Raw genomic sequence first — 71,019 nt, 5'->3', positions numbered from 1 at the left:
TTGGAAGCTTACAGAATTTCTAAAAATAAAACCACAACCAATAGCACATGCACAGCTGGGGATGCTCAACAGCCTCCTGTGGCCGCTTCAACACCTAAGGCTGAGGCCTTTAGGCTGACGTTCCCTTCCTAACACCAGAGATTGACATGGAAATCTCTGAGGAAGAAATGCGGGACAGCTATAGGTTCTTTCTTCACTTCAACAACACTTTCATGTCAACATGCAGAGTGCAAACCTAGGGTCCTCTTTCTTCACATCTTTGCAACGCTACATAAGTTATACATCCACAGGCTAAAACTATACTCTTGGCAAACTTACAAGCTTCACATATCAACAAATCCCCCCCCCCCAACACCGCCCCTTTCATCTTCACTCACTTTAGAGAGGATGGCTGGGGAGGAGATACCGAAACCCCGGAAACACCAGACGTGGGATCACAGCTTCATTACGACTCACGTGGCCACGTTGTCACACCTAAAACACATCATTTTTTGGGAGAACGTGCATTTACACTGGGGAATGGGACACACAAAACGGCTCGGCACGCGATAACACATAGGAGAGCCTGACGGGTGGCTGTGGCTCCTCACAAATAAAAGTCACGGCAACAAAGGGCAGCCGAACCTCAACGGCCTCACCTGTGGTGCTGGCTGCTCGTCCGGCCCACTGTGTCGCCTCCCGCATCACACCTGGGGGGAGCTCTCCTCACGTCCTACACACGCAACTCGCACACTCATGGCCTTGCACCCGGCCGGCGCTATAACAGCTGAGATAACAGGCTACGGCTGCAAGTCATCTGCTGCTTCACTCATGTACCAACAACACTTTTTACAGAATGAACATTTTTAATAATGGCCTCAAGAAACATATTGACCATAAAAAATTTATCTTTGGACTTGGGGCTCTTCGGACACCTTCTATTCTGTTCCGTGCGTTTCTCTATTGGGCCCAAACACTGTGCCTCGGTATAACCACGAGGAATCTCACGAACGATCTCACTTCCTTTGCGAGGAACTGGAAATTTATACACGGTGGGATGCTCGGCTGTTTGTGTGGATGTGTGCACACAAGTTTTAAAGTGCGGTGGTGTGAACATTCGTGAGCCTAAAATCTCACTACGACTGAGGAAATAAAGTTCGGCATGGTTACAGTAAAATCTGACACCTTTTGGGGGGAGAATAGAAGGAGATTCCACAGTTCACAGTTTTAGTTTACATGTCTTCTTATTGATCTCAGACATAGAGGGAGATGGAGAGGGAGAGGAAGAGAAACAGAAGCATTGATGTGAGAGAGAGAGAAAACATCAATCAGGTCATGTGCGTGCCCTTACTAGGAATCAAAATGGGACTTCTTGATTCACAGGTAAATACTCAATCATTGAACCTCGCTCGCTGGGCTGGCTGTGTGTTGCTATTTCCATTACCTGCTTATTGCAAAGAGAATGCGGCCCTGACTGGGTACATTACGTGCCAAGGTCATGAGAAGCTTTACGTTGCTGCTGTTCTAAGGTTGCTTTCCGCATCGGGCCTGTTTCCATCACGACAGCACCTGGGAGGTGTTGTATGACTACAGGTCTAGTTCGACCTTCTGCAGATGGGTTCATTACACAGAGGGAAGGTAAAACCATAGAGGCTATGTCTCTACAAGGGGGCCAGTGATTTACCAAACGTTCTGCATTGGTCATGACACATCACCGCCAACACATCACCCCCAACAGTTCATTGGGGGGAATAAACAGTGATACGTACCAAGTTTCCAAACATTTCCCAAGTAAAGCATTCACACTTAGGAAGTTTTCAACGTCCTCATTTAATTAGACTTAGGAAGGGAACCTTGTACGGGAAATGTCATTAACTAAAATAAAAAGTATGTATATACACATTTTCATACATCAAACAGATAACTGCTTTGCTGTGATTTATTATTCAAATAATAACTATATACAACAAGTTTCACATGACTTTCCGACCCACTGTTGTGTAAATGGATGTCCAAACAGCTCTTGTATCTTCCACGGAGTCGCCGTTAAGTAGGTGGTGTGCGTGCACATGGAATCCAGGGTTCTGGGGTCCTCGACCCAATCACAAGGGACCTACGGGAGGATACGGGGAACCAGCATGATGGCCACAGGTTAACACAACTCATCTCTACAGGCCACTGCGGCCTCGATTGTCTATCGGTCCCTCGCTCTATATGTCCCGTGCTCTGTATGTCACTCGGTCAACGATACCAGGTGACTCTGCTCGCATCTTCTCACACTAGGTGGCTCTGGGAGCGGCGGTGAGGGCCACTACAGGGGAGCACGTGCGGGCCCCTCCTCTGTCCATTCCACACCTCCCTCACACCTGGCTTTCCGCTGCTCCTCCCGGCCTTGCCCCCGAAGGCTCGCCCCTGACGTGGTGGCTTGGGATTCCCTGCGGGGACCTCCCTAAACGGGCCTCGTTGTGTTGTGTCGCGACCTTGGCAGCTGGGGTACACTTAAACATTTTATTTTTATGTTCTAAAACATCGCGTTCAAACACATCAGCGTAGCTGAAGGCTCTGCTCATGATAGTGCTTTTCTTGCCTTTCTACAGAGGGATGCTGCTTTTTCACACCCTCCACACCTTCATCTTCTTTGTACTTTTTTCTTGTGTATCTTTTCGTTAATTCTTAACAGAGAATATCTTTTTCCCATTGATTTTTTTAGAGACAGTGGAAGGGAGGGAGGGAGGTAGGGAAGGAGGGAGAGGGAGAAAGAAGAAGAAAAAAAAAAAACAAGAAAACATGAATATGCCAGAGACACATGGATTTTGGGCTCTCACAGCAGCCCAGACAGCGGCTGGCCATGATACCTGCATCCCAGGTATATGCTCTGGACCACGAATCGCACCAGTGACCCTTCCGTGGGCATCCAAAGCTCTAACTAGCGAGCAACACCGGCCAGGGACGTATTCCTTCTGCTTAGCGGATGGGAGCAAATGTCCCCCTTTCAATCTCGGTTTCACACTCATCGCTGATGTTTCTCTCTCCCTCTCTCTTCCTTTCTCAAATAGTAAACATATATTTCTAAAAAACCCACTCTGTTCACACACAAAACTTTAGGTTGAATCTTTTTCTCCTCGTACTACCACGTTCCCATGATAACCCTACATATGGAGGTACCATCAATAAAGGCAGCCTACAGAGTACTGGCTGCATCAGTAAAGGACACCTGTCTACTACTGACTGCCTTGTTAAGGGCGGCCTCCCGGTACTGACGGATTCAATAATGGCAGCCTCTACCTTACGGACTGATATAGTGAATGCACAGGTTCACAATGTAAGTGCGGGACCAAACACCTCCCTTTGCAGGGCTGGGGCGGGAAGGGGTGCAAAATCCACACCGGTGACTTCAGTCAAGCCAGGGAAGGAATGATTCCCGCCCTGGACAGACACACTCGATGATTTTCAGGATTTTTCTTTGTTTTGTTTTTTTTTCTTTTCTTTGTATTAGGGTAGAATTATTTGTTGTGTTAACTGGAATTTCAGCACCATGGACAGAAGTACACGGTGTTATTCCTGAAATGGCCACAACATTAACTTGGTAACTAGTAACCGGTAACCTGGTAACCGGTAACTTTGGTAACCAGTCACCTGGTAACCAGTAAACCGATAACTAGTAACCTGGTAACTAGTAACCTAGTAACTACTAACCTAGCAACTAGTGACCTGGCAAACGGTTACCTCGTAACCTGTTACCTAGTTACCAGATAACTAGCAACCAGTAACACGTACCCTGGGAACGAGCAACCACTATCCTATTAACTTCTAATAATTAGTAACGTTAAGAAAGGACACCTGCGTCCTGCCTGCATCATTAGTGGATAATGGCGGCCTCTCGCGAGGACACTGCTCCTCCCAATACTGCAGCACCTGGCTGTACGGACTGCCTGCCTCCATAATGGCGGCATGCACGGTACCCACTGCCGCAATCCTAGCGGGCTCCGTAAAACGGCCTGCCTCCAGGACGGCGGCGTCCGACCTCCACGCTGCCTCGGTGCAGGCGGCCTGCACCTGCCTGCCTGCCAGGGTAAAGGACGCGGGCCCCGTACTGGCTGCCTCGTTAGCGGGGGCCTCCGCCTTACGGAAGGTCTCACTAATGGCCTCCTGCAGCCTACGGCGTCCCTCAATAATGGCGGCCTCTCGCGAGCCCGCTGCGTCTCGCGGCACTCAGCACCTCGCTGTACGGACTGGCTGCCTCCATAATGGCGGCATACACGGTGCCCGCTGCCGCAACCAGAGCGGGTTCCGTAGAACGGCCTGCCTCGAGGGCGGCGGCCTCCGACATCATGGCTGCTTCGGTGCAGGCCGCCTGCACCTGCCTGCCGGCCAGGATAAAGGCCCCGGGCCCCGTACTGGCCGCTACGATAGCGGGGACCTCCGCCGTACGGAAAGTCTCAGTAATGGCCGCCTGCAGCCTACGCCATGCGTCTATTAAGGCGGCCTCTCGCGAGCACTCTGAGTCTCGCGGCACTCAGCATCTCGCTGTACGGACTGCCTGCCTGCCTCCATAATGGCGGCATGCACGGTGCCCGCTGCCGCAACCAGAGCGGGCTCCGTAGAACGGCCTGCCTCGAGGACGGCGGCCTCCGACCTCCACGCTGCCTCGGTGCAGGCGGCCTACACCTGCCTGCCTGCCAGGGTAAGGGCCCCGGGCCCCGTACTGGCCCCTTCGATAGCGGGGACCTCCGCCGTACGGAAAGTCTCAGTAATGGCCGCCTGCAGCCTACGCCATGCGTCTATTAAGGCGGCCTCTCGCGAGCACGCTGCGTCTCACGATACTTAGCACCTTGCTGTACGGACTGGCTGCCTCCATAATGGCGGCATGCACGGTGCCAGCTGCCGCAACCAGAGCGGGCTCCGTAGAACGGCCTGCCTCGAGGACGGCGGCCTCCGACCTCCACGCTGCCTCGGTGCAGGCGGCCTGCACCTGCCTGCCTGCCAGGGTAAAGGCCCCGGGCCCCGCACTGGCTGCCTCGTTAGCGGGGGCCTCCGCCGTACGGAAGGTCTCGGTAATGGCGGCCTCTCGCGACCACGCTGCGTCTCGCGGTACTCAGCACCTCGCTGTACGGACTGGCTGCCTCAATAATGGTGGCTTCTAGGTTTCCAAGGGGTTCATGTTGTCAGTGCAGCAGCTGAAGCCTCCCTTTGCAGGGCTGCAGCGGGAAGAGGTGAAGAACCCACAACTGTGACTTCGGTCGTTCCAGAGATGGAATGATTGCCGCCCTGGCCAGCCTCGCTGATCTTGTGACCGTTTTTTTTCCTGGGTAGAATTTTTGCTCGGGTTCACAGGGCTTTAGCTGGCATTTCAGCACCAGGGACAGAGGCACGGTGTGTTATTCCTGTATTGGCCACAGGAGGGCAGCAGAGGATAGTTTTTTAACTGACAGCTTCCTTTTGAGGTCCAGTGTAATAAGTATATGGTTCCACAGACAGACGTGTATAGTATAATCAGTAACTTACTTGGAAGAAAATGAAAGCGTTCATCTCATAAAACCAGTATATAACTCTGCTCTACGATTACATTCTGATAAATCAAAAAATAAAGAGTCCTTACTCTTAGCACATTTCTACAGGATTATTTTATCTTTCATTCTGAAACAGACAGCCATAGGTATCGAGCAAACCCCTTAAGTTACACGAAAACGTTTCCAAATGATGGTGTTGCAACACCAAACTATTACCTAGAATATTTTAATCACAAAAAAAATTGCTTACAACTAATATACTAGGATAAAAAAGTGCTCAGTAAGAATAACTTTAATGTCACAGAATTACCTTCAAAAAATATGGAACAATATTGGAATTTACTAGGATCCTAAAAAGAGCGACTCATTTGGATGCTTCTCAAATACAGAGTAATGCACATTATGCAACACAAATTCATTTTTTGGAACACAAATTCGCCTTTTACCCTTCAATTTCATCTTTAGCAAAGCAAAGTCATCTTTTGCAAAGCAAATTCTCTCATTCCAATGACAATTCACCGTTTCCACATATGACCCTCACCCTGACCCTGACACCGACCCCAATGCCTCACCCTGAAACCCTAACATCAACCCCAGCCCTAGCCCCGGTCCCAGCCTTGACCTCTAACCCTTGACTGCCCTCAAATTTATATTTTTAAAAGTGAGTAGAGGGAGCGTCAGTGGGAGGAATGGGGCCCAGCCTGCCCAGCGGATCTTGCCGAGGGACTGGCCTGCTTGCGTGCCCCGCAGTGGCGGCGGGCGCAGCAGTGCTCCCCAGGGAGCAAGGGCGGCCCCTGGGTCCCTGCACGCCATCTGGCATCGGGCATCCCGGGTCTCCGGCCCGCTGACAGCCGTCGTTAGGGCCCTCAAGATGCTCAAGGGCATATCAACCGCATGTTTGACAAGAACCTGCGGGACCTGATGCATGGCATCGGGGAGGACAAGCCCACAATGACGCTGGAGCCTCGCCCGAGACGTGCCTCTCCTTTGGCCTCCATCTTCACAGCCAGCAGCACGGCCTCATCTATCTCTCTGATACTGACCCTACTGCCTCCCCCTTATGAGGGCCGCTTTAATCACACTGGGACCTGTGGGGAATCCAGGGTGATCCCCTTCTCAGGAGATAGAAAAGGCTTGGATTTCTCCCTGGAGCTTCTGGAAGGACCTGTCTTGTTACAGCAGCTGCAGGACAATTTGAGTCTCACCTCCTTCCCCTAATCAGCTCCAAATAGCCAATGTTCCTTTAGCATAAGCCCCTAAAGTGTTGCAGTCACAAAGGCTGCTCCACGACACAACCCCTCGTTCCTCTGAAATACATTAGCCTCCAGCTGCTCTTCTGCCACCATCATGCTCACTATCCACCTTGAACAACACCAGCCCTGGGTTGTCCCCACTGGGACTGGAAAAGTCCATCACACCAGTTAGGAAATAAGTCATGGAGATATAACTGCAGCATAGGCAATAGAGACAGATGTGAACTAGACTTATGGATGGAGTGATCACTTTGTAAGGTATGTAAACGTTGAATCACTATGTACACCTGAAAGTAATGTATTACTGTATGTCAATTAGAGTTAAAAATAAATTCAAAATAACAACTAAAGTGCATACAATTCATAGCTGCTGTTGCTCACTGGTTAGAGCATTTGCTTGCCAGACATACACTCACTGCTCTAGTTAACAAAGGCACCAACGAACATATTAGGCAGGGTGGGTGGGTCACCATAAGGGGAACCTCAGTGCACCATTCTACGGGGGCCTCCCTTTGCGGAGCTGGAGCTGGAAGAGGTGAAGAACACAAAGTCGTAGCTACAGAATGATTGCTGCCCTGGATAGCTTCGATGATTCTCTGGGGGTGTTTTTTCTGGGTAGAAATTTTGGTCGTGTTCATGGGCTTTACCTGGAATTGCAGCACCACGGACAGAGGCACAGTGTGTTATTCCTATAATGGCCACACGAGGGAAGCAGAGAATTATTTTTCCCCAGGAATCGGCTGACAGCGCCTTTTGAGGGCTAGAGTAATAAGTATACAGAACCACAGTATAATCAGTTACTTACTTGAAGGAAAATATAAGCATTTATCCTATAAAACCACTGTATAAGTCTGCTTTATGTTTACATTCAAAGAAATCGCAAAATAAGGGATGCTTAGTCTTAGCACATTTCTACAGGTTTATTTTATCTTTCCTTCTAAAAAAGACAGAAACAGATCAAGCAGAACCCTTTGAGTTACAAGAACACTTTTGGAAACCACTATGTTTCAACACCAAAACATTAACTAGAATCTTATGTTCAGGAAAAACATGTGTTTGCAACTTATTTACTAGGAGAAAAAAGTACCCATTAATAAGAACCTAATGTCACAGAAGTAACTTGAAAAAATAGGAAGCAATATTGGAATTTACTAAGATCCTGGAAAAGTACACTCATTTTGATGCTGCTGAAATACAAATTCACCTTTTGCAAAGCAAATTCACCTTTTCCATTTCTGACCCTGACCCTGACTCCGGCCCTGAACCTGACACCTCGCCCTAAAACCCTAACCCCAAACCAGCCCTACCCCCATCCCCAAACATTACTTCTAACCCCTGACCCTGTTCAAATTTATATTTTAATAGTGAATAGAATCCATAGCTGGTGTTGCTCACTGGTTAGAGCATCAGCTTGCCAGACATACACTCACTCACTACTCTCCAGTTAAAAGAGGCACCAAGGAACATGAGGCAGGGTGGTGGGTCACCTTAAAGGGAATCTCAGTACAGCAGTCTCCACGGCCTCCCTTTGCAGGGCTGGGGTGGGAACAGATGAAGAACCCAGATCCGTGACTTCGGTCCATACAGGGACTCAATGATTGCCGCCATGGAGACCCTGGATGATTGTGTGGGTTTACTTCTTTTTCTGGGAAAAATTTTAGGTCATGTTCACAGGGCTTTGGCTGGAATTTCAGCACCATGGACAGAGACACAGTGGTTATTCCTTGAATAGCCACAGGAGGGCAGCAGAGGATCACTTTTGATCAAGAATTGGATAACTGAGACTCAAACTCAACACCGTTTGGGGTACGGGCCCCTTGTTCTTACCACTGAGCAACACCCGCCAGGCCAAACTCCCCCTTTTTATAGCTTAGCACATTCATTGATGACAGACCGAGCCTCAACACCTTGGGTGTGCCTCCAGAAACACTGTAAGATGGGACCGTGCAGCTCAGGTAAACTGACACAGTCGTGTGCTCCAGAATGCTGGTGTTCAGCCTCAGGATATGCTCCTATTTCTTACTTATATAATTTCCATGTATGTGTTTCAAATACATATTTCTTCTATTTCTCTTATTTTTGTTTATTTCTATGTTTGTTAAATATACTTGAATATATTTTTAAAACTTTGGGGTGGTTTTCCAATTCTATTTGGGTATTGAACACTATGGCTGTTCATGATGGGGTGTTCAGATATTTTTATTATAGCTTCAGTTTTCTTTAGCAACAATTTATTAAATTTCAGACAAACTTGATCCGTTAGAAGCTCATTTTAAAAACAAATCGAGGGTACATCTACAACAGCCATTATCCTTTCTGATTTTTCTACTGTGTGATTCATGCATTAAGTCTCTACACTCTGAATGGTCAGTGATGAAGTATTTCAGAGCCCGTGAGAGCTGCAGTGGTTGTTCAATCACAACTTCACAGGAGCAGTTTGAGCTACAGTGGCTGCTGTTTCCAGGTCTCTGAGGATATGTGTAGCTTGGTACTGAACCAAAGAATCAAGAACACACTTCATGACAATTTGCTGAGTCTTTTTATTTAAAATATATTTTATTGATATTTCACAGAGAGGAAGGGAGAGGGATAGAGAGCTAGAAACATCGATGAGAAAAATCCATCAGCTGCCTCCTGCACACCTCCCACCAAGGATGTGCCCGCAACCAAGGTACATGCCCTTGACCGGAATCAAACCCGGGACCCTTCAGTTCACAGGCCGACGCTCTATCCACTGAGCCAAACCGGTTTCGGCTGCAGAGTCTTTTAAAAAACATCCTCTCCATACCCCTGCAAATTCCTTCCAAAAATGCACATCCCGAAATCCTAATGGCCACTTTTGGGGACATTCTGCAAAATGACTGGCTTGTAAGCTTCAAAACTGTGAAGGTCATGAACTTACAGGGAAAACCAGGGGCTGTGACAGGCTGAAAGGCATTGTAAGTCTCATCGCATCAGTGCAGCTTGTGATATGGGAGGGGATTCTTTTGCAGCTTACGGTGTGACTGGGAGATTCATTAAATCATCGGGTGTGGCAATTAGAAGGAAGCAAAACATCTGTGTTGGATCTCCTGGTTGTGACTGTCGCAGGAGCAGAATTCTGAATCTGACAGAAACACAAAAAAAGAGTAGAGGAACCATGGGGCAAACAGCTCAGTAACTTACTCTCAAATGGTTCCTAGAAAAAAGACCTTTGGCCCTGGCCAGTTTTGCTCAGTGGTTACAGGGTTGGCTGTGGACAGAAAGGTCTCAGGTTTGATTTCAAATCAAGGGCATGTACCACAGCTGTAGGTTTGATCACTGGCTCTGGTTGGGGCACATGCAGGAGGCAACCAATAGACGTTCTCTCTCACATCTCTCTCTCTCTCTCTCTCTCTCTCTCTCTCTCTCTCTCTCTCTGTCTCCCCGCTCCTCCTTCCCTTTCACTCTCTCTAAAAATAAATGGAAAAAATATCCTTGGGTGAGGATTTTAAAAAAAAAGACAGATCTTTAAACTTTATGTATATATTTGCAACCTTTTTCTAATTTTGTTACTTCCAAGTATAGAAATATTTTAAAAATTAAAGTTTGGTGGTTTGGGGGAATGAAAAATGTGAGGGGTGTGAATGAATGTATCTAGGTGGAAGGTTTTGGCCATGAGCGGGGGATGAGATGGGCCCCAGATTGACAGGACGGAGTGGAGAAGGCGGCCGAGGGCCGTGCAGCTGTGGTGGCTGAGCTCAGGAAGCTCTCGGTGTCTAGTCACTCAAGCACTGGCTTCCACACATCCTGGATCTCACCTGCCCCTCATTCACACCATCCTACTGGCAATGACTCAGTACTGCCTGCTGTTCCCATCTCCCCCGCTATCCCATGAGCACCAGGGGCACACACGTGCCTTTATTCCTCGCTGTAACACACAACCTGTTCAGCACATGTGACCTGGCACAATAGAGAAGGTGAGGCTCTTAGGACGGTTCCTGGAGGGGACAGTCCTCAGTGCCAAAGTCACCTGTGCAAAGGGGGTAACCGGTGCCAGAAGTGCACCACACACAGGGTGCCAGGGTCCGTGTGCTTGTGTCTGGCCACTGCCACCCCCCAGACAGCTCTTGTTCCCACAACATCACCATCAGGTCAGGGCAGATGGCACAGATGTCCCCCGTGACCCTGCGTGTGACACGGAGACACGAGACACAATGTCTGTGATGCCTGGGTTTGCGCACCCGTGCTGTGCAATGCTGGTCGGGGATCGCCAGCCACGGCGACAGGCAGTGCTCAGGTGCAGCTGGATGAATAAACATGAGGCGTCCAGAGCACGAAACTTTAATTTAATTGAACAGAACACGTGGCAAACACAATGGATTACAACCTTAGAGTGAAAGGCACCCACCACCTGCTGGGACACCCCACACCAACTGGAAAAGCCCCACAGGCACGGAAGGGCCAGCACGCTCCCACCACCCACTCACCACGTTAGCTGGGGGAGTCTGGCCTGGCGCAGGGCGGGCGGGAGGGTGGCCGGCAGGGGACAGTCTCCTGCCCACAACGGCTCGGGGGTGGCCCTAACATCTGCCGTGGTCCGAGTGGAACACACACCCTCGGACTTGGGATCCATGAACATTTCTCAAACGCTTCCTCCAACATCAGGAGCTGCCAAACAACTGCGCAAACAGGGCGCGGGCCAGGGGCGCACACACCTCCCAGCAGAGCCCCAGGGAACACGGGAACCTCCTCTTTTCATCAGGATGAGACTCTGTAACTTGTACGGAACGTTCGAGTGTCCACATCTGTCTTCCCTGGGGTGCTGGCCGGGCTCCCAGGGGCAGTTCAGCCCAGGTTGCCCCCCGCAAGCTCCAGGAGCATCCTGGCCACCCAGAAGGCATCGCTGGAGGCCTGGCTGTCGGACCACGGCACCTGGAAAGCCAACACAGCATTGCACGTGCAGGCGCCCTCTGCCCGGCTCCCCCAAGCTCATCTTTGGCCGACTTGTTCACTCCAAAGGCAGGCGTGAATCCAGGAGTAAGGAAGGAGCCCACAGTGCCTCCTAGGAAAGCCTCACCTGGCTGGACGGCAGGGGCTCGCTCAGCTCCCCAGCAGGCACAGGCCTGGGAAAGGTCGACGGGGCAGGAGTCAGCTCCGGAAGGCTGGAGAAGGGGCCACGTCAGAACAGGGCTGGTCTCCAGTGGGCACCAAGCCACACCTTCCACCCCCTGGGGAACATGCCTGAGGGTGTCTGCACACCAGGAGCCCCCAGGGGCCAGACCCTCGGACCCATCTCCTCGCTGAGAGCCCTCAGGGCACAGCGCCCAGCAGGGCCTGTGGGACATGACGAGCACATGGCTGGGTGGGTAGTACCCCAGAGTGGCTCACAGAGGACACGGGCAGCGAGGTCACGTACAAGGGACGGGCTGGGGGAGAGAAGGAGACAGAGCACCTTACACCAAAACCAAGGGAGAAGAGGGATGGCGGGGACGGTGGCGGTGCAGCTCCGAGGGAGACCTGTCGGCAGGTCCCTAAAGGCAATCGCACACGTCTGTCCCGAACTACATGTCACTATGGAGAACGGTCAGGGTTCTCCCACCATGTGACTTGGGATTGCCCCTCCCTCGCACGTCCCCCTATAATTCTGCCCTCACTTGGCACCTGCCTTCAGTGCCAGATTAGTGAGACACAAACTCTGCAGACCCAGTCCTGGGGTCACCCTCAGAAATTCCATCTAGCAGAGGACCCCCGCCCCCCCGGCACATTCGTCCATCCCTCCGGTGTGCAGGCTCCTGGACCCTTGTCCCAGCCACACGGCCGCTCCACAGCACCTAGGCTGCCAAGGCCCTTTAAAACTTCACTCTGGAAATAAAACCAGGATCTCTATGCTGCTCAGAAATTCTGACAGCCTTTACTGGGAAAAGAAAACGCCAGAAAGAGGCTGCTGGGTGCCAGGGCAATCTCAGGGAAGAGGCCTAAAAACTGTCCGCAGCACAGACGTCCCGTCCACTCTCGTGTTCCCAGGAGTTCTGTCTGCGCGAAAACCCACCCTCGTCTCTTTGGGAGACACAGGCTAGGGGACTGTTGTGGTTTCCAGAAACCTGTGAGCAAAGGGCTTCGTCAGCACAAGCTCAGCCAGCGCTGTGAACCAGGGCTCTCGGGCTTACCTCTGGGACAGGACCAATTCCGGAGCCTGTGGGGGGGGCTGTGTCACCAGGAAGCTGCCCGCCTGTCCTGCCTGGCTGACGCTGGTGCCCGGACCCTCCTCCAGGAATGTGCTCTGGGGGAGGCTGTCAGGTGGGTCAGGAAACCCTGCATGAAGGAAAGGCCACAGCCCACTGCAGGGAGGAAGGGCCCAGCTCACACAGCACAGCCAACACCTGCAGGACAGGAGTGTCCAGCCTGCCTGGCCACAGCCCGCAGCCTCCCTCCCTGAAGGACTGGCCACAACGGCTCATCTCAGCGGCACCTTCAGGCTTCCAGAGGACAAATCAGACCAGTTCTGCCTTGTCTGACTGTCCCCCCACCCAAGACTCAGCATCCGAATCTGCCCACCCCATTGCCATGTAAGGCCGGGACATTGTCATTTGACCTTTGGCTTCACTGAGGTACAAGGTGCCACAACCTTACCTTGCCCCTTTCTCCACGTACATTACTTCGCAGAACATTGTTCCTCTCCTCTCCCTCCCCCTCCCCTCTCTCTATATATATTCCCAATTGATTTCAGAGAGGAAGGGAGAAGGAGAGACACATCAATGATGAAAGAACCATTGACAGGCAGCATCCTGCAGGCCCACCACTGGGGATCAAGCCCGAAAACCAGACATGTGCCCTGACCGGGAATCGTACTGCGACCTCCTGGTTCATAGGTCGACGTTCAACCACTGAGCCACGCCGGTCGGGCAGAACGACGCTTACTCTTAAAGACAAACCCCTATGGCCCTGGCTGCTGTGGCTCAGCGGATAGAGTGTCACCTGCGGACTGAGAAGTCCTGGGTTCAATTCTGGTCAAGGGCACAGGCCCAGCTCGACCCTCTGCTGGAGCAGCAGGAGCTGGCAGGTGGGCAAGTGCACCGAGTGGAGAGTGGAGGGCTGGCAGCGGCTTCGTTTCATTTTTGCTCTTTCCTCGAAGTCTTATTTTGGTTCACGTGCATGTTTTATTTTGACAAATAAACAAATGAGAACTATAACCTGGGATGTTTGTCGGAAGAGCCTCTTTGAGGTTCACTGTTTGTGGGTCTCATCAAACAAAGGGTTCAGACAGAAGCCCTGACCCTTCCCATTCCTCCCCGCACCCGCCCCGCCCAAGCCTCCCACGGCTGCAGCCTCTGGTGCAGAAACTCAGGGTCCCCGTGGAGTGGGCTCACCTGCGGAGCTGGGCTCGGCGAGCGTGGCGATGGACACGGACATGGAGGCGTCCGAAGGCGGCATCCAGAAGTGCAGCCCGTGGCTGGGCACCAGCTGTCCGGTCTGAACGGAAGCGTCCCTGGGGGACGCCAGTGTGAGGGACACCAGCCATGGCTTGGGCGCAGCTGAAGGGTCCAGCAAGTCGCTGCGGTCAGCCAGCCCACCGAGGCCAGGGTCAGGGTAGACGGCAGGGAGAGTGGAAGGGTCGCGGCCAGGCCGCTCCGGATACATCTCACCGCCCTGCAGGGAGCTGGGAAACCCACAAACACTGTCCCTTGGTGGACGGAGCTCGCTCCAGACAGGATAGTCCCTGACAGCAGGGGCCACCACTCCCCAATCCTGCTGCATTCACTGCTCGCCCAGTGGCTCTACACTTAGAAGAAAGAATGACTGGAAACCCAAGATACACTCGCAGTTCCTGCAAAGGCCTCAGGGAGGCACTCTCCCACGGCACTGAAAGCTACACGTGGTTAGGAGGGCCTAGCAGGCGACTGAATAAACGAGGGCTCGTCTCAAAGGAACACAGGGCAGCAGTGGATAAAAATGGAAAGAATTAATGATCCACAAATGCTTAGTGTGCAGATGGTGCTCCTGGGCCTCTGTCAACAGCCCCACCCCAGGAGCCATTGCAACAACCACAGGGCAGGGCCTACCAGTCCCCACTTCACAGGTGAAGAGAGAGGCAGAGAGGTCACAAGAACCTGCCTAGACACACAGCTGGGTGCTGTCCCTGGACGTCGGGTGCCGGGCCCAGGCACTGTCCTGGCACAGGAGGAACCGGCAGAGCTGGCTAGGATCAACCCAGTGAAACCAACCACACAAAATACCAGAAAAACACAAACCACGACAGCAGGGTGTGGCCTCAGGCAACAGGTTTGGGTATTTCTCGTTCTGCGTCTGTTTTCCCTTCTCCATCACGCGCACGACACCAGGCTGTGAGTCAGTCTCGGTGAACAAGTGCAAGGCCCCTGACCTGGGCTCCTGGCAGGGGCGCCCACAGCCCTCGCTAACCTGGTCCCAGCTGGCCCAGCACGCCCAAGCTCACGCCCCACCTGGTCTCCTCCTGAGGGTGGGAGAGGTGACCAGGGAGAACAGCCCGTAGGAATGGCAGTACCTGGGACTCAGTGACTCGGGTATTGTCTCGTCTCCAGAAACGTCCGAGACCAGGGTCGGAGGCTGCCACAGCCCGTGAGTGGTCACCAGGGTCCGTGCCGGCCCATTTTCCTCACCGCCTGTGGAAAGCCGATCGGATGGAAGGGAGGCTGGAGGGACCCCAAGTTCCAGCCTCCTTCCCAGCAGTCCCAGTAGCCCTGCTGTGGGAAAAGGTGACCACCGAGTCCCTCCAACACTCTCTGTCCCGTGATCCACCGTTACTCTGAGCAACAATCCCTAATTAGACCCCTGCATCCTGGTGCTTGGCCCGCTTCCCAATCTACTGACGTGGCCCTGACCAAGTGGCCTCCGCACACACGAGGGCAGCCTCAGCCCCGTCCTAGCCTCGGCCTCACTGTTCTGGCTCTTCAGGGTGAACGAGCAGGTCAGGCTTAGGGTTAGGCCTGGCCCTGGACACGGTGCGGTGACCGGGCAGCTGAGGTCAGCTCCCAGCATGGGGACCTTTGGGCCACTCACCTGCCCACTGAGGCGGGTGCCCACCCACGAAGCCGGGGTGGCCTGAGGCCTGTGGCTCCAAACGCTGGAGACCTGCCCTTTGGCGCCTGCGGTAATTGGCGAACCAGTTGTAGACCTGCTCCACGCTGAGGCTGGTCTCCGCAGCCAGGGCCTCCTGCAAGAACATGGGACCTGGAGCCCAGCGACAGGGTGCTGGGGGGAGGGTACACGCGGGAAGGGGCATGCACGCAAGTCACCGGAGGCCTGACGCCGCGCAGCAAGGCTGCCTGGCCGGACTCTCACCCGCTCGGCCTTGCTGGGGCTGCTGCTCACACCCGAGGCGAAGTTATGCAACTTCTGGCGAACCTCCCTGGGGAAGTTGCGGCTCTTCAGGCCCTCAGGGCAGAGGGAGGGGGGCGGCGGGTTCCTGGGGAGCACAGAAAGGGGGTATCACAGCCTCCCCTCTCCCTGGTACCCCTCCATTTAAACCTCAGGCGCCCTGCACACTCTCCGCTCAAGGGCCACGCCTCCCAGTTTCTATGCTGCCAAGTCCCAGGGGCACAACCCCTGAAGGGGTGAGGGCTCCCCGACCCACTTGGGAGGTCGCAGCAGGGCTTCCAGGACATGCAGTGAGATGCCAGCACTGACAAATGGCCAAGAGCTGGGGAAGCTACATGAGGAGGACAACGAGATTAGCTGTGCTTGATCATTGTGAAAATGAGTTATTTTCAAAGAAAACAGTGACGTCTAAACAAACAGCACCTGTCTATACGAAACTTCACATCCAAACACCAACTGAACAAATACTCTGGATGTCAAAAAGGCATCCCACTCACCCCAAATCCCAAGTGAGCTTGTCCCCAGCCCTCCCCACCCCCCGCCTCAGCCCCCGTCCTGTGCACGTGGAGAGAAGCCACCACATTCCAGCTGCTAGGCCAAGAACACTGAGTCCGGCTTCATTCTTTCTTTTCCTCCTCAAATACGTCCAAGCCCTTGGCAAATCCTCCAAACTCTATTTTTTAAATATATTCTTATTGATTTCAGAGAGGAAGGAAGAGGGAGAGAGAGATGGAAACATCAATGATGAGAGAGAATCATGGATCGGCTGCCTCTTGCACGCCCCCCCATTGGGGATTGAGTCTGCAACCTGGGCATGTGCCCTTGCCCGGAATTGAACCTGGGACCCTTCAGTCATCAAGCCAACACTCTACCCACTGAGCCAAACCGCCTAGGGAGGGCCAGACTTTATCTAACACAACCCTTTCTTCAGCCACTGCCAGCCAACGCTCTACCCACTGAGCCAAACCGCCTAGGGAAGGCCAGACTTTATCTAACACAACCCTTTCTTCAGCCACTGCCAGAGACTCAGAACCTCCCGCTCCTGCTTCTGCACTGGCCTCTGCTGTAACTCCACTGCCCCCGCCTTGTGCCCCTGGGGACCACCAACCACTTACTCAGGTCTCTCCTCCAAGGACTGGACGGGCCTGCACCGCAGCCCTCCCCACAGCAAGAACAAAGGGTCACAGCCCCCTTCTGAAGACCTTCTCTGTCTCCTCCTTCCTCGCTCTGAATCATGGAATGTACAGTGTTTCCTTGACTGTTGCCTATCGTCTACCCAAGGTCAGCTCTGGAGAGCAAAGCCCAGTCTCGGTCCTCAGCACCTCCAAGGGCACCCACAACAAGAGCCTCTGCTGGTCCCAAACCATTTCCTGTGCTGAGCTGCACCCTGGCCGGTCACAGCACCTACAGGGAGGGACACGCCTGCACCCTTGAAGACACCGAGGCTGATTAAATGTCGGATCTCAGGACATGGCTCACTCTCTGCAAGCAGCATGAAACAATTCTCTCTGGTCCGAAAGGAATGGGTCTCTTCTTCTGGCAACGAGGCCATGAACCAGGACCTGGGGCTGAGGAGTCCTGCACCTGGGCTGTCAGGAGCTCAGGAGACCTGGGGGACACCCACGATCAGGAGCGAAGCTCTACAGTCTCTGGGTCTGGCCTGGAACCGGGCTTTCCTCTGTCTCCCTCGCGCCTATGTTTCTGCTCACAGGAGATGTATTCGGGGAGAAGGGATGCTTGTAACACCTCCGCCCTGTGCTCTTCCCGGAACCCGCCGCCCCCCTCCCTCTGCACAAATAAAGCGCAGCCGCCTACCTCTTCCTGCAGCGGAACTTTTGCACGGAGGTCAGCGTGGCCACGCCGAGTCTCTTCATGACCAAATGGTAGTGAATGTCATTCCAGAGCTGCACCAGCTCTGGACTGCCTCCTGGCACCCAGCATCCCTGTGGAGAAGAGCCTGCTGAAACCTGGCCACCTCACCCCCTGGAGCACTGCCGTGTGGCTGAGACCCGAGAACTCATGCTGGAGCCACCACACGTTTCAGGCCCAGGACCTGACCCCTGGAAAGAGCTGCTCACTGATGGGCCAAGCAGCAGGGCGTGGCCACATGGCCAGCACTCCAGTCCACACCAGGTGCAGGCAGTGGCCCTAGAGGCCCACCTGGGCACCCATTCACACCAGCACATCAGCCCTCCACAAAGCAAGGTGGGGAGCTCAGTCACTCCTCAGAGGTGAGGAGCATGAGGAAAGGGCAGGCAGGTGACTGGCTGGCAGCCACACAGGAGGCAGAGCTGTTGTCATTGACGACCACATTGTCACTTTGAGGCTCCAAAGCTCGACCCATGTCTTATGTGAAAAGCTTTTTTCTCCCACCAGCAGGGAAGTGGAGTGAAGCCCGGGGTGACCTGTTCCGATAACCAAACTTTGAAGGTGGCCAGGATGTCTGGCACTGCCCTCCCCTAGACACCAGTCGGTGTGTGTTTCTCGCCTTTAACGCCACGTTTCCAGCGCCATCTTGGCGAGGGAGGTGCAGAGAATCAGAAAGAGCCCCTGGGGCTGGGCTGTGACTTACGTCTCTGCCAGGATCAGCCATCAGCCTCAGGCACCACAGGCAGGAAACCACGGACTCTCCTGCCTGCAGGACGGCCTGGGCCTGAAACCTGTGGTGGCTCCAGCATGAGCTGTCGGGTCTCAGCTACACGCCCCTCTTCAGAGCATGTCTGAGCCATCCTGACGGAACTGTGACCCCTCTCCTGGGAGTCCGTCTGCACTGGTGTCACTCATACATTTCATCGTTGAGGCCTTCGTGGCAGTCATCACACCTCTAACTGTGGGCACCCTTGTTTCTTTACTTCATTCGTGTATTCGGACAGAGTTAAACACCGGAGCCCCTCCTATGTCACAGGGTTATGCCGGCTGTCATCGGTCTTGCAACGAGAACAAGGCGCGGCCCCTCCCTCGTGGGCCCACAGTGGAGCCAGGAGAGACAGAGGAAGCACAAATGGACTCTAATTAGGACCCGAGGAAGGAATCCGAGGACTGAATGCGGGATTGCACTTGAGGATACAGGGGCACTACCCAGACTGGGTGACATGTACAGCAGAAACCTGAGAGGTGGGAAGGCACCAAACTGAGGGAATGACATGTGCATAGGTCCCGAGACAAAGAAATGTCGTGGAAATTCTAGGAACAGCCCGGAAGCCAGCATGGGCCACACGGAGGAAGGGGGCGTGTGGGTTCAGGCCTGGAGAGTAGGCCCCAGGCCCTGGTGCACACATGGTCCCACCTGCAGTTTTACAACTTCCTCCAGCTGCTGCATGAAGGCAGAGGCAGGAGAAGGACACCTCTTGGCTTGGAGGGGTGGGGTGGGAATACAAGAAACTTGGAAAAATTAAAAATCTTTAAGGTAAGTATGTGCTCAAACAGGGAAACATGGGCCCTCAAATCCATACTGAAGCCTGTTGAGCTGTCTGGATGTTGGAATTCAGAATTTCTCGGACTTTGTGAAGTAACACAGGCACACACTACATAGTACGTGCCACCCCATATAGTCTGGGGCAGGCACCATACTGCATTCAAACATGTCAGTATGTAGGCAGCAAAATGTGCCACTGTCGCCCTGGCCAGTTTGGCTCAGTGGATAGAGCGTTGGCCTGTGGACTGAAGGGTCCCAGGTTCGATTCCAGTCAAGGGCACGTGCCTAGGTTGCGGGCTACATCCCTGCTGGGAGGCGTGCAGGAGGCAGCTGATCCATGATTCTCTCTCATCATTGATGTTTCTATCTCTCTCTATCCCTCTCCCTTCCTCTCTGAAATCAATAAAAATAATTTTAAAAAAAGTACCACTGTCCACTAAGTGGATAAATAAAGACCATGAATCCCTTCACTTCAATGCAGGTCGCGTTTTTATGGCGAATGAACGAGGCTCCCAGTGCCCCCAGGTGAGTGGCACAGATGTTTCTGGTTTCCGAGTTTCCAAGAGGGCCTTTGGCTCCGGGACAGAGGTCCCGGGTCTGCTTGACTGCTGGCTACTCGATTGGTAGCCGACACTCCAAGCTGGGACCCCACTCAGTGAGGATTCCATCAGTGGACCATTTTTCTCGGATTATCAACCTATTCAAACCTTGGTAAGGTGAGAGGGGACCATCCTGGCTTGTTTACAGAGCCTCTCTCCTGGCTGTGGCTGGCTTGTGGACTTTCCATCTTGCTCAGGATGCTGGTGGCTGCTGCCCCTCTCTCTGCACCTCCCACCGCAAGACCAGTCCTACCTCCAAGAGCCTACAGGCGGCCTGGTGCTGCTCCTGCTGGGCCAGCACGCGGGCGCACACCAGGGCCACGTCCTTGTTGTCCAGGAGGTACAGGCGGAGCTGGCTCTCCAGCACGGCCGTGACGAAGGGCTGCGCCTGGGTGAGGTCGTCCTGCAGGTCCCGGCACAGCCTGCCGGCGAGGCTCACCACCTCCTCCACGGAGGGGCTGGCGCCTCCACTCTCCCGCAGCAGCTTCAGGAAGCTCTGCATCCTGGGCTGGGTTGCGTCCCTCTGCAAACAAGGTGGCAGGCATCACAACAGCCAGCTCTGACCCTGGGCTGATTATACATGAATCCTCAGACCAACTACGAGAGGCCCCTCCTGCTACGGGCACTGGTGAGGTGTCCATAGTGACAGGTTACTGAGAAAGGCGGGGCGCCAGGCCCCATGGCATTCCTTTCAGTCCCTCCAAATCGGTCTGGCCCCGTCGTGCACCGGACTGAGCTGGTGCTGTCACTCACTCCTCCGCACCTTCCACCCACCCCCAGGTGCCCCTCTCTGTGCTCTGACCCTCCTGTCTGCACCTGTCCTTCTCCACGTGCTGGTTACGTTTTGTGTCCCTCCTCTGGGCTCGGTGGGGGCAGTGACCATGTGTGTTGGGGCCACCAGGTTTCCCCAGCACCTGCCAATCGGATGCCAACGCCTCTCCCAGCCGTGAGGAGGTGCCCTGGGCCAGGGGCTGGGCAGAGGCCATTCACATTCATGTCAGAGGGGCCATGGGGCTGCGGGAACAGGATTAGAACCATCAGGTTTTAACTATTTTGATTTCTGGGGGGAAAAACAAACAACCTCAAACTCATCCTTTGGAAAGCACAAAGGTGTAAAGGTTGCCCTCGTCGCAGACACTGAAGAGAAGAAAAAGCACCTACACAGGGAATGGATGGGGCCGGGCCGCCCTGGGCCGCCCTGGGCTGCGGAATGGCACCGAGGGCACCGGCCGAGACACCAGGTGGGGCCCCGGCAGGCTGGCTGCAGGGCCCAAACAAAGAGCACTGACCCAGTGCCCCCAAAGCCCGCTCCGTGCCCCCACCCTCCCAACACGTAAGCTACAGCAAGTGGACCTGAAGGCTTTGGGAGCTTGTCTGTTTTATACAAATCGAGGCAAACGGGCACCAACGTAACCGCGGAGATGCTTATCCGCCAGAACGACAGGCGTTCATTCCTGGCGCCTATGCGGGCCCCGCAGTGTGTCCCACGGAAAAGGGCGGTGAGCCGCTCGAATGGCTCCCACCCGTGGACCTTCAGGCAACTGGCTGGTGACCTCCTAGGGCCGCGCCTTCCTCCAAAGGGTGCACCTTCCTCCTGCGGACCAGGCTCCGGGGCGAGTGAGCGGGCAGAGCCTTCGGCACCCACGAGTCTAGCAGATGCTGAGGCCGCTCGGCGCCCCTCAGGCTCCCGGCTCTGCACCCGCGGCGGCCGCTCTCCTCTACGCGGCGCAATGCTCCCCGTGGCGATGGGCGGGCGGCCCTGGACCCCGCGTCCCTGCTCAGGACCCGGTTTCGTCCGGAGCCCACGCCACAGGAGAGAGGGTACGGGCTGGGCTCAAGCGGACACGGAGGGGACCGGCCCTGGGCGGGGATGGAGGGACGGAAGGTGGCTCTGTCGGGCGGCCTGACCCCTCCACTCCCAGGTGGTGGCCCGAGGCCGAGTACCTTTCCCGGTGCGGCTCCCCGCGGAGGCCAGGAGTGCTGCTCTGTCGGGTGCACTTAGGGTCCGCTGGGGTGCCCCCTGTCCCACGCCACTTCCGTGCTCGCCCGGCGCGCACGTGCTCAGCCCGCACCTCCGGGGAGGAGGCGCCAAGGTGGCGGCCATCCGGCAGCGCGGAAGGTGCGGTCGCTACAAAGTATCGAGGCTCCGGCCAATCCGGCGAGAGCCCCGCCTGATGCCCCGATGCGGGTGTCGGCGCCCCAGTCCTTGTGCCCCGGGTCCCTGCAGTCCGGGGTGCGCAGAGAGGTTCTAGGGTTCGGAGGTGCCATCTAGCCTGGCTCTGGGAGGCCTAGGCCCTGGGCAGAGCGGCAGGTTCTGGGGGCGCTGGGCGTCGGGGGAGGACAGGGCGCCGCCGCCTACACTCCCAGGAGGCGGGGCAGGAGGAAGCGGCGACCCTTGGATGACCCCAGGCTACCCGCGTTGGTGGACCTCGGAGCCCAAACCCGCCCGGGTCCCAGCTTGCGGCAGACACCCCGATGGCGGGCCTTCTGCGACCCACACCGGCTCCCTATCCGCGCAGGGCGACTGCGCATTTCAAACCCAGAGCCAGAGGCCTCAGGGTGGGAGCAGAGGCCCCCGTGGGGACGCAGGGCTCCTGGTTCAGTGACCCCCACCCCCACCCCCACGCCAGGGCTGACCCCCGCATGAGAAGGGCGTCGGGCAGCGCGCTCTGAGGACTCTTCACCCGCGACGAGCCGGGGCCCGGGCCCCCGCTGACCCTGGTCATGGCGCTGGGCACCACTGAATGCCAACGTCCTGCTCGCACGGTCCTCGGTGCAGGGACAATGAGAGTCCAGTGCGCTGGACGGCGGTCCAGACACGACAGACCAGGGGACTGCCAATGGCTCTCAGAGGGCGGCCAGTGTCACTGGAAGGACAAGTGCGAAAGGCTCGGCACAAAGACAAACACTCCGTTTGTTCAAGTGTAAAATCTGGGAGCAATCCGGACGCTGAAATCTGTTCTCCAGTCACTGAACGACGTGTCCAACTACGATTACAGAGTGCATTTCTCTCACCTCTGCTTTTTCATGAGTTTTAAGCGTTAGTGTTAAGTGCATGCACATTTAGGATTTATTTTTGGTGAAATAATACTTTTAGAATCATTACTCTCTTTTTTCCTGACAATTTCCTTGTCCTGGGTATTTCCAGAAAAGAGTAAATATTTTCAAAGGTCAGGCGTTAAATTGGGAGAATGGGTGAGATAGAACCAATCTGACCTGTACTTAAGCTGGTGTGGACTTTGTTGCAATTTAAGGTTAGATTTAGTTCACTTCTCCCAACTATTCTGAGGGGAGGGTGTTTCGCTCAGCAGGGCCTGGGATGGGAACACAGCTTTCTGAAAACGTGAGCTACCTCCTGGCCTTACAGCCTGCGTGCTTTTCTGGGACGCTGAGACCCCTTTGCTTTCCAGTTCTGCCTTCTGAGCTCCCCCGTGTGAAGGCCTAGGATGCCTTGGGAGAGCCTGTCTCAGCTCTCCTGAACCTTCTCCCGTGTTCTGTAGTGCAAAGCCCTACGTGCAGTGCGGGTGGTTTTCATATACATGGGGGGCGAGAGAAGCAACAGGCAAGGGATGGTGTGTTCTCCGAGTCCTTGACCCATCCCTCAGCCTAAAAGCACAGATCGCCTCTACCCGGTTTCCTTCAGCTATTGCACTGTCCACCTTCCTGCCTTCAGGTACCTCTGCCTTGCACTTAGAAAAGGACCAGGGCATGTCAGCAAAATCTTTTAGCTTTTCCTGCCGACCTCATACCTGTCATACGATCTGTGGGGGTCCCATGAGGACCCCTGGGAGAGCTGGCGGGAAACTCCTCTGTGGTGTGGCTCTCTGGGTTTCTAAGCTGTCCTGCCAGCCACAGGCGACTGGTCAGCGTGTCCTTTACTTTGCAGGACCTCACCTCTTCCTGCAGGTGCACCCAGGACAAGAGCAAAAACGCTTTCTTTACATAAAATGTTCCTTGATTTCTAGTGCTTTGTTCATTTGGGCTTCTTGGTGTTCTTAATTTTGTAGCTTACCCCGTTGGTTTAACCAGAACATGACTGATTGGTAAAAATGGGAAATTTTTTATTTCTGACATAACCAACAATTCCTTATATAACTTTTTGTTTTCACACCTTGCCTAGAACTCCCATTACATTGTTCAATAAAAGTGATGAGCATCCTTGTAACTTTCTAAATTTAAGGGTACAAGTCTATTGTCTAACCATTAAGTATGACAAACTTCTTAAAGGGGTTAAAGGAGTTCATTTCTTATTTCGTACTTTAAAATATTTATGGTTATTACATTGCATCAGTTCAATTATCTATACATATTGAGCTAATCGTAGGGCTTTTCTTTTATCTGGGAGTGTGGTTATTTTATTTTATTTTAAATATATTTTATTGATATTTTACAGAGAGGAAGGGAGAGGGATAGAGAGTTAGAAACATCGATGAGAAACATCGATCAGCTGCCTCCTGCACACCTCCCACTGGGGATGTGCCCACAACCAAGGTACGTGCCCTTGACCGGAATCGAACCTGGGACCCTTCAGTCCGCAGGCTGATGCTCTATCCACTGAGCCAAACCGGTTTCGGCGAGTGTGGTTATTTTTATGAAATGATTTTCTGATATTGTCTTCCAAACAGCCCGTGTTTCAATTACGGTGACATTCAGCTGCATATAAAAGAACCAATTCTCCCCCGATCCCCAAAAAAGGGATGGCTGAAACAACATAGTTTTCTCTTTTGGGTAAAACATACCCAGATGTTGGCAGTCGAGGTGCCTATAGTAGCTCCACCATTATCAGGCAGGCAGTCCCTCTCCATTCATTCTGGGGGTGGCTTCCATCCTCAAGATGAGTTCAGGATGGCTGCGGAAACCCAGACCATGATGTGTTGCATATTGAAGACGAAAGATGAAAAGACACGAGGGGGCTTTACCCAGGTGTTTGTTTTCCTTCTGAAGAACCTTCCCATTAGACCCTCTCAGCAACTCGTACTTCCATATCATTACTCAGAGTTTACAGCTCGATTATACTTCATTACAAAGAAAATAGAGAAATACAGCTTTTTAGCAACCTACACTGATGTCAGGAAAACCAGTGATACTGGTGCAGTGGACACTACAATAGTCTGCTACATTGAAAAATGCCATGGCTTTTTAAAAAAACATATACATGATTACATGCATTTTGTTATTCCATTTGGGACTTTTAAATCTGTGTTCATATTACAAGTCATTCTCTCCTTCCCCCAATGTCTATTTCCTGGGAAATATTGTTAAATGTTGGAATTAACTTTCCTTGAATTTTATGGAAAATTATCAACTATTAAGGGCTGGGTTGGAAGGACTAGGTAGAGTCCCACACCAGAGATTAGATTTTTTTAACAGAAATTCCATTGTGTTTAATGGTTGTACACTATATCATTGTTAAGTTTCATTTGTCTGATAAGATTGCCATTGTTTTAAAGCTTCAAACAAAACCCAGTACTACCTTTCCCACAGTATTAGATTACCATCTTCTTGGTTGTATGTGGATTTGCATCACACAATACATTAACTTTTACATTCTAAATGACCCAGGGTAATAATAAATTGAATGTAGACTTTCCCTTAGCTGCTTATTCTTTCTGTGTATCTTCAGTGGAACATCAATGACAAAATACATATTCATGGTATTGCTCAGATTTACAGGACATCCTTTAGCAATTATCTGAAATTATTTCTTTATCCAAGTTTTCTTTTCCCTTCTGTGAATCATCCTGCTTCATCCTAGGTATCTCGAGATTGTATCCTGTATAATGAGCTGAACACAATAAGGATTAGTCATTCAGAAATTATTAAATACCTCCTTTAAGGAAGAAACAATTTTTAGAGGGGTAAGAGATGAATTCCCTCCTGCAGTAAAGAGTACAAAGTGGAGGGTGCTTCAGAAATATTTATAGTTTTGAATCTTCATATTCCTCCAAGATAGTCTTAATCGATTTGCCAGGGACCCAACACCTTTCAAATTAATTCTGAGTACAATAAGCAAATTGGTGAGGTTGTGAAGAAAACAGACTTTGTAAATAAGCAACTGGTAGAATAATTTACCAACACCCTGACTCTACAACTATAGGTGCATATTTCAGCATTACTTAAATGTAGTACAAAAATGCCACATAGCTAAAATAAAGGCAATTGGAGTAGAATTAACAATTACTGTACCTCAAGCTGTACTGGGTAACTGACACACAAATAATTAACAATTGGAAGATGCCACCAAGAAAAAAAAAACCCCTCAACGTACTTTTCTGTAAGAGTCCATTAAAAATTTGACATCCCAACTACTTCAGCCTACGTAGGTGATAAGGTCAATTCCTTGGCATTGCACCTTGAATGATGATCCCATCATGAGTGCACATACTGTCTGGAATTAGGAATTCTAAATATATCAGGATAATCTAACCAGTTAGAAATGTACAACAGCCTTGCCAGCGTGGCTCAGTGGTTGAGTGCTGAACTATAAACTAGGAAGTCAGGCTCAATCCCAAGATGGGGGCATGCAGGAAAAAGCCAATCAATGATTCTCCTTCATCATTGATGTTTCTCTCTCCCCTCTCCCTTCCTCTAGGAATCAATAAAATACACATATATTTTACAAAGAAATGTACACCATATTGATGTATATAACAAAAGAGGTAGCTGCCGGACCCACCTATAAAGGAAACAAATAATATATATGTGGTTCCTATTACTAAAAGGTATTTAGTAAGTAATTTTTATTCTGGCAAAAAGTTACATTTAAGAATTTTGCAATGAAGAGAATTTTTCTATCATTAATAAATGTTACAGTTTAATAAGTTATGAATTTCAAATGAGTGTATTCGATAATGATTTATGGAATTTCATCAGAGTTTTATCATCTCTAAAAACCAACTTTCCAACATTCATTTCATTCACATGGTTCCGCAGCTGTATAAAATTATAGGAAGGTATGACCTACAACTGAAAGTTTTCGTAGGGTTCACCAAATTCATGGCGTTCCTGTGTGTATGCACTGATTTTTTTTAGATGTAAAAACAGCTTCCTGTGCATGCCCTTCCACATGCTGTGCCTTCATAAGGTTTACATTCAGTGTAAGTTTTCCTGTGCACAGGATGATTTCATTTCTAGTTTCTCTACAATTTGAATTGACTTGAAAGTTTCTGATTTTTAATTCATCAATCTTCCTCGCCTGCATGAATTCTCTGATGCATAATGAGTTATGACTTCCAACAAAAGGCTTTACCACATTCAGTGCATTTACAGGGTTTCTCTCCTGTATGAGTCCTCTGGTGTGCACTGAGAATTGATTTCTGAGAGAAAGTTTTTCCACAATCATTACATCCATAGGGTTTCTCCCCTGAATGAGTTCGGTGATGTACAATGAGCTGAGATTTCCTAACAAAAGCCTTTTCACATTCACTGCATTCATAGGGTTTCTCTTCTGCATGCATTCTCTGATGTACAATAAGTCGTAATTTTCCACTGAAGGATTTCTCACACTGACTGCATTTATAAGGATTTTCCACTACATGCGTTCATTCATGCACAATGAGTACTGACTTCCAAATGAAGGCTTTTCCACATTTAATACATTGATATGGTTTTTCTCCCAAATGAGTTCTCATGTGTATAATGAGGTATGACTTGCTACTAAAGGTCTTCCCACATTCACTGCAGCCATAAGGTTTTTCCCCTACATGAGTTTTCTGATGTGAAACGAGCTGATCTTTGCTATTAAAAACTTTCCCACATTCACATGGATTTTCTCCTATGTGATTTCTCTGGTATACAATGAGTTGTGAATTGAAACTGAAGGACTTCCCACATTCATTGCATTCATGAAGTGTCTCTCCTGTATGAGTCCTCATATGTATAATGAGGTATGACTTACTCCTGAAAGCTTTACCACATTCACTGCATCCATAGGGTTTCACATCTGTGTGACTTCTCTGGTGTACAATGAGCTGTAACTTCAAACTAAAGGCTTTCCCACACTGGTTACATCCATATTGTTTTACCCCAGAGTGCGTTCCCTGGTGTACAATAAGCTGTGACTTGAAAGTAAAGGTTTTCCCACATTCACTACAACCATAGGGCTTCTTCCCTGTATGGGTTCTCTGGTGTACAATAAGGTTTGACTTTGTATTAAAGGCTTTCAAACATTCACTGCATTCAAAGGGTTTCTCTCCTGTAAGAATTCGTTGATGTATAGTGAGCTGTGAGTTCAAACCAAAACTTTTTCCACAAACACTGCATTCATAAGGCTTCTCCCCTGCATGAGTTCTATGGTGTGAAATGAGCTGATGCTTATGATTAAAGGCTTTCCCACATTCACTGCATTCATACAGGCTTTTTCCTGTGTGAATCCTCTGATATACAATGAGTTGTGAATTAAAACTGAAGGATTTTCCACACTGAATGCACCCATAGGGCTTTACTCCTGTGTGAAGCCACTGAAGGACAATGAGCTGTGATTTGAAAGTAAAGGCTGTCCCACACTCACTACAACCATAAGGTTTCTCCCCTGTATGGGCTCTCTGATGTACCAGAAGGTTTGACTTTGTATTACAGGCTTTCTGACATTCAGTGCATTCATAGGGTTTCTCTCCTGTATGAATTCTTTGGTGTATAATGAGCTGTGAGTTCAAACCAAAACCTTTCCCACAGTCATTATAACCATAACGTTTCTGTGCTGAATGAATCCTCTGGTGTGAAACAAGCTGATCTTTCCTACTGAAGTCTTTTCCACATTTACAGCATTGATAATGATTCTCACCTGTGGGAATTCTCTGATGTATAGCAAATTGTGAATTGATCCGGAATGTTTTCCCGCATTCATTGCATTCACATAATTCCTCTCCTGTATGATTTTGCTGATGTTCAATGAGGTAGGACTTGCTGCTGAAGTCTTTCTCAAATCCATCACACTTGTAAGGCCTTTCCTCTGCATGAGTTTGCTGATGCACTACAAGGTTTGACTTGCTACTGAAGACCTTCCCACAATAATTGCATTACAAGGGTTTACCTTCCATATAGATTTGTGGGCACAAGAGTTGTGACTTCTTGTTGACAAATTTTCCAGATTCATTACTTTCACAGTATTTTATTCCAAAAAGAGTTTGTTCATGTTCAGAATGGAGGAATGATTCCCTTTGTGCATAAAACCCATTAGGATTCTTTCCAGCATAATTAAGACTGAAGTCTATATTATATTTCAAATGTGTGACAAATTTATAAACATTTTGTTTTGAAAAACCACAATTTGTAGTAAGAAGACATAGTTTTCCAAAGGCAGTACAGTCATAGTATTTTGCCATATTTCCCAACTTGCCTTGATTTTCCTCATACCATTCCGTGTGATTATCAAATTCCCATACTTTGTCTAGAAATAAAAATGTTATAAATAATAACATAACCATGTTATAGCCTAAAATTGCCTAAAAATGCCATGCCATCAGATTGTTTTAGTTTAATATATTACAACAGAAAATAAGTAAAATCTGACGTGTAAATATCCTCAAACTCCTGGGCACTGGGGAAAACAAAGGAAAACTAAAAATAAAGATAGGAATAGGCAACTGAAAATAATTAAAGATTGTTTTGAGTTTAAAAGACTTGCACAGTGGGTAAACAAGCCAAAAAAGGCAAAAGGAAAAATGAGCAAAATATAAAGAGAATGGATGAAATCTCTAATCGTTACAATCATGAATAATAATAAAAGCTTAATATGCTAAGTAGACCAGACATCCTTCTGGACGACCTTCCAGGTGAAGCCGGGGCTGTGAGGGAAGCCCGGGTCCCAGGTGCCAGAGGGAAGCCAGTGCTGGCAGCTGGGGGAAGGAAAACCTACTCTTGCATGAATTCTGTGCACCGGGCCTCTAGTTTAATAAATAACAGTCGAATACTTAGAATACTAGGAAGCTCAGGAGAAAAAGCAGAAAACATTGCAAACTAGTTTACAGGAAAAAGCTAGTAAAAGCTCCCAGATAAACAAACAAAAAACAAGCTGTGGCCAGTGTGGCTTGGTTGAATGCAGTGTCATGCTTCCATGCTGAAAGGTCTCAGGTTAGATTCCTGGTCAGGGCACATACCCAGGTTGCAGTTCAAGCCCCCGTCAGGCACATGTGGGAGGCAACCGGTTGATGTATCATTCTCATATCGATGTTTCTCTGTCTTTCTCTCCCTTCCTCTTTCTCTAAAATCAATAAAAGCATGTCCTCGCCCTGCTGACCTGGTTCAGTGGTTGAACTTTGACCTATGAAGGCGGAGGTCATGGTTCTATTCCCAGTAAGGGCACATGTCCGGATTTCAGGCTTGATCCCCAGTATGGGGTGTTGTGGGAACCCTGTCCAGAGTATGCCAGATCTTCAAGCAAATCTGAGCATGAAAATACTAATCAGAGTGTTCAAGTCTAAGTTGCTGTATGCAGGTGCAAGAGCAAGGACACAGTAATGTGACTATGTACACTGAGCAGGCATGCCCGTCTATAAGCAAAAATAGTGATGTCCCCATTTAGAAAGAAGTCTCTTTTGTCCAACTTAGCATAAAGGACGTTACTGAACAGCCAGTGTACAGCTACTTGGGGAGGCTGGGACTCTAATAATGGCTGCTGTGCGAGGCTCCCGTACAGCTCCTATGTTGGAGGCTGCTACTGCTTTGTGGGAAAGATGTATTGTTACCCAGCCAGTGTGCAGCTACAGGATGGGACTTTCTTTGAAGAACTGCTTTTCTCATGGCCCCTACAGTAGCAATGGCTACTTGGGCTGCAATAAAGACTCTCTTATGCCCACAACCTCTCACATCTTCTCCGTCAAATGCCCGGCGCCCGAAGAGGTCCAGTCCCTGGAAGAGGGGCTCGGATCAAACAGTTGGCGTAGTCGAGCACGATAAAGGGCCTGTGCACTCAACAGGCATGCAGCCAATCAATGATTCTCTCTCAACATTGATGTTTCTATTCCTCTCTCTCCCCTCCTCTCTGAAATCAATAAAAATATATTAAAAAAAAAAAGAAGAAGAAAATTATCTACGGGTGAGGATTAACAACAACAAAAACAGAATTAACACAGCCCTGGCTAGTGTTGCTCATTGGTTAGAGTTATATCCCATACACCGAAGGGTTGCTGGTTCAATTCTCAGTCAAGGACACATACCTGGGTTGCAGGTTAGATCTCTAGCCCAGTCAGGGCATGTGCAGGAGGAAACCAACCAATGTGTGTATGTCTCTCTCACCCCTCTCCCTCCATTCCACTCTAAAAATCATCAATGGAAAAAATATCCTGGGGTGGGGATTAACAAACAAAAAAGAACTAACATAAAAAGGATAATTGAATAAACTTGACTAATCAGTAAAAAAATACAAGAAATGAAACAATGTTGGGTTTGTGGGTGGAATTCTTCTTTAAAGGACCAAGCACTGAGAGACCACGTAAAGCCAGTGAAGAGAACTGCCCGCACGGGGGAGCTGACTCCCTAGCACCAAGGAGCCCCAGCAGTGGAGCAGCACGAACCAGCAAGAGTCAGAAACGGGGGAGACGTGGTATGTGGCTTCGGGCAGTGGGAGGGAAATTTCTAGTTCCTGAAAACGAGATAAGCAAGTGGCACTGGCAGCAAGATGCCCTGTGGGCCAATCATACCCAGTGCCAAAGGGCAAATGAAAGAGGGATGGACTGTCAATCACCAAAAGAGAATAAAGAACTTAAATGTTTAGAGCAGAAATCTTTTTAAAGTTATACTATATGAGGAAAGTGATGAATCTAAAAAAAAAAATACCCCTTTGCACTCAGAGAGAACACAAGAGAAGTCCATGAAGTATGAGGAGAAGCGTCCCACCCATGTGCGTTGTAACAGAGGGGGCAGAGGGGGCAGAGGGGGCAGAGGGGAAGGCTGCAGGCGGGAACACGGACACTATCAAATGATGCAGAAATGCACTTGGCAAGGACGGTGCTACCATCAGTGACCAGCATGGAGAAATATGGAGGGGGTGGTTTCAGGGAGAAGGAAGTTGGGACTGCAGTGAAATATAAGCGTAAGGAATATTAAAATATATTTTTAAAAAAGGAAGGAAGGAGAAGGGATGTGGAAATTACATCAAGTGATACCAAGGAGAAGCTGCTTAGATGCATAAGGAAGTGCGTCTGCGCGAAGGGAAAGCAGGAAGACTGAGAAAGCCAGGGAGGAGAGGGAGCACGAGAGAAGGGTCACAGATGAGACGAGAAGCTCTAACACGAGGTGCACATCACTTCAGACTCCGCACCAACTCTAAATAAAACGGTAAAAGTCTCCACGTCCTGATCAATCACCTGGACGGCCTTCACTCGGAACGCGGCCCTGCATCGCACGCAGCTCTTCTTGCTCCAACCGGGAGATGATACCAGGTTTGGTGGGCTGATACCCTGTGAATGGAGAACCACAGACAATCTAGACCGAAACCACCCAGGGTTCAGGGGTGCTGAAGGAGGGGACGACTCAGTTAAGAGGCAGCAGGATGAAGCTATCCTTTTGTACTTTGGCTACATAAAGACATTCCACTAGCATATACTGATGACAAAGGGAGACTACGGAAACCTGGCCTCTAACTAGAAGTCACAAATCACTGAGTATTTTACAAAACCCCGCTCCCCACTTCCCAGCTTTAAGCAGCCAAGAAATAGCCTGGAGACCACACACATGCCTTGCAGGGCCACAGCACTTACCCAGAGACACCAGGTTGTCGTAGTTCTCCAGCATCACACTCCTGTACAGGTGCTTCTGAGCGGGGTCCAGCAGCTGCATCTCTTCCCAGGTAAAGTGCACACACACATCCATGAATGAGAACCGTCTCTGAAATACCAGGTTCCCTACAAGCTCAGATGCTCTTACTTAGTTTGTGGGAAACAACAGGCTGCCTACCTAGAGTCTTCATAAATTACATTTCATTCTGTGACGAAAGCAAACAATTATTGAAAACCTTCCCATCGGTAGGCACTGTATTAGTCAGCCTGTCACTCAGGACATTACAGCATCGGGTGCCAGGTCCTTAGGGAGCTGCAGGTGGTGTCACAGTGGGAACCAGAGTCCTGCCTACAGTGCTCAGCACAGGAATCAAAGGCAAATGTGTGTGAATGCAACTGGGAGTCAAAGAAACTGAAACAAACATGGATGGTTGGTCACCCTACTTCTGCTAAAGTTCCTGGCTATTCACCGAGGTGCCTGTGCGATGCAGTGCTGCTCGCAAGAAGCAGTGAGCAGCCGAAACCGGTGTGGCTCAGTGGATAGAGCATCAGCCTGCGGACTGAAGGGTCCCGGGTTCGATTACGGTCAAGGGCATGTACCTTGGTTGCGGGTACATCCCCAGTGGGGGGTGTGCAGGAGGCAGCTGATCAATGTTTCTCTCTCATCGATGTTTCTAGCTCTCTATCCCTCTCCCTTCCTCTCTGTGAAATATCAATAAAATATATTAAAAAAAAAAAAAAAGAAGAAGCAGTGAGCAGTGCAGAGGAAAGCAGAGTCACATGCACACAGATAACACAGGGCGTAAGTGACAGAGAGAACAAGGTGTGCAGAGAGGAAGAGGAGAGTGGGGGGGGGGGGGCATGGGAAGGTTCCATAGAAGTGACCACTGCGAGAGAAGATACGTTAATAACTCAGGGGAGTCAAAAGGCAATAGCTCTGAGTAATAGCCAGTTTGCTGGGCAAAAGATCTGAACATGAAAACACAGGAATGGGAAATAAGCATATAAAAAATGCTCAACATCATAGGTACCATTAGAAAATTGCATGTTAAAACAATGAGGTACCATTACACACCTATTACAATGGCTAACGTTAAAAAGAAAAATCACCTGTCGATGCCAGAGACTACAAAAACGCACGGAGACACATTACAACGACACTTTCTAAAGACAAAGTCAGTGCTGCTGGACTGTGAGGCACGGGGACACCCACCCTGCGGCCAGCAGCTGCGTGGAGGAGCGCAGGAGCACAGGTGCCCCGCCAACAAGCGCTCGCCGGAAAATGCAAGCATCGCAGCAAGATGTGCATGCACTCGCCGACGTGAAATGGAAAGACATTCACAGCAATAATAATGCACAGGTGATAAACACAACAACAGAATGTCGATAAAAATAATCTGGGGGGGGGGGGGAGATGGAAGCTGAGCATGGAGAAATCGGGAAATCTGTAAATAAAGGTAGACGGGAACCTTACAGGAACTGCAATGATAAGCAGGCCACAAACTGAGGAGTGACTCACTTACCCCTTGAAGTTAAGAATCACATCCCGCACCCCAGCAGAAAAGCAAATAAATGAATGAAATAAAGAAGTAACTCACCTGGGACCTTGTGGTTTCCCCCTGTTCCTGGGAAATAACCAGCCACTCGAGGGCCTGCTCTCTCCTGTGGCTCTTGTGCCTCTGCTGGAGTCTTCCAGCGAGAGGCCTCTGCTCAGGGGTCCTCAGACCCACAATGGGTTCCTGACCTTGGCGCTTTCTGATCCTATTGCCTGAACTGTCTCGTTCCTGCAGGGGTGGGACCTGTGGACTCAAGAGCAAACACTTTAGGGAGCACGTATCAATGGGCTCCAACAGGACATGTTTGCAGGTCAGGCTGGGTGCTCTGCAGACTGTGGTGAGGGCTGCTGAGGGGCAGAAATGAGACAAATTAAAATGGGAAACTCAACACAATGACAGTCCCCTCACCCGACTCTGCAAAGGCCCCAGGAACCCCACAAGCATGATGAGCACCTGAGATTTAAACACCTTTGGGCAGCCACTTAAGTATGAACCGATGCCAGGTGTCAAAAGTAGACTCTGTTTAGGCAGCTGTGCACCAGCAGTAGGTTCTGATGGAATAGTCTGTTTCATTACAGCTCCTTCTCTATTTCCATGTCCATGAACGAATTCGCTTAACCTCTCCCACTGATTGCTCCTCTTTGTTGTTAGACCACCGAGACTAGGGTGAGATCAGGGTAGCAGTGGGGTTATTTAATCTCCCAAAAAATCCCAACAGAAACAAGAGACCTGCCACAACAGTAAAAGCCAAAGGCCAGGCGACTATCACACACAAAACCGAGGTGACAGGTCTCTCAAACCTGGGGAGGCAGGCAGATGTGACCCCAATGCGGAGGGCACGTCCCTGCAGAGGAAATGTGGGAAAAGAGGGACGATTCGTGATGGGCCACACACGGCAGCTCTCCCGTCACCAGTAAATGTTCATCCCCAACTGGGAGCACCTCCCTGGAGTGGAATCGGAGCACTGTTCCTCAGGCTCCAGCTGCAGGTGACTAAACGTGTGTTCCCGAAGTCACTCAGTGGCCCACCACTGCTGGGGACACGTGAGAACAAGAGGATCTAAGAAATAATCAGGGAGGGTGAGGGGGACGGGAGGAGAAAAAAAAGGAAGAGTACAGAGGAAGCTTATTCCAAAAAATTTCTTAACAACAAAATCCAAGATGCACATGTGAGACAAGGCATGTGGAACTCCACACATGTGGCTCAGCCCAGGACAGTGCCCCCTGCATCCCAGGCAATAGCATCATGACCGACAGGCTGAGAGCAACACAAAGCAACCTTACAACATTAGGCTCAATGAAAGGAGCCAGATACAAAAGGCTACACATGGCATGGTTCTGTTTATATAGAAACTAGAATTCGTGCATGGGGGGGTGTGTGTGTGTCCCTCAGCCCAGCCTGCACTCTCTCCAATCTGGGACCCCTTGAGGGATGTCCCTCTCACAATCCAGGACTGCTGGCTCCCAACTGCTTGCCTGCCTGCCAGCCTGATCACCCCCTAACCACTCCCCTGCCAGCCTGATCAATGCCTAACTGCTCCCCTGCCAGCCTGATTGCCCCTAACTGCCCTCCCTTGTAGGCCTGATCACCCCTAACTGCCCTACCCTGCAGGCCTCGTCACCCCAACTGCTTTCCCCTGCAGGCCTGGGTCCCTCCCAACTGCCCTTCCCTGCCGGCCTGATCCCCCCAACTGCTTTCCCCTGCAGGCCTGGTCCCTCCCAACTGCCCTCCCCTGCTGGCCATCTTGTGTCCACATGGGGGCAGCCATCTTTGACCACATGGGGGCAGCCATCTTGTGTGTTGGGGTAACAGTAAATTTGCATATTACTCTTTTATTAGATAGGATGTCCAGGTTAATTCATTAAAAAAATAAATAAACTAGGTTAACGTAGGCAGGGGCAAGGGAAGGAATAGAGAGTTATTGGGAATGGGGACAGGGTTTCTTCATGGCGTGATAGTGGTGATAGTGGTTGCACACCTCCCTGAAGACAGTAGCCACCCCTCATCTGCCATCTCACCTTCCATGGCCAACTACAGTACGAAGGCATTAAAGGAAAATTCCACAAAATAAAACAGCTCCCAAGTTTCACCTTGCACGAGCTTCTGAGCACGCGATACAACCTCGTGTATCCCGCTCTGCCACCAGGACGTGCCCCGTCCCCGTGTGCAGCGCGGCTCGGCTCAGCTACCAGATGGGGCTGGGGCTGGGGCTGGGGCTGCAGCGCCGTGACTGTGAGCACTTAACCCCCTTTTACTGAACATCGGCCCCAAAGCGCAAGAGCAGTGATGCTCGCGACTGGAATGTGGCACAGAGGAGCCATTAAGTGCTTCCTCTGGTGGACAGCCATGTCTGCTGGGAAAAACGCCGCGGGTAGGGGTCCTGCTCCCCAGGGTGCTGACGTCCACTGGGTTACGGAAGGTCGCCTCCCGTGGAGAAAGGGACTCAGTGATGGACTTTAAGGAGGCATTTCGTGGTGTCTAACTTAGAGCTCCATAAAGCTTCCATGAAATGAGTGCTTTCTCCACTTGAACGATTTTTAGTAACCTGACGTTTGGCAACAACCCGTCATCAAATGAGGGCATTTCCATCGCCCTGGAGGCGCTGGGAGGGAGACCCATCGGCCTCGGGCAGCTTGTCACGAAGGAGAGGAAACCCACTCACCCAGATGGCAGCTGTGCGCACCCTGGTGCCCATGTCCACGCCGTCGGGGCGCCCGCGGGAGGGCAGGAAAGGGGCGGCCGCGGAGACAGGACGGAGAGGAGGGTCCCCCGCTGTCCCAACGGCGGCTGGGAGCACCGACCGGCCCTTCCCTCAGGCAGCCGCCGGGCTCCCCACCTCCGCCCCTCCAACACCCGCGCGGGCGAGAGGGAACGAGGCCAGACTCGTCGGTACCGTCCGCGCCTGGAAATGAGGCGGCGGGTCGGCCCCGCACCCTGAAGGGCCAGAGAGGGTGGGTCTGGGGAGACTGGCTGCCTCCACCGTCCAGGTCTGCAGCCAGACGACTGCGTCCTCGCGCTGGACTGTGAGGCGCCCCTCCGGCGCTGGCGCGGCGGCTCCCGGGGAGAGGAGCCCGCTCCAGCCTGGTCCCCGCACCGGTAACGGCTGCCAGCCACCCACCGCGGAACGGAGCTCCTCGAGCACCGCGGAGCCGCTGACGGCCGACGGGGACGCACAGGAATGGCGTCAGTGACACCAAGGCCAACACGAACTACAACTCCCAGAAGCCTCCGCGGGCCAAGGGCCGGGAGTGGCGGTGCTGCAGCCGGAAGCTCTGGCTCTCCTGCCCAGCGCCTGGGAGCGGGCCCTGCGGCTTTAAATAACAAGGAATTAAATGGGCAGTGGTATAAATTAACTGTACCGAGGTCCATGCTTTTTGGTAAAAGTTCTTACACTTTAATAACTCAAAAATGTATTACATATTCATATAACATTTTTATAAAAATTAGTCCCACCCCCCCAAAAATTAGCAAGGAGTGGCATTTTAAAAAATTATTTTTGGTGTGTGTGTGGGGAATGTTTTAAATGTGTTATCTTTTAAAAAGCATTTATTTTCCATATTACAATAGCTAATTTTTTAAAACCTTCTACTCTGCAAACATTATTTTATTGAGATCTGCCACATACTTGCTAGTTATTTCTCAAATGAAGCTCCAGCATTTACTGTCAATGTGCCCTAACCATAGGGGGTAGAATTTACACACAGCATAAGGCCTTACTCCATACGAAGGGCATTTATGGCCCTGTCTGGACTCACTCACTCTGCCACCCCCAGCCACAGGCAGCCGCTGATGTTACCTGTTTTCATGATGGACTAGAGGCCTGCTGCACGAAATTTGAGCACATGTAGGGTCCCTAGGCCTGGCCGGCAATCAGGACCAATCGGGGCCTTCCTTCCTCCAGCTGCCGGCCTGGGCCTTCATTCCGCATTGCCCCCTGGTGATCAGTGCACGTCATAGTGAGCGGTCAAACTCCTGAGGGGGCAATTTGCATATTAGCTTTTTATTATATAGAATTGTTCTGAAAAAATTTATAGATGGGTCATCTAATGTGTACTCTTCTATGTCTGACTTAGAATGTTTTTGGAGATTTAACCATAATGTTGTGTTTGTTCATTTTATTGCTGAGCACTATTTCATTATAGGGCTAAAACAAAATTTGTCCATTCACATGCTGTGATTTACTACACATGGCATCTGTTTACATGGTCATTTTTTTCAATTCAAGGTCATATGGTAACAGTTCTAATTTACACTTTAATAACTAAAAAATTTTGAAGACATGCCAAAATCTGAATTGCCATCTTAACATTGTTCTCCCATTCTTGACTAGTATTACTGCTGTATTACTCCACTTACCACGTTTTATGTATTCTTTATTACATCTTCTGGAATTTCAGCAATGTACCCTTTTTACTATACAAACCTTGCTTGTTTCATTATCTTTCACATTCTCGTATCATTGTAAATGCGATTTTTCTGAGTTCATTTCTAAATTGTTCACTGCTAGTACACAGAAATAAAAGTTTATTGTATATTGACCTTGTATCCTGTGACTTTCTCCAATGCCCTTACAGGTCTAGCTTATTTGTAGATAAGAACTTTGGAAAACATCCCATCACTGACAAGATTATTTTCCTGATCCTAAATGTAATATGTATTCTTAGAAGAGATGGAAAGAACAGAAAAGTTGAAAGAAGAAAAGGGAGTAAATGCCAAATCCCCCAATATATAGGCTAACTACTATTCATCTGGCAAGTTAGAGTTTTGAGCAACATTCATTTCATTTTTTACAGTTCACTTATTTTTTGCATGAGTTTATCTCTATGTACTTTTATCATCCTTTATTCATATCCCCAGGACAGCTTCAACATTGCTTCTGTTACTGAACTCTGCATAATTTTAATGTCAGCATATTACATGGATACACTATAAATAAGCATTTTATTATACCCTAGAGGCCTGGTTCACAAAGGGCACAGGAGGGGGGGTGTCCCTCAGCCCAGCCTGCACCCTCTCCAACCTGGGACCCCTCAAGGGATATCCGACTGCCTGTTTAGGTCCGATCCTGGTGGGATCAGGCCTAAATGGGCAGTCAGACATCACTCTCACAATCCAGGACTGCTGGCTCCCAACCACTCGCCTTCCTGCCTGATTGCCCCTAACCGCTTCTGCATGCCAGCTTGATCACGCCCTAACAACTCCCCTGCCAGCCTGATCAATGCCTAACTGCTCCCCTGCCAGCCCAATTACTCCTAACTGTCCTCCCCTGCAGGCCTGGTCCCCCCACAACTGCCCTCCCCTACTGGCCTGGTCCCCCCCCAAATGCCCTCCCCTGCAGGCATGGTCCCCCCCAACTGCCCTTCCCTGCAGGCCTGGTTGCCTCCAACTGCCCTCCCCTGCAGGCCTGGTCCCCCCCACCAACTGCCCTCCCCTGCAGGCCTGGGTCACCCCCAACTGCCCTCCCCTGCAGGCCTGGGTCACCCCCAACTGTCCTACCCTGCAGGCCTGGTCTCCCCCAACTGCCCTCCCCTGCAGGCCATCTTGTGTCCACATGGGGGTGGCCATATTGTGTTGGAATGATGGTCAATTTGCATATTACTTTTATTAGACAGGATTTTTATATTGCAAACTTGCAATATCATGATGTTTCAGTGATCATACATAGACACATCTCTTCCCATATTCCTTAGGATGTTAAAAATAGTAATATTACTAATGTTACTATCCAACACAGGTACCACTATTTGCCAGGCACTGTTTTAGATACGTTATACACACTATCACATGAATTCACACAACGCTCTGAGGTGGACACTGGTTGTACCTCCATCATACAGTTGAGAAAAACTGAGCCATGTTATCAGAAAGTCTAAGGGGCTCGGTTAAGGGGCTACTCTTCCATTCACACAAGGAACCACTGTTTACGATGAAAACTGGTTCTGATAGGAATATGTTATACATACGAGTAATACGTAAGCACTGAGGAGAGCACCAGTAATGGAGGGGCCTGAGATCTAGATCTGGGTCTGACTTCATGTAAAATGTGAACCCTGCCGAAACCGGTTTGGCTCAGTGGATAGAGCGTCGGCCTGCGGACTGAAGGGTCCCGGGTTCGATTCCGGTCAAGGGCACGTACCTTGGTTGTGGGCACATCCCCAGTGTGGGTGTGCAGGAGGCAGCTGATCGATGTTTCTCTCTCATCGATGTTTCTAGCTCTCTATCCCTCTCCCTTCCTCTCTGTAAAATATCAATAAAATATATTTAAAAATAAAAATAAAAATAAAATAAAATAAAATGTGAACCCTGCCCTGGCTGGTGTGGCTCAGTTGGTTGAGCATCCTCCTGTGCACCACAAGTTTGCCAAGTTGATTCCTGATCAGGGTGCATTACCAGGTTGCCAGTTCCATCCCCGTCAGGGCACCTGTGGGAGGCAACCGATCAATGTTTTCTCTCACATCAATGTCTCTCACTCGCTCAAAAATCAATAAAAACATGCCTTTTTAAAAATGTGAGCCCTGAGCCAATTCACAGGGTCTCAACAATACAATGAAGAGCATGAGTTAACTAGATTCATTTTCATTCTAGTTCTGAAAGCTCATGATTCTTACAATCATTTCTAGATTTTTTTTCCTGGGATTTTGTTATTGAACATTTAACATACATACTGTTTGCTAAAAAATGGCAAATAATGGTCCATCCCTATACACAGGAGAACCATTTATACAGAATTAAGACAGATTCTCTTCCTAAACCTTTTTAGGTTCATGGACTTAATACAGAATCTAAGGATTTAGGATCCTCTCCAAGAAGAGAAAACCTTCATATGAAAACAATTATTTTTCATAAAATGTGAAAATTTGTTAATTGATGCTCAGAAATGAATTCATACACACACTATGGGTCAGTGATAAACTCAGTCTGATAAGTTCTCATGTATGTAAAAGGGAAAAACATGTAGGACTGGAAAGGAATTTAGAACTCAAAGGAGTTCTTATTAGCACTCAAGAAGCTTTAAATTAAATGACAGACACTAGGGTAGGGCAGTAACAATAAATAACCAGAGTTAATAATTGTAAAGCACTGAATATGCCAGGCACTGTTCTAAAATGCTTACATGTTTACTCACTGACTTCTCACCAGGATCCTACCAGGTAATGTTAACTCACAGAGGGTACCCATAAGTGAGGCACACAGGAGCTTGGTAGCACTCCCAAGTTCACTCAGCAAGCTTACGGCAGAGGTGGGATTGAATTTAAGCCTGGAGTATGCTTATGCTCCTAACCACACTGCCTTCTTTATAAAGACAAAAGGCTATTTTGAAAGGACGGTACCTTTGGGTAGTGCTATTTTGGGTGGTTTATTTCCTGAGCACACTTGATTCAGGTATTACCCAGGTTCCTTTTCCCACTCAAATGAGGACCCTCCTTAGTTTGTTCAAATACCCAAAGTTCCTCCAGGTCCCAGTGTAAAAAGAATCACTGTTTTTAAATTCCCAGGAAACTTTAGCACCCTGTCTCAAAGAGTACAACTCTATGATCAAAATAACTGAATTAATGGGAAATTTTGCTAGTAGATGGTTCTCACGCGTCCTTGAAGGTGAAATAGAAAAGCTAGACATCAATTTTTAATATTTAAAAATGTTTCTTCAGAAATTGTTACATTAACACTGAATAAAGTATAAAACTCACTCATTATCCCATTAGGATACAATTTGTACAATAAAACAGAATTACATAGCAAATAAATTATATTCACTTAATCCAGAGAACCCTTTTCAATTCTTGTACACATGCAAATGTTTTTAAAACTGGGTACTACTAGAAGTAAATGTGTTATTTATTTCCATTATAAACATTTTCCTAGCTAACCAAAATGTGATTATATCAGACACATAAAACAGACTAAACAACATTTAAGTATCCAAGAGGGATAATCATGTAAAAATAGTGTATTAATTCATTGAAATATTATTTTCCAAATTCTGTTACAGTAACTATCCATGTTCTATTCTCAGCAACAACTCTCATTTATCTTTTTTAAGTAGTGTTATTTATTTATATACTTATTTATTATATATATTTTTTTATTTTAGAGAAAGGGTAGGGAGAGATAAAACATTGATGAGAGAACCACCAATCAGCTGCCCCCACCACACACCCACCCGCAACTGGTGATCTAGACCACAACCTCAACATATGCTGGGCCAGGAATTGAACCAGTGACTTCCTGGTTCATGGGTCAATGCTCAACCACTGAGCCTCACCAGCCGGGATCATTATTTACTTTTTAAAAAGAAGAAATCAGGATCATCTCTCAACAACTCACCTACTTAATGGCTCCTTCTCAGATTTTAGCACTAAAGACTTGTTAAAAAATGCACCCAAGCCAATTACTTACATAGAACTTTGTGGAAAGAAGAAAATCTCAAGTATTTGTGTACGAAAGTAAAATCTGTGGGATTTTCCCCCCCGTCCAAGACCAATTCTCTAGTGCAAAAAAAAAAAAAAGAATAGTACAAGACTGAAAGCCTTTCCACATGGATTACATCTGTACAGCTTCTCTCCAGAGTTCTCCAAAGCTGTTACTGTTCTTTGTGAAAAGTTTTTCATATTCATTATATTAATATGTACTTTCTCTAATATCACTTGTCTGGTATCTGATAAGGGTAGGGCTATTAACAAGTGCTGTCCCACACCGATTACAGGTTAGGAACTGCTCTCCAGTATGAGCTATTTGATGTACTATAAATGGAGAGTTCTGGATGAAGGTAATTCCGCACCCGTTACATTTATAAGTCTCTTCTCCTATATGGATCCTCTGATGCTTAATAAGGTCATTCTTCCGAATGAAGGCTTTCCTACACTGACAACATTCATATGGTTTCTCCCCTGTATGAATTCTCTGATGCACAATGAGGGCAGAACTCTGGCTGAAGGATTTTCCACAATCATGACATTCGTATGGTTTCTCTCCAGTGTGGGTTCTCTGGTGTGAGAAAAGGTGAGAACTTCGACTAAAGCATTTTCCACAATCTTTACACTCAAAGGGTTTCAGTCCAGTGTGAGTTCTATGATGCACAACGAGGTGAGATCTCTGGCTATAAGACTTCCCACATTCATTACATTCATAAGGCCTCACTCGAACATGCGTTCTCTGATGCAAAATGAGATGTGTGCTCTGTCTGAAAGATTTCCCACATTCAGAACATTTATAAGGTTTTTCTCCAGTATGAGTTCTCTGGTGCCTAATAAGCCTGGAGCTATGCACAAAAGACTTCCCACACTGATTACATGTGTAGAGTTTGTCTCCCGTATGAGTTCTCTGATGGGTAACAAGGTGAGAGAACCAGCTGAAGGATTTCCCACATTCTTTACATTCATAGGGTTCCTCACCAGTGTGAGTCTTTTGATGTCCAATGAGGTGAGAACTACGGCTGAAAGATTTTCCACATTCTTTACATTCATAGGGTTTTTCTCCAGTATGAATAAGCCGGTGCCTGGTAAGATTAGAACGCCAGCTGAAGAATTTTCCGCATTCCTTACATTCATAGGGTTTCTCTCTATGTATGCCCTTGGATATACCATGGGATGTGCCATGCCTATGAGAGTTATCATTCTCAGGGCATTTGTAGGATTTATCTCCTGTTTGAGTTTTTGCAAATTGAATACGGTGAATGTCCCGACAGAAGGTTTGGCCACATTCACTACTGTTACTTGCAGAGCTTTCCTGATGACCACTAAAAACTAAATCACCTTTGGAACTTTTACTACATGAGTCTTGTTTATGGAAATACTCTCTCAGTACTAGCTGACCAGGAAGAAGACAGTTTTCCCTGAATTTACCACGTTCACTAACTCTTTCTGGAGAAAATACTTTCTTTTGGGTAAATGCCACTTGCCTCAAATGTCTCTCCTGGTTTTTCTGATACTTGTCCAACTGATCTTCACATTTCCAGACTTCTTCTAATGACAGATACCACAGATCACGCTTTGCCATTCCTTCCTTTTTAATGTCATAGGATTGTTTATCTTTAGAAATGCTCTTATTGGAAATTGATTTAATTTCAACTGCAGTCTCCCAATCTGAAATAAATGAAAAAGGTTTGCATAACTAAAAAAAACAAACAAACATTAGAATGTTGGGATGTAAGTGGAGACAAAATATAAGACATATAGAGTTGCTTTCAGACATGGTTCTGAAACCTTGACAGAGATGAATACAGCAGTACACAGGAAATATGCTAGGTAACACAGTACATAAAAGCAGCAGAGAGACTAAGGAGAAACCACAGGACTGGAATCAGGATATTCAGTGAAGTGGGGGACAGGGGGCAATAAAAGAAATCCCACAGAGAGGGTTGCACTCTCATTATCTAATCCTACTATTAATGATGTAAGAACCTAATATGTCTGTTTGTTGTCAGGCCCGCCCCATGACATGCATTCTTCACACTACAGCCAATATAATGTTTCTAAGCCATTATACTGGCACTCATGTCAGGCAATGTCTCTTATCACCAAAGCACTACAGCCTGAGAGGCAGGGAAACACCTGACAGACTTATTAGGTACCAGACAGAAATGAATATAGGCTGCACGGGGCTTAGAAAGCTGTGAGTCTGTATTAACCCCCACGGGGTCACTGGCAAGTGTCCTGGCTGTTTGGCACAGATGAAGTTGGGTATTTGCAGCATGACTCAGACAAGCAACACCAAAGAGGGCTGAGGGGGAAAATGTCTGAGTTTTGAGCTCAGAAAGGAAAATGTGTGACAAGAACACTTACAGAGAACAAAGGAGGAGGAAAACCAAAGAGTACTTTCTGTCTCTTAGCCTAGAAGGCTGACTTTCTGTACACAGGGAAGTAGGGAATACAAGTGATGTTAGGAATTCACATAATAATTTGCATTTTACATATGAAGATGAAAATAAATAGGTATAAACTGAAAAAAGATTAAAGAGCAAGAGTGTGGTGAGAACACAGGTGCCTGAGAGCAGCAGTTCCGGGGAAGAGGAATCGAGCAGCAGCAGGAACGGATGGGCAATTTCCTAACGGGCAGAGATAACTCAGGACATGGGCGGCTGCTGGGATCCCCAGCCTACGCACAGAGGCTACGGGAAGCACCACGTGAAAGGTAAAAGACAGGCAAAGGTAGAAAAACGATTCCGTAAAAATGAGAGAACGGGGATGCTAATAGTTGGTCACTAGTTCTTATTCCTCAGAAGTAAGAACTAGGGACCACTATCTCCAGGGATGCTAGACCAATGGGTTATCTAGGCTACTGCCTGCAATGCATCTTGTCTGGTCCTCACCGGGATGGGCATCTTGGTGAAGCCCTCTCTCCAACAGCCATGGCTCGTCCCCTCTTTCCAACTGGAGGATCACATCTGGCTTGGGAAGTTGATGTCCTGTTCACAGTGAAAGATACTGAATTGGACAAGGGTTGGACAACTCTGAGCCGGACCCAGAAGCATCCCAGATTCAACACCATCCCCAGCCATGGGGAATTCTGAAGAGCAGATAAGGTAAGCTACAGAGGCAGCAAAATGTGCATTTTATAAATTCAACAAATCAAAACAAATTCCCCCCCCCCACAAAAGGAAGAGTATAAAAACCCTATTCTATGCCCCAAAGATATTAGGTCCCTGAGCCCAAGCTCATACTGATACATGCTTCAGGGTCTTCATACCTTTTGGTCAATGAAGAACCCAAACCATCACAGGCAGTGCATCTCCAAAAACAAAGGTTAGTCTTACCCAAGGAAACCAGATTCCTATAGTTCTCCAACATCACATCTCTGTACATGACCTGCTGCGCAGCGTCCAGGAGCTTCCACTCCTCCCTGGTGAAGTTCACAAGTACATCCTTGAAGGTCACCAGTGCCTACAACATGAAACACGTTTGTACTGAGCAAGATATGTCTCTGTCCTCCCTTTCCTGAATCCTGACAGAGAGTTTAGGCAGAGAGCACTGGGGGAGGGAAAGAAGATGAACCAGAATTTATTGAGGAGTCACTAGTATTTGTGTTGGATTCTGGTCAAGTACTAAAAGGTACTTAATGTCACAAAACCAGTTCCGCTATGCTTTAGGTTTAGAAACTGTAAGAAGCACTTTCATTTAAAAGTGCAGACACAAAGGGCTTCATTCCTCAATATTACCTCACTTGACTATTGACCACATGACTCATAAACTTGAGTTTTTTTATATGAAAGAAAATAAAAATATTTCTACCAATAAAACAAACAAATGGTGCTAGTCTCTTGGAAAAGAATGTCTGAGATACAATTTCTGAAGTTCTAGGCCAGTGGTCGGCAAACTGCGGCTCGCGAACCGCAGTTTGCCGCTCTGTTGACTAATGAGTTTGCCCACCACCGTTCTAGGCAAAGGAACTTCAGAACTTAAGCAAAAAGAGATTCTCAGCTGGAAAACAAACACCGAAGGCCGCTCAGCTTACGGGGAACCGGGCAGTGAGTGACTTGGCTTCCATGCCCTCTGCGTGCTTGCCGATGCTTTCTTGAGTAATGAGAGATCCGAGAAGACAAAGCTGGAGAAAAGAAAGAAAATGAGGAAAGTTAGCTGTGCCTGAAATGGTTCATAAATCCTCAGCCTAGACCAGTGGTCGGCAAACTCATTAGTCAACAGAGCGGCAAACCGCGGCTCGTGAGCTGCATGTAGCTCGCGAGCCGCAGTTTGCCGACACTGGCCTAAACCCCCTCTTCCCAGCAGGATATAACTCAAAAACCACCACACAGAGGAACATCAGAGACACTCCAGAAGTTCCCAGGAGTAGGAGGAAAGAGGTATGTAGATTGCTTTTCCCCCCTTAACCTCCAGGGTTCAATGCTAAATTTCATTTGGAATCAAATTGTTTTACTACCACAAATCCCTTTTTTTAGGAAATCAAACGGAAAACAAAACAAAAACTGACCTGATCTAACATCCTTACTTTACAGATAAGAAAAATGGTATCTCCAGCTAATCGCAGAAGGGAAGTCAAAGTTTAGAAGCACAAGAAACATGTGAGCATTACTGGCCTGAAGGTACAAGGTGCCATGTGACAAGAAGTGTGGGCAGTCTGGGGAGCTGACTGACAGGTGGTACGGAAACGGGGACCTCAGCCTTGAGGCCACAGGAACAGATCCTGCCAGTACTTAGCGTGAGCTTGGACGTGTGTTTCCCCCCACCCTCCAGCTAAGAACTCACACCCGCCAACACCTACTACCAGCCGTTAGTATGAGAGCAGAGAACCCAGCCACAGTCTTCAGACTTCTGCCCACAGAACTGTGAGCTAGTGAGTGCTGTTTGAAGCTGCTACATTTGTGGAAATTTGTTACACAGCTATAGAAAAGTAATGCCCCCCCAGTAATCTTTTAAAGGTATTTAAATATTAAGAAATAAATATACCTTTATTTGTGTACTTGGCAGTGCCTGTCATTCTTTCTTGTAGAGATTGATTCCCATTTGGTTTCATTTCCTTTCTCCCTGAAGGACATCTTTTAACATTTCTGGTAACGTGTGCTGCTAATAACAAATTGTTTTGGCTTTTGTAAGTCAGACAAAATAAATGTCTTTATTTTGCCTTTGTACCTTTTTAAAACAGCTTTATTGAGATGTAACTCACATATCATACAATTCACCCACTCAAAGTATACAAATTAAATAGTTTTCAGTATATTACATTATTAATCTTTATAATTATGGTGAAATATATACAACAAAATTTTCTGCTAAGTGTACAATTCAGCAGCATTATATCCACAATGTTGTGCAGCCATCACTACTAATCCCAAACTTTTCCTCAAACAGAAACTCCTACACATTAAGCAATATTCCTTCCTCCCCTCAAACTCCAATAACCTCTAATATACTTTGTTTCTATGAATTTGCCTATTCTGGAAATATCATCTAAGTAAAACATACAGTATTTGTGTTTTGGTGTCTAGCTTTTTTTACTTAGCATGTTTTCCAGATTTATCCATGATGTAGCAAGAACTTCATTCCTTTTCATGGCTGAGTAATATTCCATTGTAAGGACCGACCACCTTTCATTTACCCATTTATCTGGGTTTTGGCTATTGTGAATAATGCTGCAATGAACAGTGGCACACAAGAATCTGCTGGAGTCCCTGTTCTCAATTACTTTGGGCATATACCTAGGAGTGCATTGCTATGTCATACAGTAATTGTAAAGTTTAGCTTTCTGAGGAACCACAAAACCTTTCTATTGCAGCTACATGACTGTACATTGACACCAGCAATACACAAGAGCTCCAATTTTCCCACAAACTTGACAACACGTGTTATTCCATTTACATAGTTATGATAGCCAGCCTGGTAGTTGTTAAGTGATATTTCCTTGTGGCTTTAATTTGCATTATTTTCCTGTGCTTCACCCATTTGTATGACCTTCTTTGGAGAAATGTCTGTTCAAGTTCTCTGCCCATTTTAAATTTGGGTTGTTTGACTTTTGTTAAGTTGTATTTCTTTGTATGTTCTGGATATGAAACCAGTATCAGATATACATGATTTCTAAATATTTTCTCCCACCCAACTGTGGCTCGGTGATTGAGCATCAACCCAGGAACCAGGAGGTCGCCACTTCGATTCCTGGTCAGGGCACATGCCAGGCTTGAGGCTTGATCCCTCGTGGGGCGTGCAGGAGGCAGCCGATTAATGATGTTCCTCTCTCATCAATGTCTCTATCATTCTATCCCTCTCCCTTCCTCTCTCTCTAAAAACCAATACATATAGGAAATGCTTTCTCCCATTCTATACATTGCCTTACCTGGTTGTTGAAACCTATTCTTGCTGACTCTTTGCAGTAGACAGTTAACTTTTCCTTCACTGCGTTCTAGAAACTGCTCACGCCCAACCTCTGGGAGCCTGCTGGGCTCCACTGCAGCTTCACCTGCCTCTGCTGTAACCTGCAAACCCTCTCCAGGCAACACGCTGGGGCGACCAGAGGGCTTACCTCGTCGGTTTTCCATCTCACAGGGATGACTGTCCTGCATTGTCTGACATCCAGTGTCTTCAAACAATTGTTTCATGTACTTTGCCTTTTTGTTGTTGAGTTGTTTGGGCAAGAAGATAAATCCACTCCCTGTTACTCCATCTTGGTCAGAAGCAGAAGTCTATAAACATTGCATTTTTAACTTGTTTTAAATTTAGACTATATTTTAAATTTCAATCTGTTGATTACTGTTAAAATATTTTTATTTTATCTACATTTATATAGTTCTTTTGTATTTTATTCTCTTTAATATGATTTGCCCCCTTTCTTTTCTGGAGATGTTAACAATTTCCACTTCAACTTTATACACATTTACATAAATAAAAGCACTATGGCTTCTGCCCCCCACACCACTGACCGAGTCTCACCAATGACACCTATTACAGAGAGCACTGCTGGCCTCTCAACTGTTCTGGAAGCTCTTTATTTATTTGGCTTCCTTCTCCTAGTTTTCATCTTTGGGACTTCCTAGTCTTCTCTAACGATTTCAAAAATTATGATTAGCTTAACCATTGCATCCTCAGTCTTTTCCACTCTATTTCCAATGCGGCTCGGGGTATCTTCAGGACACAACACACCTACTTGCTTTGTCTCCACTGTCTATCCCATGGCAGGGCACACAATGGGACCAACTGTCCACAATGAAGAGACCCCTGTTTCTTCTAGCCTCGTCCCTGACCTCAGGTGCATGGTTACAACGGAGGCACACAGCATGGATTCTGCAGCCAGACCACCTGGGTTCAAAAACCTGCCCCATTACTGACCAGGCAGTTTCTTAACCTTTCAATGTCCCCGTCTCTTCACCTGCACAATGGGGTAAAATGGTGCCTCCTTCACAGGGTTACTATGATAATTAAATGAATCGCTATTTGTAAAACACATAGAACACTGCCAGACACAGGGTACAAATTATGTGTTTGTTAATTAAGAAAACAATTGGGAGCTTCTTCTGGTTGGTGAACATGTGCCGATGCAGGGAAGACCCTTCCCACACACCTTGTCCTATGCAGCACTTCCACCAGCTGTTCCTGAGTCACATCCTCGTACAATAAGCTTTCATCTAGAGGGAGATTACTGGCATTTCGTTATTTTCCACATGAATGGAGGAAATAAAATTATTTTGCTTTTTTTAAAGTTTTGAAAGACTTTAAACCCTAAAGTAATAAATGATGCCATGTCAGACGTTAGTGAAACCAAGCAGAGGTGACTGAAGCTGAGAACTGGGAGATGTCAAAAGAAAGGTGGCCTGTTCAGCTCCCACTGTGGGAAGAGCCAGCTTTGCCTTGCTTGGCACGTGCAGAAACACCTGCGGAAGGAGCAAGAGTGCTGCCTGAAACCTCCTGCGAAACAGCCAGTTCCAACGACTCCAACGTGTCAGTTACCAACACTTCCCGCCACTGAGTCTCACCACCCCTCCCCTTCCTGCAGTAATTCCTTCCACTCTGAACACCATCCCTACAAACCATTTTCCTTCTAAAAAGTACATTAACAGCAAAATGTGACAGCTACAGACCCAGCAATGGCATTGTCTTCCTCCATTTTGTTTCCCAGCATCCAATCAGTTACTACATCCTGTCAAACCCCTCTCCTAAACACCGAGCTCTGGATTCCTGCTGCTATGCTTGCTTCAAGCCCTCGGAATTCTCCACGGAGACATCCAACGTGGCTGTCTGCCTCCACCTCTCCCATCCCAGTGACTGTCTACATCAGCATCTTTTCTGAAAAACACAAATTTCACTCCTTGATTCTCTGCGGGTCTCCCAGAACGGACAGGGAAATGGAGAAAGTCCTTAGCATGGACCTTGTACCTTTGGGGTTGGGCCCTTCTCTACCTGCCTCACTAGCCCTGAATGTTCCCTCACACTAGCCACACTTTCTCCCATCACCATGGTAACCCATGCTATTCTGATGTCAGGAATGTTGTTCCCTTTCTTACCTCTTGGCAAAAACCCAATCCATCCTACAGGATCCCTCATTTCTCTGGGAAGGTTTTGTGTTCCTTCCTCTGGACTCCCACAGTCCCGGGTGCAAGCAGCAGCAGGGGCTGAACACGGGTGCAGAGATCACGGCCAGCTGACCGAGGGGCTCTCACACCGGCTCCGGGACCCTGGACCCTGCCTCACGGGCAAGACCGGGTCAGGGACGGCTTCACTCAGGGTATGGGGCATGTGCTTTGTGTTTTTTAATATTTTTTTATTTCCTTTTTAATGTATTTAAATATATATTTTTTTAATTTCGGAGAGGAAGGGAGAGGGATAGAGAGATGGAAAGATCCACGACAGCAGACCATCGGCCGGCTGCCTCCCGCTCGCCCCAGCACGTGCCCCGATGGGGAATCCAACCGTGACCTCCTGGGTCCATGCTCAGCCACCGAGCCCCAGGGCCGGGCAGGGCGTGCACACTTTTTAATAAAAGAACAGGAAAAAAAGAAAGAGAGCGGATCTGTTTGCGCTCTGAATAAATTCATGACTATTTGGCATCTGCAAAGGGCAGGTGCTTCATCTTGGACACTGAAAATATTGTTAATAAGACTGACATTTTAAACGAATATTCTAGAACAAACTGGTACACAGGAATGTGTCCAGCCTTGTCGGCCACCGACTTATTAAAAGCAGATCTAGGTCATCCATGGCGATAGCGTGTAACTTCCACAATTCCCTGGGGTAGAGCCCAGGAGCGTATGTAGGGCGCCCCACCCAAAGGTGCGCACACACTCACAGCTGATACTGTAGATTCCTTCCCATTTTGAAAATGAAATGTATTTTAATGAACACTTCCTTTACAACGTGCATACGTTTCTTAGGACACCCTGTATGTTTAAAAAACGAGCATAACACGTTGGGTCTCTCTAGGAACAAACCCGAGCTTTGAAGACATGCCCTCCTCTCGCAAAAAGGGGACGACCGCCTCAGCGGCGCCAGGAAGGCCGCGCGAACCGTTAACGTCTGGACCCGCGGGCGGGCGGACGGACGGCCGGGCGGCCGGGGTTAGACGAGGCCGCCTCCTGCGGCCCAGAACACGCGGCCGGGGCACCGCAGGGGAACCGCCATCGTTCCCGGGAGCCGGGCCGTTCTGTTCACGCCGCGGCGAGAATCCAGAGAACCGGGGGGAGGAGAAAGGGAGTCACTCCCTCAGAGGGGATCCCCGTGAGGAAAGCCGTTCGCTACTGAAATCACCGTCTGCCCAGCACCACGAGGCTCACAAGCCGCCATCTCACGAGGCGAACACGCGGCGGCACCTTCGCGCGAACCTGCAGGGAGCCCCGGAGGCGCGACCCCGTCACCACGGCGGCAGCCCCGGCTCCTCACCGCGAGCCCGGCCTCGGGAGGCGGCGGGCAGAGGCGGCGCGCGGGCCGGACCGGCGGTCTCTCCGCGCCCATGCCCCCCCCCCCACGCACGCGCCCTCCCGCACCCCTCAGGCCCCCGCCGGCTCGAGCCCCCGCGCACCTTGCGAGACACCGCACACTTGCCGTCCCGCGCAGCGGTCCCTCGGTCCAGAGCTGCGGCGGTGACGCGATCCCAGAATCCCTCCGCGAGGCGGCGCGGGGGCTCCTGGGAAACGTAGTCCCAGCCCGAGAGCGCTCCGAGCCCCGCCCTTCTCCCTGCGGCTTCGGGGCGCGGGGCGCCGAGCTCCTCGCCCTCGTTGCGGAGGAGGCCCGGGAGTTCGGCGCTGCGAGGCAGGTACGCAGACAAGTGAGCGCGAAAGAGCCCGTAGACTCGGAGGGGACGCGGGGAAGGGAAGGGAGGGGGAGCGGCCAGCCAAGTTCCGCTGTGAGCTGGGAAGGCGCTGCCCGGAAAGCAGCCGGGGAACGGGGGCTGGAAACGCGTGAGGGCAAGCGCGCGCGTGGGGTGGGGACACGGTCCCAGGTCAGCCTCGTAGGCGAGGCCCTCGGAAGGGCGGGAACAGGCGCAGCGGAACTGGGCGTCCCCGCCGCCGGGAGCTGCCGGTGTCTGCAGGAGGCTGAGCAGGTTAGCGGTTTGACCTGACTCTAAGGAGGGGGCAGGAATGACCCGGATACACGCCTGCACCCAGGAGCCCTCCTGGAGGTCTGCATCCCTTATTTACTGGGTGGCAGCACAGTAATATAATGTGTCAAAGGCAAACCTAGAGAGACTTAAAATTGTATGAGCAATAAAGAACAATTGTATGAACTTTATGTGGGCCATAAGCTGAAAAAACTTTTTAAAAGCAAGCTATAACAAGTTTTAATACTGACTATATACTTGATATTAAGGAATTGCTAACTTAGTAGGTGTGATAATATCCTGGTTATTTTTTTTTAAATATACTTTATTGATTTTCTACAGAGAGGAAGGGAGAGGGAGAGTTAGAAACATCGATCAGCTGCCTCCTGCACGCCCCCCACTGGGGATGTGCGGGCAACCAAGGTACATGCCCTTGACCGGAATCGAACCCGGGACCCTTGAGTCCGCAGGCCGACGCTCTATCCACTGAGCCACACCAGTTAGGGCTGCCTTTTTTTTATTATTTATTTATTATCTAAAGTTTTACATGTCTACTTTTTCCCCGCTTGACACCCCCCCCCCCCCAATATCTTTTGGTTTTGTATTATGTCTTTGTGTTTTGGTTTTCTATTCTGTAATTTTTGTTGTCAGTTCTTAAATTTTACTTTGTTGGCATTTCCCTAATTCTTGATTGGACTGCTTATTTTCTCAGTAACTTAGCTTTCTGAGAAATGTGTGCGTACACTTTTAGGTCTAACAGGTTAAGAGGCTCATAATAACACATGAGGCCCACGTCTTCTCCGTGGAAGCCGATGTAAAATGCCTTTCCAGCCTGGCTGCTGTGCTCTGTGGTTGAACTTTGACCCAGAACCAGGAGGCCACCTGTGACTCCCAGTCAGGGCACATGTCTGCTTTTAGGCCCATCCCCGGTAGGGGGCCTGCAGGTGAAGTTTCTCTCTCATTGATGTTTCTATCCCTTTCCCTCTAAAAAATCAAGAAAAGCATATTTAAAAAACAAAATGTCTTTCCATCCCTTTTTTCTCCAGGTAGAAACCTGTCATACCACCTTACCATTTTTCTCTCTTCCTGAACACATATCCCTAGGAGCCTTCCTTCCTTGTACTATCCAGACCAGCGACTGTCAACCTTTTTCATCTCATGCCACACATAAACTAATTACTAAAATTCTGCAGTACACCAAGGAAATGTACTTTTGCCGATCTGACAAATAAAAAAATAGGTATAATTTTGATTCATTCACATCGGATGGCTATTGTTGTGTTGGCTGTTCTCACTTTTTAATTTGACAATCTGAAGGCAAAGAGGTCAGTGCCCCTGATTAGTCAGGTATTGCATGCTTTAAAAATTCTGGCAGCTCACCATTCACTGATCGAATAATCAGCTATTCTTTTTTTCAAACCCTCATGCTAAGATATGTGGGGTTTTTAAAAATATATTTTTATTTCAGAGAGGGAGAGAGAGATAGAAACATCAATGATGAGAGGCATTTATTGGCTGCCTCCTGCACACCCTAACCTGGGCATGTGCTCTGAATGGGAATCGAACCTGTTCATAGGTTGACGCTCAACCACTGAGCCACGCCAGCTGCGCTGAAGACATGTTTTTATTGATTTTAGAGGGGAAGGGAAAAGTAGAAAGAGAGAAAGACAGAGAGAGACAGAGAGAGAGAGAGAAAGAAACATCCATTGATTGCTTCCTGTACACACCCCAACTAAGGATCAAACACGCAACTTAGGTATATGCCCTGACCAGGAATTGAACCCGTACCCTTTTTGGTGTATGGGATGGTGCTCCCACCGAGACAGGGTGATCAGTCATTCTTTAGGCACACAGCACACTGGGACTTCCCTTTACCCTCATCTCCTCTCTGTGTTAGACCTCCTGTTTCCTGGAATCTTTTTTCCAGGATAATAATCCTTTTATGTTCAGACAAATGTATTTCTGTAAGATATACACTAGACTCTCGATTCCAATAATTACAGGCTGTTGTTCCTTGTGATTAAGCCCTTATCCCATTGGTCGGAAAACTCATTAGTCAACAGTGCGGCAAACCGCGGCTCACGAGCCGCATGTGGCTCGCGAGCCGCTGTTTGCCAATCCCCCACACTAAAGTAACAGGAGTTACATACTTTCCTGGTTTAAGGACATAGAACCTACCTGTCTACATTACAATGCCAGTTCTATATTTTTGTCCATTAAAACTGAACTCTATTGAAGTATAATACTGATAGAAGCTTGCATTTGAAGGTTATTGTCTAATCTTTAAAAAGTTGCATCTGTAGCTTGGCCAGCACGGCTCACTAGTTGAGTGTTGACCTGTGAATCAAGAGGTCCTGGTTCTGCCCTAACCGGTGTGGCTCAGTGGATAGAGCATCAGCCTGCGGACTGAAAGGTCCCGGGTTCGATTCTGGTCAAGGGCATGTACCTTGGTTGCGGGCACATCCCCAGTGGGAGGCGTGCAGGAGGCAGCTGATCGATGTTTCTCTCTCATCAACGTTTCTAACTCTCTATCCCTCTCCCTTCCTCTCTGTAAAAAAAAAAAAAAAAATCAATAAAAGATATTAAAAAAAATCAAACAAGTCCTGGTTCGATTCACGGTCGGGGCACATGCCCAGGTTGCAGGTTCTATTCCGTGTCGGGGGCGGGAGGTGTGTGCAGGAGGAAGCCGATAGATGATTCTCTTTCATCATTGATATTTCTGTCTCTCGCTCCCTCTCCCTCTCGAAATCAATTGTGTGTTGTGTGTGTGTGTAGTATGTATGTATATATATATATATATATATATATATATATATATATATATCAAAGTATGCATGACATTTAATTACACAACTATGCCTCTTTTTAAAAAAATACATTTATATTGATTTCAGAGAGGGAGAGAAACATCAGTGATGAAAATCATTGATCGGCTGCCTCCTGCATGCCCCCTACTGTGGATCGAGCCTGCAACCTAGGCATGTGCCCTTGACCAGATTGAACCCGAGACTCTTCAGTCCCCAGGCTGACTCTATCCACTGAGCAAAACCGGCTAGCAGGGGTGGGCAAACTTTTTGACTTGAGGGCCACAATGGGTTCTTCAACTGGACCGGAGGGCCGGAACAAAAGCATGGATGGAGTGTGTGTGTGAACTAATATAAATTCAAAGTAAAGGAGCGGAGGGGAGAGCAAGAGAACCCTCTGCTCTTTCGACTCCGCGGGCCGGATAGAACAGCTGAACGGGCCGGATCCTGCCCGCGGGCCGTAGTTTGCCCACGGCTGGGCTGGGGCCAAATATGCCTTTTTTGACTGGTTCTCTTTAGTCTTAAGTTTTGTTTTTTTGTTTGTTTGGTTTTTAATAATGCATGCTCTTTCAAGTAGTAGTCTGCAGGTGAAGCCAGCATAAATGCCCTAGACAGTATGGCTCAGTGGATAGAGCATTGCCCTGCGGACTGAAGGGTCCCAGGTTCACTGCCGGTCAAGGGCATGTACCTTGGTTGCTGCTTTCCCAGCCATAATTGAGGTGCATGCAGGAGGCAACGAATGGGATGTTTTTCTTTCTCTTTCTCTCTCTCTCTCTCCCTCTCCCTCTCCCCCTTCCACGCTCCATAAAAATCAATGGAAAAATATCCTCAGGTAAGGATTAACAACAACAAAAATAACGATGACCAGGAATGACTATAATGCATGTTATTACAATCCCAGTAAAGGGTTAAGCTGGTCAGAACTTGCTGAAAGTAGGGAGATGGGTATACTTTTTTTTTTTTTTATCTTGCCTCCAATGGGGCCTTGTTTCCGCCTTTCTTCTTTTAACTGAACCGGCCTATGTACCCACAGGGAACATGGTCAGTGAAATGCATCCCTGCCCTGATTGGATCAAAGAAACAACAAAAGAAATATCCTGATCTCTACCCTGTTTTGCAGGCAGACGGTACTTTCAGACTCTCGAGATGACAGCTGTTGACCTATCTCCTATGTGGGCTCTGACTGCACACGAATCTGCCTGTTTCTATGTGAGAAACAATGAGGAGGAAAGGATGGTGGCTGGATTCCCAGCAACCTGCTTACAGGGACCAGAGACATTTAAAGATGTGGCTGTGGAGTTCACACAGGAGGAATGGATGATGCTGAACTCTGCTCAGAGACGTATGTACATAAATGTGATACTGGAAAACTACATAAATCTCACCTCAGTGTCATATCAATTATGGAGCCCGTCTGTGATCTCCCAGCTGGGTCAAGAAGAGATAAGACCTATGAATATGAGAATCCCCAAAGCCACTTACCTGGATTGGGAGATTCTAATTAGAAAAAAGAACCAACTCCTAAGCAGAATATTTTTGGGGAAAAGACACCCACTGGTAAGACGGTAAGATTCACAGTGGATGATCGGTCTCCACATTAAGAGAAGACTGGGAAAACACAATATCCCAGAGGGTAATTTAAAGCAAATGATACCCCCAAGAAAACAGCCTATCGAGAGATTCTATGAGTATCATGAATTAGAGGAAAACTCTAAATTTAGATCAAAATTTGTTTTTTTCAAAGAGAGTTTCCACCAGCAAACAATGCCATAACTGTTACTTAAATATTGAGTGTTTGAAGCATAATTCCATCTAAACAATTATGGGGGAAATTTTGTGAATTGAGAAACTCTGTGAAAGTCATGAATATGCTAGAGCTCTGTGGCATCTTCAAAGAACTCAAACAGCACAAAAAGAGTTCACATGCTCCATACGTGGTATACACTTCAAACATAAGATGCTTCCTATACATAACAATTTTCAAATGGCAGAAAATTCCTATGAATGTGATAAAAATAAAACTTGTCGTCATTCCTCCCTTAAGTAACAGGAGCAGTCTCCTACTGGAGAGAAACATTATGAATGTAATCCGTGTGGAAAAGCCTTCAAAAAGATTTCTAATTTTATTTTGCACAAGAGAAGTCACATGGGCAAGAAGCAATATGAATGGAAAGAATGTGGGAAAGTCTTCAATGATTCCTCAACCCTAAGGAGACATGTAAGAACTCACACGGTGAGAAACCCTATGAATGTCATCAATGTGGGAAAGCTTTCAGTCAAAAAACATCTCTTAAGGCTCATTTGAGAACTCACACCGGAGAGAAACCCTATGAGTGTAGTCATTGTGGAAAGTCTTTTTGAACAAGTTCTTACCTTGTAGTGCACAAGAGGATACACACTGGGGAGAAACTATGAATGCAGTGACTATGGAAAAGCCTTCAACACAAGCTCCCACCTTAAAGTTCACAAGAAAATACACACTGGACATCTTTATGAATGCAAGGACTGTGGGAAGGTTTTAGTGGCCTCTCATCCTTAGAATGCATGTGAGAACTCACACTGGAGAGAAACCCTATGAATGTATTCCATGTGGAAAAGCCTTCAGTCAGAGTCCTTATTATACATAAACAAATTCATACTGGAAGATAATCCCTGTAAGTGTTTTGAATGTGAAATTGCCTTTTTTATTGTCTTAGGATGAATTGCAAGCTCATTATTTCAATCTTTGTTCTCCAATATAAGCATTTAAGGCTATGTATAGTCCTCTAAATACCCCTTTAGCTATATAACACATATTGGTCTATGTTATTTTGTTTTAATTCTAAGTGTTATACATTTATTATGACTTAACGATCCATAGCTATTTAGAATTATGTATTTGTAATACATGCGGTAAGGTTTTCAGTTACCTTATTATTGATTTCTAAGTTAACTGCATTATGTTTAGAATATCTGGACAGTCCTAAAACTCAGCAAATGTCCCATGGGAGAGAACCACCTATGCATTTGAGGCTTCTCACTTTCCTAATCTGCCAACCTCAACCTCAAGTGACCCCTAAAACTTTTGATTTCTTTTTCCCCCAAGCTCACATTCAAAATCAGGAAATGCTTACAAGGGCAAAATCACATGTGATTATCAGGTCACCTCAGCAGTTTTCCTTCTGGGATTCGGTTCATCTAGTCCTCTGCTTCCACAGCTCGGTGATGCCTTTGAAAATTATTTTTTATATTTATCTGCTTTACCTGGTTGCTTTCTCAATACGGCATCCCAGCTTGAAGCAGAGTTTTTGAAGGTATAAATAGCAGTTAAACTCAATCTCATAACATTGCATTCCGTTGAAGGGGTAATAGTGCATGACAGCTGTAGCCATATTTGACACACACAAGGACATGGCAGCTGCATCTAGGAGTGTGCCAATGTTGATGTCATTCAGCTGTCCACTCAGTTTGATTGTATCCAAGATAATGACCCCAAATGTAAACTCTAATCCAGAAAAGGTTTCACACAGAAACTGTTATGCAAGGAGTCATATTCGAGGACAGATACCATGTGTTGTGTGAAAGCACATGTGTACCATGTGCTCTTCTATGAAGGGTAGACATGTTCACTGGGAGGGTGATGGTGTAAGAGTATGTGGATAATTGAATAAGCATGATAACAGATTAAGAAAATCCTGTAACTGTCCAGAGGTATGATGGCTTCAGTCCTGAGTCTGTTTCACATGAATTTCACACACCTTGACTATGCAAACTTAAGATAACTGTATGTCGGAAATACAAACGTCTTACCCTACATAGATCAAAATGGTCTAACTGGGTGTTTACCCCTTCACATGTATTGACATGGTCACACTATATATCACCACTATTTCTCCACTGCAACAGTACAATACAAATTAGAGCTGAAATGTTATAGTATACAAGTAATTTAAAGTACAACATCATATACTTATCTACTGCTGGTTCCTTTATATCTCAATGTGTCTGGCCACTGTTATTAAATTTCATCTTAAACAAGTTATTTTTATTGTCTTCTACCTCTGCAAAGCACCACAGCTTGTAACAAATGCATTAAATATGAAAAAATGAAACAGATTTATGTGCTAGCTAGAGTGAAAGAAAGCAACTGTGAACCTTGCCAGTGCCTTCTTACAATGACACACAAAGCACTGTATAAGCAAAAACATCCACCATCTATTTTCTTTTTTCAGTGGCAACAGTGTTTTGACATCTATTTTACTGTATAATATAAGAATTATCTGTATTTAAGTTTAAGTAAAAATCACAGTTCTTATTTTCTTAAATATCTTACCACAAATTAAGGAATTTTTGAATGTTATGTAGTTTAGCATGATGCTGCAAGAAGGAAAGAGAAAGTTACTGTTTTTGATAACATGACTCAGGTAGTACGTCTGTGAGCTGAACCACCTATAAAAGCACTTCCTGCCTGATTGCCCTTCACTGACCTGATTGCAGGCCTCTTCTCACTTTTCCTCCATCACTCTTTCCCCTGCGCCAATAAGGAGGCCACATTTGGTTTAGAAAGGGAAAGTCCTGCTTATAAGAGAGAGAAAATAGATGCTTCAAAATATTATAGTTTTACTCAGCTCCAGACCCAATCTCTTAGTAAGGGAGGAAAAGCTATTACAAGAACAAGAGCAGGGGGGAAATGCACCCACTTCCCTATTCTACCCATTTTTAATCATCTGAAGAACATGGAGCAGGAATTCAGCTGGGCAGTTTGGAGCCCATCCCCTAATATTGCCTATGGAAATAGCGAAGATACCTAAATTCAGATTCTGAATTTGAAGGAATGATAACCGCCTCAGAAAAGTTTCCCGTAGTTCTCCAACACTACAGTCCCATATAAATTATTTTGGACAGGATCTAGTCAGCCCCACTCCTCCTGAGAAGTCTGTGGCCACATTACTCAATGTTACAAACCTCTGAAATGATAAATACATTTTTGTTCACCAGAACGCCCCCCCCCCCTCACATGGTGCTGGGGAAAGTGACAATGCTGGCCACACTGCAGGAAAGGGAGGGTGTACAACAGAATTGTTCTGGTCAAGTTTGAGGCGTTAGGTCACTCTAGACAAGTAATTACTCAGCAACAGCTATGTGTTCTGTTGTCACACTGAATGGGAAAGAAAAATGCTAGCCTCTCGTTTTGTGAATGATTTACATACGTGAAACAACAAATGAGGCACTTATCCAAGTACTAAACTGCACATTACACACACTACATGTGAGGGAAGTTCTTACAAGAGGCAGTCAGTTGCTTCAAAGATAGGATAAACCTTTACCTGGGACGTTAAAAAATGGGCAAGGTGTACATAGACAGTGAACATAATATGGTTTATTTCCACAAGTATGGACTTACAAAATAAACGTTCTCACTGTAAATGCAACAAAAGAGGAAAACTACCTTGGCATTTTCCTGTGATATAACTTACATTTATTTCTAACTAACACATGTCTAGTCAGATTCAAGGATAAACATGAGTTAGCATAACCTTAAATCCAAACACTATCTCAGTTAAAACCATAAGACACCTAAAAATGTTTCTAGGATTGTGTTTGTATGTTTCCACAGAAACACACTACTCTTGCTGATGTCAATATGGTGATAGTTACATTTTCAGAATCATATAAGATATGGGGGGGAAACAGCAAATATCAGATTAACTATAAATAGAAAGATTTTTTTTAAAAAAGCTAAACAAAGATTCCCTCAGTAATTAAAAAAAAATTTCCCACACTGGTATTTCCTCCAGCACTTCTCAGAACGCTAAGGTTTTCCTCTACCCATTGTAATGGTGCCCCAAGTATAATCATATACATTTAAAATATTGCATAAAGTCAACCTATAATCAATTCATTTATAGGGTTGCTTTTTCTCCTTAGAAGAGTATTTTAAAATTTAATAAAGCATTCCCAAATCATTGCTTGTATGTATGACTGCTGCATTATGAATTGTGTGATGTCCAGGAAAAAGTGCGCCCTTACCCATGCATTCTGTTGGGCTTGAATGGACAAATGCAGGATGAGAGCTAATTTCTAACGAAAAGCTTTCTCACTTGTATTGCACTTGCATCTCTTTCCTGGCAGGAGTTTATAAATGTACAGTAAGGAAATCCTACCAGAGGAAGAGTCTTCTCCATATTGAGTGACTGCACTTTCTGACATTACAAAAAAAAAAAAAAAAAAAAAAAGGAAGCTTTAATGGCTTTCCCACAATATTCCTGGGGTTTTTCTCCAGGCATGGATCACATGGCTTCATATTTCAACACATTCACATAAGGCTCTGAAGTCAAAGTAAGGCCATTAGCTGCTAAATTTTTAAATGCAAACATCCTTAGGTTTTCTAAACAGTATGAATTCGCTGGTGTTCAGTAAGGATTGAGTGGAAACGAAATGAATTTTCATATTCACAGGGATTCTCTAGAGTGTGTGTGCGCTGATGTTTGGCGAGGTTTGAGCTCCAGCTGAAGGATTTATTGCACACCTTACATACATAGGGCCTCTCCCCGGTATGAGTTATCTGATGCAGAATGAGGGAAAAGCTCCGACTAAAGGTTTTGTCACATCCAGCACAAGCATAGGGTTTTTCTCCGGTATGAATTTTCATATGCTGTATGAGGGATGCGTGCCACGTGAAAACTTTGCCACATTCATCACATTCGTAGAGCTTCTCTCCCGCATGAATTCTCTGATGTTTAACAAGGAAGGAGCGGCAACGGAAGGCTTTCCTACACTCAGTACACTCATAGGAAGTGGTGGTGGTATGAATGCTCTGATGTCGGGTAAGGTGTGAGGAACGGCGAAACGCCTTCCCACATTCAATGCATTCATAAGGTTTCTCTCCAGTATGTGTAATCTGATGACGAATGAGCTCTGAACCACTGCTAAAGGCTTTCCCACATTTCCTACATAAATACTGTTTCGTTCCTATGTGAATTCGCTGATGTCGCGTGAGGTTAGAGGCACGGCTAAAGGCCTTTCCACATTCAGTACACTCATAGGGTTTCTCCCCAGTATGTGTCCTCTGGTGTTCAATGAGGAATGAGAGGTAACTGAATGTTTTACTACAGTCCTTACACTCATGGGGCTTCTTTCCAGTATGTATCATCTGATGTTTCACAAGGTTTGAGATCTGACTAAAGGTTTTGCTGCATTCCTTACATACATATGGTTTCTCTCCTGTGTGAGTCCTCTGATGTAACACCAGGGAAAAGCGCCGATTGAAAGTTTTTCCACATTCGTGGCACCCATAGGGCCTCTCCACGGTACTGACACTATGTTGAGTCAGGGCTTCTTGATGAGAGACTGTCACTTGCCTGATACATTCCCGATTTCTTCGTAGCGTCGCAGTAACATCCTCGTATTTCCAGCCTTCTTTAACACTGGAATGTGCAGGGCCTTGGCTCAGATTCCTCTCCTTTATCAAGTACTGGGAGAAGTCATCTTCATATGTGACATTTTTTGGAGAAAACTTTCTGATCTCACCATTTGACTCTGAAACTGAAAAAAAAACAAAGTGATGTTTCTTATTTTCTGTATTGAGTAAAATAAAAGCCATTTTTCCTTTTTTAATGAGAATTAAAATGGAAAAAAATTATTACTTCATTGCTTTCATATTTGTCATAAGTGACTTTGGAATCTAGGCATTCTGCCCAGAAATTCAGAAGACATCAAGGAGAGGAGAGATTTAGGTGACTAGGGAGAAAGATTAAATATAAGTAAATAAAAGTGAAGGAAAAATACAACTATGAAGAAGGTAAGTAATTGGGAAGGATGAGTTGTTACTGTCCTCCTCACTTCATTACTTACTGCCAGAATGATGTGAAAATGAAATGTTGTAGTGCCAATAAAACTGCAAGTGCTCCTCAAATCCCACCAACACATCAGACTGTTCCCCTAGCGCCTCTGGAACATCTTACAGCAATTTATTCTAAATAAATAAAGGATTTCTCTGAAAACCATCCTCTGTGATGCTCAGTCTAACTCTACTTTCCAAACTGATATCTGAAGCTTAACTTTGGTATAACAGTCTTTCTATCAGATGGCTTTAATAGACAAACGTAAGCCCCCATTTTCTCGAGGCTAATTTTTGTTTTGTTAATCCTGACCAGAGGATATTTTTTCCCATGATTTTTAGAGTGAAAAAGAAGGAGAGGGAGAAGAGAGAGGACCGAGGGAGGGAAGGGAGAGAGAGAAACAAACATCGATGTGAGAGAGACACAGTGATTAGTTGCCTCCTGCATGTGCCCCAACTGGGGACCGGGATCAAACCTGCAACCCAGGCATGTGCTCTTGGATGGGAATCGAACCCAAGACTCCCTGGTGCCTGGGCCAACGCTCCAAGCACAGAGCACGCTGGCAGCGCACAAGGCTCAATTTTAAAAACACTTTATCACTTGGGCGGGGGTGGGGAACAAATTTTAAAATATTTTTTAAATGTACTAGTATATACTTTCTTATATCCTTATTCTTATGAAATATGTAGGGTTAAAAGTCCTATGGTGTACACAACTTATGCTCAAATATCTCCAGAAAAAAACATATACCAAATGATTTTAAAAATGGAACAAAATATTAGCAGTAGGTAAATATAAATAAAAACATATGGGTATTCTCTGTATTAGCCTTACAACTTTGATGGGAGCTTACACATTAAAAAATTCATTTTTTGCTCGAGTAGATGTGGCTCAGTGGATAGAGCATCGGCCTGCGGACTGAAGGGTCCCAGGTTTGATTCTGGTCAAGAGCACACGCCTTGGTGTCAGGCTCCTCCCTGGCCGGCCTTTGGTTGGGGATTGTGCAGGACACAACCAACTGATGTGTTTTTCTCACATAGATATTTCTGTCATTCCCTGTCTTCCATTCTCTAGAAAAAATCAGTGGAAAAATATCCTCAGATGACGATTAAAAAAATAAAATTCATTTTGCGACCGGCCAGCGTGATTCAGTGGTTGAGCATCGACCTGTGAACCAGGAGGGCATGGTTCCATTCCCGGTGGGGGGACACGCCCGGGGTGTGGGCTCGATCCCCACTGCGGGGTGTGCAGGAGACAGCCAATCCATGATTCTCTCTCATCACTGATGTTTCTCTCTCCCTCTCTCTTCCTCTCTCAAATCAATGGAAATATATTTTAAAAAGAAAAAAAAATTCATTTTTCTGTAACATAACTTTGACATTTATTTTGTTTGGAGGGAATGCTGTCTTATTATCACAACTGTAAGTTTCTAGAGATAAGTAAAAAGACCTCATATTTCTTTATGATGTATCTAAGCCAGCCGTGGGCAAACTACGGCCCGCGGGCAGGATCCGGCCCGTTCGGCTGTTCTATCCGGCCCGCAGAGCCGAAAGAGCGGAGGGTTCTCTTGCTCTCCCCTCCGCTCCTTTGCTTTGAATTTATATGAGTTCACACAAACACTCCATCCATGCTTTTGTTCCGGCCCTCCGGTCCAGTTTAAGAACCCATGTGGCCCTCGAGTCAAAAAGTTTGCCCACCCCTGACTAAGCAATGAACTGTTTTGAATCACAGATGACACTACTGTCTATGCAAAGAATCAGAAAAAATGCACTAACAAACTTCTGGAACTAATAAGTGATTACAGCAAGATTGCACAATACAAAGATAATGTACAAAAGTAAAAACTTTTCTATATACTAGCAATAAACAAATGGCATTTTAAAATACTGTACCATTAGCAACGCCAAAAATGAAATACTGAGGTTTTAACCTAAGAAAACATGTATAAAATTTATATAAGGAGCCCTAACTGGTTTGGCTCAGTGGCTAGAGCATCGGCCTGCGGACTCAAGGGTCCCAGGATCAATTCCGGTCAAGGGCATGTACCTTGGTTGCAGGCACATCCCCCGTAGAAGGTGTGCAGGAGGCAACTGTTCGATGTTTCTCTCTCATCAATGTTTCTAACTCTCTCTCCCTCTCCCTTACTCTCTGTAAGAAATCAATGAAATATATTAAAAAATTATATAAGGAAAACTACAAAACTCTGATGAAAGGTCTCAAGGAAGAAAATTCAAATGGAGAGATAGTCTATTCATAAATAGGAAAACTCAATATTATCAAGATGTCAGTTCTTCCCAACTTGATCTATATATTCAATGAAATCCAAGTAAAAATTATCTTATTCATCTCAACAAACTGATTCTAAAGTTTATATACAGAAGCAAATGACTATATTGATGAAGAACAACGTCAGAAAATTGACACTACCTGACCTCCAGGCTTACTATAAAGCTACAATAATCAAGACAGTGTAGTACTGGTGGAAGAATACACAAACAGATCCATGGAACAGAGCAGAGAACTCAGAACAGACCTGCGGAATTACAGTCAGCTATTCTTTTACAGAGGAGCAAAGAGCAAAAATAAACCTTCAACAAATAATGCTAACAAGCCCTACCTGGTTTAGCTCAGTGGATAGAGCGTCGGCCTGCGGACTGAAGGGTCCCAGGTTCAATTCCAGTCAAGGGCACATGCCCGGGTTGCGGGCTCGATCCCCAGTAGAGGGGAGTGCAGGAGGCAGCTGAGGCAGCCGATCAATGATTCTCTCTCATCATTGATGTTTCTATCTCTCTCTCCCTCTTTCTTCCTCTCTGAAATCGATAAAAATATTTTTTAAAAATAATGCCAAAAAAACTGTACATCTACATGCATAAAAATGAATCTAGACACAAACCTTACACGCTTCACAAAATTTGATGGCTCACTGACCTATGAATGCCCATTTAAAGGGGACATGCATTCTTTTCTTTTTCTATCTTTTTGTTGCTTGGCTGCACAGACAGACACAGCAGGAAGTGCATAGCAGAGGGGAAACTCACTCACTCACTCACCTGGAAAGGAATCCGTTCTCACATCTCTTTTCCCTAGCCAGGGCGCTTTCCCTTGCTCCAGTAAGGAAACCACATCTGGCTTACAAATGTTAAGACCTGCTTGCAGGAAATAAAATAAATTCAGAATCAGTTCTTGAGTCCTCAGAAAAGAGGGACCATTAAAAGAAATGCCAAATGTAAGTATGAAAGGTGTCTAAAGATTAGGTGGAGTTACAATGCCCATCTTAAAAATGAGTAAAAACCCATAGACACGGACTACAGTGAGGTGATGACCTGAGGGAAGGGGGGCTGGGGGCTGGGTGCAGGTGGGGAAAGGGGAGAAATTGGAGGCATCTGTAATAGTGTCAGTAATAAAAATAAAGTTTAAAAAATTAAAACCCCACAACCTAATTAAAAAAAAATAGCATACCTCCCTTGGGAACATTCAGCCAGTTAATGAAGATTCCCAACTACACCTACGGTCAAGTTCTAACTGAAGGGAGGTGAGGGACACTCACCCAGGGAGACGAGGTGGCTGTAGTTCTCCAGCATGACGTGCCTGTACAAGGCTCTCTGAGCGGGCTGAAGCCAGGCCCACTCCTCCGGGGAGAAGTCTATGGCCACGTCTCTGAACGTCACTGGCCCCTGAAAGGACAGACAGGTGTCTATCGATGGCACCAAGCCTCCGCAAGGCCCTGACCCAGGAGGGAAACGACTCGCAGTGAGGAGGGTGGACAGAATTCTTGGTGACCGTGGAGAGTATAACTAAGAGTAGAGCTATTTTGTTTTGCTGTATAATGGAGAAAACGAGAAAAGACACACCATGTGATATGTCCTGACATATTTAACAATTTTGTGAAAGGTAAAGGATGTGGACAACATGGATTTCTGGCTTTGGTTGTAAAAACTCTTTTTTTTTTTAAAATATGTTTTATTGATTTTTTACAGAGAGGAAGGGAGAGGGATAGAGAGCTAGAAACATCGATGAGAGAGAAACATCGATCAGCTGCCTCCTGCACACCCCCCACTGGGGATGTGCCCGCAACCAAGGTACATGCCCTTGACCGGAATCGAACCCGGGACCCTTCAGTCCGCAGGCCGACGCTCTATCCACTGAGCCACACCGGTTTCGGCAATAAAATATATTTTAAAAAATAGCAGTCTCTTTTAACATAATTCGGAAAGACTTTCCTCTTTATAACTGGCTATAGCAGACAGCAGCAACGCCCTTGAAGTGAGGCGTGCACACTCAAGCGTATCACACTCCTCCCATTCCTGAAGAAATAGCTGTGAAACTTGGAGAGCGTTTTAGAGACGTCACACAACAAGGAGGATAAGCCCCAAAGTATCAGGGCCTCCCGAGGCGGGACTGCAGTGCCTCCCAGCCCGGAACCCAGTGCGTTCACCCTCAGGGTTAGAGGGAACGAGGAGCCCCTGGTTTCCACCACTTGAGTGACCCCTGTCACTGTTGGGCGTGAAAAGGAATGTTAAAAGGTCCCGCACTAGTAGCCTCAAATGTGTGTCAGGGTTATAGGTTATACTTTACACTCAACAATTGATAAAGATTACTGAGTCACAGAGAAAGAAGCTGCTTCCTATAGGAAACAGTGGGACTTTTTCAACTCAGGTGGAAGCTGGCCTCCCCAGCAAAACTCTGGATTTGGACACAAGTATGACAAAAAAGTGAGAGAGCAGTGGACCTATAAACCGGGACTAATTTGGGATGGTTGGCCTTCTTATTCACCTCTGGGAAGTATGATGGCCAGGCAGGGGTTTAGCCACAGACACCACCAGGGTTCCTTGCTAAAGAAACCGAATGTCAAGTCTGAAAAGTGAGCTGAGTTCAGAGATTCGATCTTGCTCACAGCTGCACCCCAGACCTGCAAAGGGTCATGCGTTCGCATCCCTAGGAGGGGCTGCTAACCAGACCCCAGCTTCTGGCTCAGAAACATCCATGTCTAATGAGCTGATACAGCTGGTCCAGGGGTCACCCTTGGAGACCAGATGCAGATGCTGAACGTAGATGCTCATGTAAATATGACGAATACGTGAATGAAAGGCAGCTGGAGCAACAGACACAGAATGAAGCACTTCTCGTTCGAATACTGAGAGAGGAGGCAACAGCACAGCTGGCTCCCCACTCGCAACCCTAAAACTCACCTGCCAGGTCAGGAACCCCGCCACGCGGCCACAGCTTCCCGTCAACCCTCCACCCTCCACCCTCGTGCGAACCAGGCCCTGAAGGAGGAGCAGGCGGGGCAGGGAGTCCCTAAGGGCTGGGAGCACAGCCTCCCTCGGAAAAGGGAGGAAGCACCGCTTACCTGAGACATGGCTCCTGTGGGGCCGAGGAGGACAGCACCGTGCAGACCGGGAGAGCTGGCAGGAGAGAGAGCGGCCTGAGCGCGCGGGCCGGGCCCCAGGAACCGGGTCCCTCCTCAGGGGGTTCCCGTCGCTCCTCATCCACCCGCCCTCGTCACACGGGGACAGGGAACCCAGCAGCCCGGGGCGCCCGCGAGACCTCCCTTCAGGCCAGGAGTCCAGCCTGACCTGCACCCCCTACACCTGCTCTTGGGCCGAAGTCACAGGACTGGCACTTCCTCTGCGATTCTGGCAGCGTAGGCTCCGCGCTCCGGGCTCCGGCCTCCGCGGTCCGGGCTCCGGGCTCCGCGCTCCGGGCTCCGGGCGGTTACGGCCCAGACCAGCAGGCGGCGATCCCGGCACAGGAGGGTTGGGCGCCTTCACCTTCCTCCGGCCCAAGAAGCACAAACTCCAACTGGGCGCCCTGGAGTGCAAACGGCGCCTTTCGGAACCCCGAGGACCGGACACCCGGACCAGGCCGCGGGCCTAGACAACTGCACTTCCCAGGATCCACCGCGTCTTAGCGACCTGTGGAAAGAAGGCTCCCCGTCACACACTACAACTCCCACAACCGCCCAAGACCGAGAGACACAACGGGCCTCAGACAACTACACTTCCCAGGATCCACCGCGTTCTCAGCGACCTGTGGAAAGAAGGCTCCCCGTCACACACTACAACTCCCACAGCCGCCCCAAAGCGGAGAGACACAACGGGCCACAGAAAACTACACTTCCCAAGACCCACCGCGGTCTCAGCGACCTGTGGAAAGAAGGCTCCCCGTCACACACTACAACTCCCAGAACGCCTCACGCCCGCAGAAACGGAAGAGGCTTGTCCTCAGAGAACTACACTCCCCAGGACGCACCGCGGCCCCAACGCTCCGTTGAAGTCAGACATCACATCGCACACTACGACTCACGGAACTTCCCACGCCAGCAGTGACAAAAACTGGGACCCTCAGACAACCGCACTTTACCGTTCACTCGCCTTAGCACGCTTCAAGAAAAGAAGGCTCTCGGCCACACACGCAAAAACGCCCGGAACGAAGCAGAGATCTCGGTCCTCAGACGACTACATTTCCCAGGGTACACAGCGGCCTCAGCGCTCCGGGAGAAAATGGGCTCCCGACAAAGACAAAAACTCCCAGAAAGCCACGCAGGGGCGTTATGACGCCTCCAGACGAAGGCCATTGTCCTCAGCAACCACAATTCCCAGAACGCTGCGAGGCCCCAGCATCCTGAGACCCAGAGCTCCACCTTCATACAACTACAATTCCCAGAACCCTCTAGTCCCAGCACGTCCATCCATGATTTTCAACTTCCGACAACTGTGCTGTGGCCTGAACGCATGCCCTAACTAGGAATACAATCAGGGAAAAACGACCTCATTGTGTTACTTCACTCTATTTTCAACCCAAATGGAATATGATTCCCAAAAGAGTGAACTTGCTTTGCAAAGGGGTTAATTTCAAGTGTAAAACCTGTAACTGGAAGTCCTCACCTCGGAGGACTGGTTTTCCCAGAGACCCTCGTGGCCTGTGGAGCGGCCTGGCTACCTGGGGCTGGAAGCGACAGGTCCCCCTCAGCAGCTCTGCGGTGCGGGAGATACGTGATCTGGGTGCCACTGATTGGAATCAGTGATGACCCATCACCATTGGCAGCGACCCTCCAGCGACTTGGTGCTCTTGACCCCC

At 47.8% G+C, this 71,019-nt stretch overlaps 3 protein-coding genes across 8 annotated transcripts; all 3 read right to left on the bottom strand.

Annotated features, from left to right (window-relative positions):
- Positions 1-11,548: 11,548 nt before the first annotated feature.
- ANHX (anomalous homeobox) lies at positions 11,549-20,573 on the bottom strand (the record flags this gene model as incomplete). Its single annotated transcript, XM_080649898.1, has 9 exons — positions 11,549-11,635; positions 11,781-11,865; positions 12,871-13,015; positions 14,071-14,360; positions 15,619-15,628; positions 15,740-15,893; positions 16,022-16,145; positions 17,873-18,000; positions 20,325-20,573. 9 exons carry the CDS (start codon positions 20,571-20,573, stop codon positions 11,549-11,551), a joined length of 1,272 nt encoding a protein of 423 aa, XP_080506024.1.
- A 5,461-nt stretch (positions 20,574-26,034) lies between these two features.
- ZNF10 (zinc finger protein 10) lies at positions 26,035-52,845 on the bottom strand. 5 transcript variants are annotated; one of them, XM_080650560.1, is made up of 12 exons: positions 52,797-52,845; positions 49,311-49,470; positions 47,744-47,860; positions 46,794-46,883; positions 46,096-46,222; positions 45,652-45,747; positions 44,242-44,425; positions 38,140-38,315; positions 37,006-37,654; positions 34,386-34,586; positions 32,770-32,896; positions 26,035-32,469 (listed from the first exon to the last, which is right to left on the bottom strand). In XM_080650560.1, exons 9-12 carry the CDS (start codon positions 37,036-37,038, stop codon positions 32,369-32,371), a joined length of 462 nt encoding a protein of 153 aa, XP_080506686.1. In that variant the 5' UTR covers positions 37,039-37,654; positions 38,140-38,315; positions 44,242-44,425; positions 45,652-45,747; positions 46,096-46,222; positions 46,794-46,883; positions 47,744-47,860; positions 49,311-49,470; positions 52,797-52,845; the 3' UTR covers positions 26,035-32,368. The 5 variants fall into 5 exon arrangements, with proteins under 5 accessions (XP_080506686.1, XP_080506682.1, XP_080506683.1 ...); XM_080650556.1 differs by lacking the exons at positions 26,035-32,469; positions 32,770-32,896; positions 34,386-34,586; positions 37,006-37,654; positions 38,140-38,315 and having other exon boundaries at positions 42,440-44,425; XM_080650557.1 differs by lacking the exons at positions 26,035-32,469; positions 32,770-32,896; positions 34,386-34,586; positions 37,006-37,654; positions 38,140-38,315 and having other exon boundaries at positions 42,440-44,425; positions 47,744-47,857; positions 52,797-52,844.
- Positions 52,846-56,678: 3,833 nt separating this feature from the next.
- ZNF140 (zinc finger protein 140) lies at positions 56,679-69,830 on the bottom strand. Of its 2 annotated transcripts, none has more exons than XM_080650186.1 (5): positions 69,516-69,830; positions 69,290-69,344; positions 67,487-67,613; positions 66,990-67,085; positions 56,679-63,643 (listed from the first exon to the last, which is right to left on the bottom strand). In XM_080650186.1, the coding sequence occupies exons 2-5, from the start codon at positions 69,296-69,298 to the stop codon at positions 62,487-62,489; spliced, it is 1,389 nt and encodes a 462-aa protein (XP_080506312.1). In that variant the 5' UTR covers positions 69,299-69,344; positions 69,516-69,830; the 3' UTR covers positions 56,679-62,486. The 2 variants fall into 2 exon arrangements, with proteins under 2 accessions (XP_080506312.1, XP_080506313.1); XM_080650187.1 differs by having other exon boundaries at positions 69,531-69,793.
- Positions 69,831-71,019: the final 1,189 nt, after the last annotated feature.

Source organism: Plecotus auritus (genome assembly GCF_963455305.1).
Source record: "Plecotus auritus genome assembly, chromosome: 13".
NCBI lineage: Eukaryota > Metazoa > Chordata > Mammalia > Chiroptera > Vespertilionidae > Plecotus > Plecotus auritus.
Note: the sequence above shows the minus strand (reverse complement) of the source record. Positions and strands in the feature narration are given on the sequence as shown.

What these genes read in the sequence shown, in the direction of transcription:
- ZNF10 (XM_080650556.1), bottom strand. Translation starts at nt 46,826, where the DNA reads ATGGAAGCCAAGTCACTCACTGCCCGGTTCCCC. An exon ending in TAGGAATCTGGTTTCCTTGG is followed by an intron (nt 45,748 to 46,095) that starts GTAAGACTAACC and finishes CACTGTGAACAG; the next exon opens with GACATCAACTTCCCAAGCCA. An exon ending in TCACCAAGATGCCCATCCCG is followed by an intron (nt 44,426 to 45,651) that starts GTGAGGACCAGA and finishes CATTTATTTCAG; the next exon opens with ATTGGGAGACTGCAGTTGAA.
- ZNF140 (XM_080650186.1), bottom strand. An exon ending in CAGCCACCTCGTCTCCCTGG is followed by an intron (nt 67,086 to 67,486) that starts GTGAGTGTCCCT and finishes TCCTGCAAGCAG; the next exon opens with GTCTTAACATTTGTAAGCCA. An exon ending in GAGAACGGATTCCTTTCCAG is followed by an intron (nt 63,644 to 66,989) that starts GTGAGTGAGTGA and finishes TTTTTTTTTCAG; the next exon opens with TTTCAGAGTCAAATGGTGAG.